The 61,970-nt window shown below is 35.8% G+C and overlaps 2 protein-coding genes across 2 annotated transcripts in view; both read right to left on the bottom strand.

Moving 5' to 3' along the window:
* Positions 1 to 4,048: 4,048 nt before the first annotated feature.
* Positions 4,049 to 34,577, bottom strand: LOC144980059 (medium-chain specific acyl-CoA dehydrogenase, mitochondrial-like). Its single transcript, XM_078927540.1, has 13 exons — positions 34,440 to 34,577; positions 28,536 to 28,650; positions 27,390 to 27,487; positions 24,771 to 24,840; positions 23,986 to 24,086; positions 22,478 to 22,558; positions 20,741 to 20,980; positions 18,707 to 18,778; positions 18,325 to 18,393; positions 16,969 to 17,064; positions 14,959 to 15,135; positions 7,688 to 7,759; positions 4,049 to 6,581 (listed from the first exon to the last, which is right to left on the bottom strand). Exons 1-13 carry the CDS (start codon positions 34,461 to 34,463, stop codon positions 6,501 to 6,503), a joined length of 1,296 nt encoding a protein of 431 aa, XP_078783666.1. The 5' UTR covers positions 34,464 to 34,577; the 3' UTR covers positions 4,049 to 6,500.
* Positions 34,578 to 60,662: 26,085 nt separating this feature from the next.
* LOC144980058 (uncharacterized) overlaps positions 60,663 to 61,970 on the bottom strand; it is a 77,130-nt gene continuing 75,822 nt past the window's right edge. Inside the window, exon 4 of the mRNA XM_078927539.1 lies at positions 60,663 to 61,970. This exon is cut by the window's right edge and continues 961 nt beyond it. The gene's annotated coding sequence lies outside the window, so the exon portion shown is untranslated.

Below are 61,970 nucleotides of genomic sequence, written 5' to 3'. Positions count from 1 at the left end.
TGTAACCATTGTTTAAAATATATCAATCTTATTATGTATATATTTCCGTCTTTTTATTTTTAAATTTTAAACTAAAGTTAGGAATTTGTTTTTGGTCAGTAATCGTAACTTTATCAGACTTATTAGACCCCTACCCAGATCAAAACAACAACCCAACCCCCCTGACAACATTATCCCTTGTTCTGAGTTTAAGAACATAGGCAAGTTATTGTTCTTAGGCCGAACTGGGCTTTTATGTTCTATATCATTCTATTTCACCCAGTTTCAACCCGTTGACATTTTAAATCCCAGCCCGTTGACATTCTAACTTCTCGTCAGGGCAAAAGTGGATATCAAATACTTAATAGTATTAGTGCTAACGAACGAAGTACTGAAAATATTGAGGACTTGTTATTAGTGTCCTTTATTAATCTTTAATATATTGACATCGTCTATGGAGATAAGTTTAAATGCACAGTTGTGCTTTCGGCTTTGGAATTAATTTGCGTGTTGTAAAGCCGCCAAATTCCATCCCGTCTATACAATTACCTCGTTTACTGCCAATTTGATAACGCATTGAATTCGCCTTGAATTAAATCTATCATTATGTCATACAGCTAGTCTACTCAAGACTGTACAACTTATAACAACATTTTCTGAAGTTAAAGGACAGGTATCGACATCGTTCAAAAATTTTGGCTAAATTCAAGCTATTATTGATGGCACTCACTGAAATATCAAGATTATTAAAACTGCTTTTTAAGAGATACAGAAATTTGGTGTTTTTTTTTTTGCGCTGCTTATACTATTATGACTAATATAATATTTTGACAAATTGAATACTAGTCATTTAAAACAAATAGTTACTGAGTGCTTACCCACTATTATAGATTTTTTAAAAATGTAAAAAAGGCAAAACACACGTAGACACACACATAGACACACACACACACAACAAATCAAACAAAAGCAGGGAAAATACCAACAAAAGAAAACAAATAAAAAAGAACAACAATAACCCCCCCCCCCCCCAAAAAAAAAGAAAAAAACAAACAACAAAACAACAACCCCCCCCCCACCCCCCAAAGAAAAAACAAAACAAAAAAACAAAACAAAGAAAACTTGCCGAATCTTCCTCTGTGCCTAGCCAACCCAAACTCTCGAGCAGGTATTTGAATGGGATACTTACCAATAGGAGAACACGGCAATTGTTCCTTATAAGAAATCAATCACCATTCTGGAATAAAAAATCATATCCCAGAAGAAAAAAAACAAACAAAAAAAAAAACCCCACGAAATAAACACACACACACACACACACACACACACACACACACCTCAAACACACATACACACTTAACTGATTATTTGACTCACAAACAGAGGAGGTGGGGTTTGTGAAACATTTAAGACGATACGGATATATCATGTAATTACGTGGATTCGAATCCAGCTCAGTAAAAGCAAAAACGGAATATTGCCCAGCTTTAGTGTGAAGGACGAATAGTGCAAGCAACACTATTTGTCCGTACGTACGGCAACCACGGTTGATGCTATTCGACCTTAAGGACGAATAGGGCTACCCCTGTAAATTTGCCTGCATTTCCGTGAATTTCGCTCCGACGGAAATAAACATTAAATTAAAATTTTCATTTTGTTTTACAGCCTATTGAATTGGTAAAATTCTAAGAAAATATTCAGGGAAATGGGGATCTTTGCTCATGCTATATTGAAAAAACTTCGGCTCCGCCCTGGACCTAGACTCAAACATCTCCCAGATTCTCAGGCAATTTTTTTCAGGGGGCAGATGCAGGCCTGGAGTAAAAGCCATACCCACGTTAAAATCCATTGCCAGTGGCTGTGTGAGCCTTTTGGAGGTCATTAACCAAATGATTACTTAGATCAAGATCTACTGTTATGGACTTTTCCCACAAATCTTTCCTTGAAAGCTTTTAAACAATAGACATTAAATGTGTTCCAAATTTTTTTCAAAAGCGCCTCCAGCGAGCAACAATACTCGACATCTAGAAGAGTCACGATGCCTGTTTACAATTTAGGCTTAAGACTGGAAATTCACAATTTAGAATTTCAAGGGGAGAAATTTGTTCCTACCGATGTGATACAAAGAGTCAAATGATGTAGATTTTCTAGATTAGTTCCCCCTTTTCAATATATTTTTCTTATAGGTTGCCTGCCACTATATTTTGATCACTTTGGACTAGATTATGTTCCTTGAAAATCCAAACCAACAAAGATTAATGTACTTATACATTACACATACATGCATTTACCGGTGAAGTGCTCCTTTTATTTCCCTTAACTGGAAATAATATTTGAAATGTGAGGAGTTGTATTTAAGGCACTTCTGTAATCTTGTAGATTTATATTTATAAGTAAATAGTGTCTTATCCAAGGTCACAATGCTTCGTCCATCCAGTCACTGATCACTCTGTTGGTTGACTTTGTCAGAGAAAGAGATCCTTACTCTTAACAAAACTACCAATCGAATGTGCTCTCAGTTTAAAGAAAAATTACTCGATCCATATGGGCAAAAAAGGGGCACATAACTTATCAAATCTGATTTAAGAAAAAGGTTATGTAAAGGGAAATAATCCAGTAAAGACAACAAATGGATTGCATCCCTTGAATGGAAGTTAAAAGTGAATTAAATGCGCTCTTAAATTGAAGGGAAATAACTCGATCCATATGGGCAAAAAAGGGGCTCATAACCTATCAAATCTGATTTAAGAAAAATGTTATGTAAAGGGAAATAATCCAGTAAATACAACCCACTCAAAATAAGCAATGGATTGCATCCCTTGAAGGGAAGTAAAAAGTGAATTTAATGCGCTCTTAAATTGAAGGGAAATAACTCAATCCATCGAGGTAAAAAAAGGGGCACATAACCTACTAAATAGGATTTCAGAAAAAGGGCATGTAAGGGGGATAATCCAGTAAATAAAACACTTGAAAGCAATGGATTGCATCCCTTGAATATAAGCTTTATATTTTGTTATAAATAGGTAATTATGATCGAAACTGATCAGTAGGTTTTCCACTTTCTCACCAGCTCACCCTAATGCCCATCTTCCACCAGCTGAAATGACGAGCTGTATCAGTATCATGCTAATTCCAACAGGAAGAGTGGTGTCCATTGTAGGTAACGGTTTATAACAGCACAGTGATATTTATTTTAAGAGCACAACTATCATCAGTGTAGCTACTTAGTTTGAGATCACCTAAAAGTCTCATCCAGACACAAACACAGGTCCCCAGTAAGAGGAATGCACTGGAATGTTTACAAACCAATATATATTTATAATTTTTTTAAAATGAAACAATGCATAACAGAGAGATGATTTACAAGGAAAAAATATCATCTACAAAATCTATGACTATACATTTGACTGTTTCCCTCCCAGCCAAGGAATACGTCCAGGGCTAGGACAAAACTAAATAATCTTACTCCAAGACAAAGACAGAAAGCAACTCGGAAAACCGATACAAGGGAATAGAAGGCACTGCCTGACCTCCTGCCCACCATGGGAGGTCAAATATCCCACCCAGTTTCCACAATTTGAAAGCAAACGATAACGTGTACTGGTGACAAAAATATTACAACTTGCTTGTTGGAAATAAAACATTTACTTTTATCTGTTAATATGAACAGCAAACATTACTTACTACACACTTGTCTTTTGATTGGTCTCTGTCGTTATATAATCTGATACATGGACAAGGACTTCATTAAACTGTAAACCAACTTAACGATGGCCATGTGTTGCTGTGGTGTAGGGTAGAGTAAGGAACAGTCATGGACTCTCACAACACAATCTAAATTTTGTCAAAGGATTCGAATCAGTGATTAGGTTGGTTGCTCTTTTAAAAGGAAAGGCATTTGCACTGTTACCTCTGTGCTTTACAAGAGACCTGCTGGGGTCCATTGCGCTATGGGCCCTGCACTCTGAAGAACTTGTTTTGTAAAAATTACCAAGAACAACTCTTAAAATAAACATTTGTTGGGGTAACTGAATAATGCAAATCATAAAACAACGCTAGATAAATAAGAAACGTTTTCATCATTTATTTATTTTTAAAAATCCTTTATATTCCATTGAGCATAAGATGGTAATGATTGAAATTGCATTGATTTTCATTTTTTTTTTAAAATTCGACACTTACAATAATGATGATGTTTGCAATAATAACGAATTTTTAAAACCAATAATTCATCATCACATAAAACAAGTAGTTGTTTCAAAAATTGAGGTGGTACTACTAGAGAAAAAGAAACCACACTAAAGGGATTAAATTAGGAACTGCCTTCTGAACAAAAAAGATAATAAATACAGATTCAATTTTTCCAATCACGATAAAGAAAATCATTAATACAAACTCATACTCAAAAAAATGTAATTCCTGTTTCTTTGTGTCTTTAGTGTGAAGATTTACTGAAATACGTTTGAAACATTTAAATAAAAATAAGAAGAATAATAGAGTAATGACACATAGAAAAGGGAGGTAATAATAATATCAAAAAGCATCAAGAGGTAAAATGTGACCTATCACTTCTAACTGCATATTATATCAGAGATAAGTAGATGCTAAAAAAAAAAAAGGAATCTTAATCTGTAAAGGCGAGTAGTAATATTGCTTCTTGGGTTGGAATCTGTGTCAAATGAGGAGAGATTGTTTTGTTTTTAAGGGTTTTACGGCGCTTGCAACACATTAAAGTCATATCAGCACCAGTAAAAAGGAAGAAAATAGAATAGTAATAAGTTTTAGAATTACAATTAAAGCACCCAAGAAAAGGTAAGACGAAAGGGAATTGGTTTAAATAGGAAACAGGTGTAGATTCCAAGAGCACACCATCAAAGTACTTAGTTTGAGATCACGTAAATGTCTCATCCTGACGTTAAGCACATGTCCCCGCTAAGAGGGACACACTCAAATGTTAACAAATTATATATAACGTAAATAAAACATAATACAGTGCATAACAGAGAGATGATTTACAAGGAAAAAAATATCATCTTCCAAAACTAACTATACATTTGACTGTTTCCCTCTCAGCCTAGGGTCTGGCCAAAATCAAGTAATCTCATTCCAAGACAGAAAGAAAGTTGGAAAACAGATATAGACACAGCAAGTACTTCCCTGCCCACTATAGGAGATCAGGAACCCACCCAGGAGGAGAGATTAATAACTCTGGATCGCCCATGTTTAAAATATAGAAGGCTGTGTGGAGATTTAATTCAGCTATATATAACATTTGTTATTCTCTGTTTAATAAGAACCCAAAGGTCATTTTTACATTCTCCTCTTTTACTTTTACAAGAGGTGATAAGTTTAAAATTTATATTTCAAGGTGTTCAACAAATTTTAGATTAAATTCTTATGTTCATCAAGAAGTAAACATTTGGAAAAGCATTAAATTTTAAAACAAAACATGTTAGTTCTATAAACCAACTTAAGTAATTGATCGCCAGAGAATTGAATTCATTAAGATAGATTAATGTTTGTCATTATCAAAACAAATGTAATTCATTCAGATTGTTTCAATATCATAACATGACATAGAATTGAATTCTTTAAGATGTGAGATTAATGCTTGTTGTTATTAAAACAAAAGTGATTTATTAAGATTGTTTCAATATCATAACATGTATAAGAATTGAGCGAATATAATGTGCTAGTTAGCTTTTATATGATAAGATAAGTTATAAAATAGAAACTTTTGGTTTCATGTACTAGGCACTTTCGGGGATAAAATGAGAATTTTTTTTTTAATGCTGAACTCCCAATCTGCTATTATCTTGTCATTTTATTTTGAAATGTTTATCCTGAAATCGAGCTTTCCCTGTTTCATAATTTTAAAAAGAAAGCATCACATAATTAAAAAATACATACCGTAGATGATGAAAATCTTGACACTAAATTTCCACAAAAAATCAAACTCATAAATTCCAACAATCCCCGATTTAGAGCCTTTATCTCGCATCGTTAACTCTCTCCTTACCAGCCATTTTCAGAACTTTCCCCAAAACTCCAAACTCACCCAACACAAAAATAGATTTTTCTTACTGTAACAGAATAGCAATAAGTACATTCTATACATAATACTGTTCAGCAAAATGAGCTCTCCAATACAGTATCAAGTTTTTATAGCTAAAACAAACAAACAAAATTTCTTTAAATTTTGTGATGAACTGATACAAAAGAATGATAATATGGTTGGTTGCATTGTAACCAATGTGACGATTTCCCTGTGGTTGGGAAGTAGAGGATTAAAGAAAAGATGGAGATGAACTTGTTATGACTTCAGTCTGGGTATACATGAAACATTTAAGCAGCCTGAGATGAACGAATAAATAGATGAAACATTCACTTTTATGTGTTAAGGAGGACACCTCACATGTATCACTGAAAACAATTGTTTGTGAAAACAAGGATGGCAACAAGAATAATAATAATAGTGATGATGATGATAATAAAAGTATCCCAAAATCTCATCCCTTCTTTCACCAATTGGTGGACTTGGCGGCTGTCAACAACTCCCTGGATATAATCATTCTCTGGATCTGGGCTGTTCCCTCATAAATCTGGGTACAAATCAAATGCAGTGAAAGAGAGAATCAACATCTAATTCTGGGTCACCCCTTTTTAAAATCTGGATACATATCAAATGCAGTGAAAGAGAGAATCAACATTTAATTCTGGGTCACCCCTTTTTAAAATCTGGATACAAATCAAATGCAGTGAAAGAGAGAATCAACGTTTAATTCTGGGTCACCCCTTTTTAAAATCTGGATACAAATCAAATGCAGTGAAAGAGGGAATCAACGTTTAATTCTGGGTCACTCCTTTGATACGAAAGGATTAGTTAAATAAGAAAAGGAGGAAAAAAATATATGAATGAGACACAGGTTGGAATTGAAACCATGGCTTCTATAGGAAGAATTTGTCTAATCTAAATATAGGGTACAATGGCATAATATTACCCGTCACAAATCTCCCTCCCAACCAGGGCCAGGACAAAACCAAGTAATCTCATTCCAATCCTTTCTTTCACCACTGCTATGTTGGTCCAATCTTTGTTTTGTTTGTTTGTTTTTAAGGGTTTTACGGCACTTGCAACACATTAAGGTCATATCAGCGCCCGTAAAAAGGAAGAAAATGGGTGAGTAAAAAGTTCTAGAATTACAATTAGAGCACCCAAGAAAAGGCAAGACAAAGGGGAATTGGTTCAAGTAGGAAATAAATGTAAATTCCAAGAGCATACCATCAAAGTACATAGTTTGAGATCACCTAAAAGTCCATCCAGACACAAGAAGAGGTCCCCACTAAGAGGAATACATTCACATGTTTTAAAAATCATATACAATACAAAGAAAACATAATACTAATACAGTGCATAACAGAGAGATGATTTACAAGGGAAAAAATATCATTTCCCAAAACATTTGACTGTTTCCCTCCCAGCCAGGGTACCCAGACAGTGCCAGGACAAAACCAAGTAATCTCATTCCAAGACAAAGATAGAAAGCTAGTTGGAAAACAGATATAAGGGGATAGAAGACACAGTAAGTACCTCCTTGCCCAATATGGGAGGTCAGGAACCCCACCCAGGGTCCCATCTTTAAAAGTATTTAACTTCCTTGGGCAAGGTCAATATTATCATAAACATTAAAATTGATTATTTCCTGACCTGGTATATCTTGGCATCTCTCATCAACTTTTCCACTGGGTAGTCCGAATTGAATCCGTTTCCGCCGAAAATCTGAGACAAGTAAAAAACGTGTCACAATGAATGTGCTGTATGGTCGTTATGTGTTGTTGTGTAAAGTGTTTGTCATGCTTGTTGTTGTATGGTATGTGTAACATAATAGAATTTAATTACTAAATTAAAAACAGAAATTGAACAAAACATTTACTATTATTATGGGTCATTAAGTTTCCACTATTTCAAGTCCTCCCCTTTTTTCCCCTCTGCTTATTCAAATTTCAAAGAAAATCATTTGTAAATACAGTGGAATCCTAATAAAGCTAACTTGATTTCATCCATTATCAACGGAACACACTTAGATAAAAAGAATAGAAAATTTGGGGACCACCAAAAGGTGTTGACTTTATACAGATTCCACTGGAGATAAAGATAAAGGGAGAAAATCTGACTCATGAATGAACAACACAAAACAAATGGCATTTCGACCTTGGGCCTTTTTCGAGTAAACACATATATATTTATATTAGATTGTCATAATAATATAGGTGAAAATTTTTTAATGTGTGTGTGTGTGCAATGGAAGAGAGAGAGAGAGAGAGAGAGAGAGAGAGAGAGAGAGAGAGAGAGAGAGAGAGAGAGAGAGAGATAGAGAGAGAGACAGTGAGATGACGTAATGATATCAAAACTATATATATATCAAGAATAAGGTAGGGGGATGGGGGGAAGGGGTTATTGAAGAATACTAGACAGCAATAGTGTCTTTAACAGATTCCACTGCATTGTAAACAGGTAACTTCTTTAAAAAAACAAATTTGATTTTTGTCTTTTTGCAAGGGCCTTATATTCACATTTGTTAATTCTTAAACAATCTTTCATTTTTTATAGTGTCAATTTAATGTGTGTCTTGATAAGTATTTTACCAATATTTTTATTAACCCTATTTCTTACACCCACTAAATATTCCTATTTCTGTCTTGTGGGGTGTATCACACCCCCTAACAATTACTGTTGAATCTATCGGTATATTCCGATTTCTGTCCATTGGGGTGTAACACACCCCCTACATATAGATAAGCATTAATTGGAAACCCCCTATTTCAAACATTGGGGTGTAACACACCCCACCTCTTTTGTCACTGTTTTATTAGTATCTTCAACATTTGGTCCCCGAATATGAAGGTATTTAGTTACTTTTTTGTTGCCAATTTAAGTTCTCTGGCAACTTGTAAATTACAATTGGCCACCATTTCCTTTTCCTGTGAATGGAAAGTTACACCTGTTGAACCGTTTGAAGCAAAGAATATATGTGTTTTTAATCCGGCAACATACCCACCTGGTAAGTAGAGTTCTTCTCTATAATTTCATTTCAACTATGTATTCCTTTATGTTTGAACAGCATACCTCTAAATAGTTTTGCTTTAGACTCGTTTCACAATCTCTTATACTGATATCCTATTGATTAGCCTTTCTACTTCTACTTTCTAGTTACATGTTCTAAGGCAGCTAAACGTAATCACAGACTAGTAATGCAACTAAATGCAACACTTTAAATTGATATGTTTATAACTCCTAACCCTAAAAATGATAATTCATAGATGAACAGAGTAGGAAGAAATAATTCAATTGATACATTTCTTCACTTATTTGTTCTTACAGTTCTATTCTTTCTTTGATCATGGATGGGTAGAGATCAAATATTTTTGACACCTTCAGTACTGGAGACAGCTTGATTTACACGGATCTGCAGCCTGCTCAAGTTGATTCATCACCTACACACTGTAAGTTCTATTGCCATGTCCTTTTTAATTTCATCATTGATTGTGTTTATGTGTGTATTATTGGATTAAATACGGTAACAACTTAATTTGTTATTGATCCGTAAAATTACTTGCTCTATATGGAAAACTTGAGACCACTTAAAATCAGGCACATGGCAGTAACACTATAGGAGTTATATTTATTGGTCAATGAAAACAAAGAGGCGCCTAGAGCAGGGCTTGAACCGGTGTCGTCCAGGCAAAAAGTGCAATGCCTCGACAATCACATAACCTCACCTCCATTCGATCGTTGATGGTATTGTTTTAGTTTTAGCATTTACTTCATTTTTACAAAATCACAGGTTTATAAATGTTATAGTTATATATCCTATTTTTCGTTCATAAATCTTATCTCACTTTGTATTCCCTGAACCCTAAAGCAGAACATAACCATTGTTATTAGACTGTAGTCTATTCTGGATGAAAAGTATTTATGCTTTAGTATATCATTTTTCACCATTTTATTGTCCACTCATTGGTGGTCTGATCAGGTTGAGGTAGACCAGCGTTCAATCCAACAGAAAGTTTAAACTGATTTTGCTCTTCTAAAGTTTAGAATTGCCATTACCTTGAGGAAAATAGCCCTTGAAGAAGAAGAGCATTAGTTAATTACTGGGGCTTGTCTCTATGTCATGTTCTTTCTTCTAATTCTAATCATTTAAATTCATGTATCTAATTTTGCTTTCAGACTATTCCTATGCAGAGCAGTTAGACTGGATCCCTGACAATGATTTAACAGATGATGAAATGAATCCGAGAACATCAGATGAGAGCAGTGATGACGAAGATTTCCCTGCTGTATTGGCTGATTCAGATCCTGACTCAGAGCTGGAAGAAGAAAACCTTGAGGATCAAAATGTTCATGATCAGCTTCCATTGCCAGCAACAAGCAACATCATAGTCAGCAAAAATGGTTCAGTGGTATGGAGCAAGGTCCCTACTCCTCAAGTGGGAAGAACACCGACTAGAAATGTGTACAGGCCTCCAACGTCACATGTCAGGAATCAGAAAACCGTGAACTCTGTCGTCTCTGCCTTCAGTTTGATATTCACAGAGGTCATCATTTACATGATAGTCAAGATGACAAATCTAGAGGGTATGAGGCGGAAAGGAACTCGATGGCAACCTGTGGACCTATTGGAAATGCGCGCCTTGATTGGTCTCTTTATTCATTTAGGGGCACGCAAGCTGAGTCTTTTGAGGGCATCTAAGATTTGGCATGGAGCATCGGCCGACAGTGTTGCAATGTGCACAATGAGCTTCAGGCGCTTCATTGAGTTATGTACAGTTTTGAGGTTTGATGACAAAGAGAAGAGATCAAGAAGACAAAGTAAGGATGTGTTTGCACCATTGAGGGATCTGTTCACAAAAGTCAATAACAACTTACAGAAATCTTACATACCATCTCAAAGCCTGACAGTCGATGAACAACTTGTGCCATGGAGGGGCCGATGTAAATTTTTGCAATACCTCCCCAGCAAACCTGACAAATACGGACTCTAGCTGTTTCTTATTTGCGATAGCAAGACTGCATACCCGTTGAGTGGAATACCGTATTTAGGCCGACATGGAGACAGAAAGACAAATTTAGGAAGGGAGATTGTAAAAGAACTGGCTACACCCTAGTACAAGAGTGGTCACAATGTGACTTGTGACAACTTTTTCACAGATCTCGAACTGGCACGGTACTTATCAAAAAGAGGCCTATCGCTTATAGGGACAGTACGGAAAAACAAGGCTTTTTTACCAAGGATTTTCCAAACAGGAAAGGATAGTGGAAAATATGATAGTAGCTTCTTATTTACCGAAGAAGAAAGCTTAGTTGCCTACAAGTCTAATGACAAGAAGCACGTCGTGGTTCTCAGCACAATGCACCATGCAGCAGATGTGGACACCGACGATAGAAAGAAGAAACCGATAATAGTACAAGATTATAATAAGACAAAAGGGGTGTCGATACATTCGACTACATGTGCCACAGTTACTCCTGTAAGCGAAAGACGAGGCGGTGGCCAATGGTCTTGTTCTACAATCTCCTCGACACAGCAGTGGTAGCGTCCCATGTGATCTACAAAGATGATACCCAAACCCACACAGACAGAGGAAAGTTTAATGAGCTCTTGGCAAAGGACTTGCTCTTTGAGCACTTACAGAGGAGAATGTCACTGGCAAGGACGAATAGAAGAGTAAATCTTTATTATGAAATCCTCAAGCTTGAAATGAAGTTGTGCTTGGAAGTCCATACAAGGCAATCAGGACAGAAGAGGAAAGCTAGCCAAGGGAGATGCACCATGTGTCCCAGGAAAAAGGACAGAAAAGTCAAGCAAGTCTGTTTGAAATGTGACGCCTTCATTTGCAACGATCACAGCTCACTCATTTGCTCTGTTTGTATGCCGGTTTGATTATGAGCCATTGATCATTTGCCCTGTGATGACATTGGTTGGATTTTGTTTCCATTTATCTGTTCTCATATTTGATTTCATTTTAATTAAATTCTTTTTCTCTACTCAGGTATTTGCCTTGTTTCTTGATTACGTGTTGCATACCTAAAGTTGTGTAGTATGCTTTGTCCAACAGCATTAGCTCAGTTGATAACACACTGGACTTCAGTTGCATACAATGCCTGATTCAGTCCCCAAGGGTAGTCTTTTTTCAGCGAGTGAGAATCTTACTCTTACGCTTATCAAATCATAATTGGAAAGTATCCTGCGTGAAACCATCATCCTATTCAAGGGGTATCAAGAAATTGTTCCTAATCCATACCATGCTACATGATCCAGAGTAAGCACTATGCCTATAAGTATAAGTGTAAGCGTCCATGATCTTGAAGATCTTGAGTTGCATAGCTCTACTTGCTGAAATATGTAAAAATCAGTGTTACTGTGAAAATAAAAAGTTGTTGATGGACTTACAACTAACAACTGACCAAATTGGACCTTGATTACACAAAGAAAGCGTCTCTTTCCTATTCTTCACGCCAGGATAGGCATATTGAAAATAAAATCACAGGATTGGAGACGAGTACATCAGCCCATGTGCTTCAATTTGGGATTTGAACCGGGGCATAAAGTTGTAAAACATGGTCTGGTTGGTCACTGCTTTGGTTCACACAGTGATTATTTTGATCACAACATTGAAAACCTCATGGGGTGTGACACACCCCAAAGGGAAAAATAGGAGGTTTCCGAGTTTTCTCTACTCATACATAAGGGGGTGTGATACACCCCAAAAGACATAAATCTCAAAATCCAGTGATGACCTTCTGGGGTGAGCAAACTATGCACGTGAGATAAAAAAAATTTGGCCAGGTGATAGATGGGGTCAATTTAGGAAAAGTCATGAAATTTGAAGGCTTTAGGACAAAAACTGTTGATTTTAGAGCGAAAAAATATGGGGTTGGGGTGTGATACACCCCAATGGTAGAAATAGGGCAGAAGCATATTGCTCCACTTTTTTTCTTAAACAATGTGTGTTCGGGAAAGCCGCAAAATGTTCTTCCTTTTTCAAAATGTTAATTAAAACCCATGGATTTGACACGGAGATAACGATCATTGTATTTGATTAATAAATTAGTAATATTATATCAGTTGCAATGGGAAAAAAATAATGTTTAAAGTTAAAGGTAAAGGTGAAACATAATTAATCTATAAATTCTATCTCAGAGTCTGATCCACAGTCAGGGAACCACTGCTATATCCCAACAAAATGCCTTATTACTATTACACAGGGATGTAAATGCAAAGTTGAAAAAAATTCTGAAATTCTGCGAGCTCATTTCAATAGTCTAAACTCCAAGTGACACACCAGGAATGAGGTGATAAATGGCCTTGTGATTGTGACAACATTTTTAGGACTTTTGAGTGATAAGTCTCAGAATAAAATCTAAATTATTTTGTTTATGGATGGATTTTAATGATTTATGTCTCCTTTTTGTCAGGAGGAAATACCATTATTTGGTGTTGTTCATGCTTAAATCAGTGCCCATTAATTTAGTATTATCCTTATCTTTATGGATTAAACAGGGTTAAATTAGTTTGGGATACTGAAAAAAATCAGAATTTTGGAATTCTTAACTTATTTTCACTGCACGTAATCCAACACCTAAACTTTTATATCAAAATTATATTCAGGTCAAAATATTACCCCCAATGACTAAATGAATCTGACAATAATAAAAACTCGTACTCAAATTTCAACAGCCATATCATTACTAAGGCCAATTTTGAGATTGGAAAGATGGTCACCTCCCGATATTTATCATTTTCTCAGGCCCCAAACCCTTCTGCTAATAACAAAGGCAATAAGGAAGTACATTACAATTAAAATACTACATTAGGTTTAGAACCGTGTTAAAAGCCCTTTACTTTCAATGAGAACAAACAAATTTGATTTTTCCCCCACCACAGTCAAACGTTCGTGGCAGTCTCAACCAGAAATGAGACCCCATAGAAATTTCTCATAAAGACCAAGGCTAAGGAAATGTATCTTCAGACTCATTATGACTGAAATGAATTGCAACACACAGGAATTACTTACAGAAACAGAAATACATTCCAATTGAGCCTTAGGAAGAAAGTGTAACAACAACTCAGAACTCAGTCATGAATACTCGATATATATCCACCATCTTCTACTTTCGATTCTGCAGCCCATGTTTTGCTTCCGGTAAATTAAAAATAACCCTCCTTGTTTACACAACAGATGTGAATCTAGTTCCGAATTAAAATTAGGAAAATTCGGAAATTCGAACGCTATCAATCCTTAGTACTTCCGAATTAAAATTCGGAAGCTGTCGTGGAAATAAGTTGAATGGTTAAATACACGTATAATCATAACTGACACAACAGTAGTGTAAATTAAGTGTTTCAGTACATTGAAAATGGATATTCACTACAAATTCTCTATATGTACAGCAGTATCTCTTATCACAAGAGTTGTTGGTAGTGAGGTATTAAGAAATATTTAAATTGTTTGGGGAAGCTAGAAAATGTCTGAAAAATAGGAAATCCTAATAATTCTGAAAGATTTACATCCCTGATTACATACTCATTGATGAGAATGACTCCCAGCTTATCAAAAATTTCTAAATCCTGAGAATTCTTTGTAGTCTGTTAGACCTGGCAGAAAGTACTTTGCAATAATAGACTATCAGAAGGATAGCAAGCAATTGTTACTGTTTGTTAAACACTGAAGGAACCGGAGCAGATTCCATCTCCATGGTCCTCTACAGGACTACTTTTTTTTTCTTCTACTTTATGGTAAAATTCTAAAGATTTGTGCAAAGACTTTTATTTTTATTTTTATTTAATTGTTACCTTGGATACAAGATGTCAACATAATTAATAACAATTCTTTTTTTAAAAAGCAGCACATATTTACTCAAAACAAAACTGTTATCTGTTCAGATATTATTTTTATTATTATTTTTGACCAAACCTGCACTGCATCAGTAGCACACTTGTTGGCAACGTCACCAGCCAGAGCCTTAGCAATGGAGGCATAGTAAGTATTACGACGACCTTGGTCTATCTCCCAGGCAGCTCTCATTGTGGCCAGACGGGCCGTTTCCACTCCTATGGCCATATCGGCAAGAAGGAAGGCAACGGCTTGATGCTGCCAGAGGAAAAAATTATTTTGGTAATGGTGGTAACGATGATGATGATGATAAAAGAAGATAAAGTTATTTGTTTTATTTTTAAGGGATTTATGCCGCTTGGAACACATTTAAGTCATATCAGCGCCAATAAAAAGGAGGAACAGGGGATAGTAAAAAGTTCTAGAATTACAATTAAAGTACCCAAGAAAAAGTAAGACAAAAGGGGATCAATTTCAAATTTTCAGTTGTGGTACTTAATCTTATGACCCTGAAGGACTGTTTTTTTGTGTTTTTTTAAAATTACATTAGTTATCCCAAATTACAAAATCTCAAACAAAGAAAATTTCAAAAGCTCATATTGAATAGTAGTAGGAAGTCTTGATAGCTCATTTGGTAGAGCAATTACTTATAAATAATAGATTGATTCAAATCTGGGTCCTGTTAGTCTTTTTCTTAATCCCTCTATCCAACCAGCAGTAACTGTCTAGACCTGTAAATGAGCTCTATAAAAATTGACTGAAACTCTTCGACAAACTGAAGATTCAATTATTTTTTTAAAATAAGGCATCATTGGAGAGGAGAGTGATAAATACAATATATCAAAATAGTGGGTGTTATTTCTTACTGGAAGTATGACTGCCATAATTTGATGTAGAAGGAATGCTAAATAAGCATGTCATTCATATAGGTAAAGATGACCTCATCAAAGTCATATTCCTGCATCGGGAATTTTTTTGACATAGAAAAATAATCACCATTATCATCTTTAACTTCTAGCCATGACCAATTGAATTTATTCCTCAAGGGACTCACATCTTTATCGATGCTCGACAAGTCTGAATTGCGATCCACGAACAGCTCAGCCATGTGAGAACATTAGCATAATGTAGCAATGAGCAAACTTGATTTTCAATCAGTAAATGACAGAGAAAAAAAAAATTAAATAAATATGACTTCAGGCCAATACACTGAATTATTAAGTAGAAGTGAATTATCAAGAAGAAACTTCGGCAGGCGTAGCGGTAGCGGAAAAATTCAAAGAATCGAAATGAAGGTAAATCGCCACAAAACAGCAAGCTCGCTTGGGCTTGAGCAAAACAATGCCAGAAAACGTCCTGATTTGCACGGGGATTAATTAGGCTACTTACCATTGTTCCTTATGATCAGGTACTCAATCAGTGAAGAAACGGTCAACCAGTTTGTTTACAACGTGAGGCAATCGAAATGTGCTTGTAGCAATCTATCCTAACTTTCGATTTGAAGATGTCTACATAACGGACTTGCGGCATTCGCAATTTACTTTATCATAGTTTTGAGACTCGAAGGGTAAATGTGGTCAATTTTGGCTTAGATGAAACAGTGAAATTTATCGCTCAGTGGCTCAGTTAAAATTGGCTACAGTTGGGATCACGACGGTTTGGAAAGTGAAAAAATAATTTAACGAAGGATGTGTGAAAATACCCAGGGAAGTGTTCAGACACGCCTTTTATAAAAAGCGTCGCTTAGTCTTGGCAATATATACATAGTTAAAATAAACGGTCCCCATGAGCTATGCGTAGCGCTGTGGAACACTCCTAATTATTTTACGGTCATTCGACTACGATTTGTGAATTCTTTCTTTTTTTATTTCTTTCTTTCTTTCTTTCTTTCCTTTTTTAAATATTTGAATTTGACAAATTGACTGATTTCAGTTAATTGACTGAGAATTTACAGTCTGTCTTTTAGATATGGTAGAAGGAAGTAATATACAATAGATTAGCATTGAATTACGCAGGGATGCCTCACCGTGATAGCAATATTTGTTTGAGTGAGTGCATACCCCCCCCCCCCCCCCCCCTACCTTCTCTTACCTCACAGATGGGTTTCCCCATGGTTTGTCTTTCCATGGAATATTTGGTGGCTTCGTCCAAGGCTCTCTGCGCAAGACCTGTAGCACCTGCGGCCACCTGGAATACAAATGAGACAAGGTCAAGGACACAGCCACCATGTTTACATCTCCCAACGAGATCCCACACAGGAATCTGACACATATTTAAATTATCAGCCACAGGGAATAAGTGAATATTAAGCTGTTAAAAACTGTGGATTCTGAATCTGAAAGTGAATGTCAAAATTAAAATTGGGTTTAAATACACATGAAATTTTTAGAGATCACGTATAATATCGAATGATAATCTTGTTACCATAAATTAATCTATAAGTTTAAAGAAATATACAAAATTAACATAACACATGTCATTCATATAAAATTGTTTTAGCTGTGAAGTACTGAACAAAATGATAATGACAGCTTCAAAAAATAGAATGTTTTAGGCACAAAACACTTCAGCCAACAACTAAAACAATTTTATCTGAATGAAGCGAGTTTTGTTAATTAGATATACTTTTAAACTGTTAGATTAATTTGTGGTAACAAAGTTACCTATTGGTATTATACGTTATCTTTTAAAAACTCATGTGTGTTTGAGTTCGATTTTAAATTTTGATAAAACACTCATTCCTCTAACCAAAATATTTTTATAAATTGAGTAAAAATGGATGACATTAAACAACTCAGAAGAGAAACACAAAAATTTGATATTCTGACTGTTTGTTTTTGTTTTTAAGGGTTTTACGTTGCTTGCAACATATTTAGGTCATTCCAGCGCCAGTAAAAAGGAAGAAAATTGGATAATAAAATAATTTTAGATTTACAATTAAAAGCATGTAAGAAAAGTAAGACAAAGGGGAATTGTACAAATTGGGAACAGATGTAGATTCCAAGAGCATACTTTCATTGTGCATAGTTTGAGATCTCTATATTAGTCTCATCCAGCCTCAAGCACAGGATCCCACTTAAAAGAACACACTCAAATTATACATTCAAATCAGCAAATATAACAACACATAACAGAGATTTATAAATGAAAAAAAAATATCATCTCCCCAAAACTTTAACTATACATTTGACTGCTTCCCTCCCACCCAAGGACTCCGATAGGAGAAAAAAACCCCCCAAAAACAAACAAACAAACCAAGTAATCTCATTCCAAGTCAAAGACAAAATCAAGTTGGAAAACAGATGTAGGAATATAAAAGACACAGTAAGTGACCTCCATGCCCACGATGGGAGGTCAAGAACCCCACCAGTGGACGTGAAGTGGTTATTCTGACTATCATGTCTGAATTCCGCCCCAGTTTGAACTATAACATTTTGCTATACTTACAGGGGGCCTTGTTTTGTCAAAAGCACCCATGGCAATCTTGAATCCGATTCCCTCTGCTCCAAGGATATTCTAAAAAATAACAAAACAAAATAAATAAATAAAACCTGACATTAAATTTTGATTTTGTTCATTTCCAGTCTAAAGCTCTTCGAATATGCGTCATTTGACAGTCAATAATTTAAATAAAACATATTTCAAGACCTAAAATATAAAGAAGTAATTAATCAATATGCATTTTTAAGTTTCAAAACTTTTTGTTTCAGGTCCTTTTCAGTATGTATCATTTTTTCAACTTTAAAGGGCAGTACATTCCTGAATGTCCTCTAACAAAGAGACTATATCGTATAATGCACATGATTAATATCTATCTACCATAACTCACCTCTTTGGGAACTCGCACATCTTCAAAAGTGATACCCCTGGTATCTGATGCCCTCTGACCCATATTCATTTCCTGGAGAAAAAAAAAAAATAAATAAAAAATATATATATATATATAGAGTACGATCCACGAGCTGTACACAACCTATCAGTGTTAGACTGAACCCTGGCAATTGATGATTTATTCCATTGCTGTTCTCTTGCTATTATCTTATATTTTGTTTTTGTAAAAAAAAAAAAGAAAAGAAAAAGTAAACAGCCAAGACAGAAGGAGGCATCATTCTTTTTTTTTTTAAAAAGAAAGGATTGGTTGGGTGACATACGGATATGTTGTATGCATCAAAAATATGTCAGCATTTGGTGTGAGAGAGAGTTATATCCTCCATCACCTGTATTACTATTACTCTGCTCCTGTCATGTACAAATACTCCTTTTGTCAAATCCTTGAAATGAAAAATCTTGTGACAGTTTTCCAAAAACGTCTTGCTGTAAATGAAGATTATATTGGAATAAAAAAAATAATTAAAAGAGTAGGACTAGTAAACCAGAAGATGCAAGGTTATGAAACAGACAAAAGGTTGATGACAATCAATTTTGGTACACACAATATTAATTTGGTTAAAGCTTATCTCGACCATACCAAAATTAGTCACTTCAAAACTTAAGTAAATATCACATATATGAACTCTTTCAGCACTGAGGCTATATTCGCATTTTCCGTCACAAAATGGCTGACATCTGATTGAGGCAGCATTAAAATGACAAGCTAAGACAAGGGGACATTCGAATTCGGCACAAAATCTCAATTAAAATACCCCCCTAGGGCCAATTGAATGTTATGATGAAAGAAATGATACTATTAGTTCAATTTATAGTACTTTTGTTGAAAATAGGATTGGATTACATTTTTGTTTTAGCCTTTCAAGACTGGCGCACTGGGCGGCCATTGACCAGTAGAACAGATTCTGCTCTGGCCGCACAGTGCAGCCAATGGCGCTGAAAGAGTTAAAAGCACATTTCTAGAGTAAATTCAATGTCCTGCATAATGCTTCGTTTATTCCCCCAGTTGGAATTATGGAATCATATATACATACAAGGCACACATTTAATGCCTCTTTGCACTATATAACATATATCTATCCATCACAGCTTACAATCGAGTCATTTACATGAGAGACACAATTTATGTATAGTGCCTTACTCAGGGACACAAATCCAAGGCCATAGTTTTAAGATCGTTGTGATTAATCCTGTCCCTGTCCATACAATAAAAATGGTTTGACTTGGTTAAAAAATGGGATAAATTGAATTCTTAGTCAAGAATATGAAACATGAGTTAAGTTTATATTTTTTATTGAGGACAATGAAGATACAATGGAATCCGAATAAAGTCACTCTTAAAGTCAACTTCTGCTTGACGTCAACACCTCTTGTTGGTCCCAAATTTTCTGCTCTTTATCTAAGTGTGTTCCATTGATAATGATATGGATGAAGCCAACCTTGCTTAAAGTCAACCGATCTTTCTGGTCCGTTGGCGTTGGCTTTATAGGGTTCCACTGTAGTTTCTGTAAGTGCCAAAAATTGATATTTTGAAATTTCCGATAATTAATTTAAATTTCCTTTCGGGCACTTTGTTTACCCTGACATTATAACTGTTTGAGGTGGTGGAGCACATAATATAACCCCATGGGTGCAAGCAACTGGACCTCAAAAAGCCTGCAAGTCTACTTATGACCAGACATATAATCTGAAAAAGCCTGCAAGATTCACGGACTTACCTCGTCATTTGAAGTCTTGTTCTCAGCATCCAGTCTTCATAATAGTAGTCCACAATTGTTGTATGTTTAATCCAAAGGTTGTAATGCAGTAATTTGTTAAGTTTCTTGTCACAAGTTGCACAAAAAAAAAAAAAAAATAAATAAATTTTAAAAAATCAATCAAATCCAAATCACAAAAAGCCCGCGACGTTTTTTTCGGTAATCCAATCGGCCGGCAGTAGCCGGCACTCTTGCACTCATGTAACCCTCACACTTACCTTTCTGCCAGGGGTAATACCGGGTGTATCAGCCTCGACTACAAATCCTGTAAAAGCTTTTCCGGCTGGAGTCTTGGGATCAGAACTAGTCCTGGCAAGGACAAAGTACCAGTTGGCCACCCCGCCATTTGTGATCCACATCTTCTGACCGTTGATGATGTATTCGTCTCCCTTTTTCTCAGCCCTTGTACGAATCCCAGCCACGTCTGATCCAGCTGTTGGCTCTGTCACACAGTAGGCCTGGGAAAAGATGTTATTTAATGTTTGGATTTTAAAACACAAAGGTTTTTCAGAATTTGCAGCACTGTTGGGTTGTATCACTGGAGTGCTATTTTGAATAAACATAAGTGCACTTTTAATTGAATGAGCAGGAGATCCAAAGATGCCTATTATTCGTGCGGCTATGTGGTCTTGTGGTATGACACTCGCTTTAGGATCGGAAGGTCTTGGGTTCGAGTCTCACTCTGGGTATAGTTGAGTCCTTGGATAAGACTCTTTAATCATATTCTCTCACCGTACTCAGGTGTAAAATGAGTACCCGGTTGACAACAGGGTTGTTTCTGTCGGAAAACAAATTGTAATATTGCCTAAAAGGCGTCATGTCTTGTCCTACTTGTTAAGTGTTGCTGTTGGTCAGGGACCTCTTGTAAAGCGCTTTGAGCACATTTAGTGGATATTGCGCTATATAAAAGCTTAAGTTTTAAAAGCTCAAGTTTTTTATATTTTTCCTAACACTCATATGTATTGTTCTTCACATGCCTTAAAATGGCATTTAACTTTAACAACACCGTCTTTCATGATGTCAATCAATACTAGCAGATCCTGTTTGCTAGATGCAGTATCAATGATTAATTTTCAAAAAAGTGTGCGGTTACAGCTTTTCAGAACAAAACTTCAGATTAGCATTAGTTGAGAGAAAGACAAATGAGATGTTAAGAAAGTATAGCTCTAACATTTTGCTGCACTGACAAGAAAAGGTAAAACTAGGGAGCCCTCAAAAAAAAAAGAGAACAAAAGTATATTCCAAGTCCAAGAATCGTCTACCCGTGTGGATAATATATAATAATAATCATAATAATAATAATAATATTATTAATAATAATACTAATAATAATCGTAGTAATAGTAATAATAATAATAATAATAATAATAATAATAATAATAATAATAATAGTAATAATAATAATAATAGTAATAATAATAATAATAACAATAACAATAACAATAACAACAATAGATGATGATGCTATACAAGTGTCATCTATAATCATTTATTATTATCATCATCATTATTATTATTATTTTTATCATCATCATCATTATTATTATACATGAGACAGAAAGAGTTGAATTCCTCCCCCTCACCATCAGCCCATATGGGGAAATCAAAGCCCCTAACCCAGGGAAAGGGGTGGTGAGATAAAAAAAAAGTAACAAGCATGGAGAGACGGGAATAGGTGAAATAAGTTTTCCTAATCCAAATCAGAGGGTAGCAAGCATTTCTTACTTCTTACTTTTTCATGTTGAAGATAACGGACAAAATCCATGTCCAAAGTCCGATGGCGAGATACAGAATAATTTTACTTTCCTTTCCACTACAAACATTTTTAAAAAATGCAACATCAAATGTCGCTGTACTGACTGAGTGTCTGTGAGTATGTGCAAACATGTAGTATGGTTACTATTATTGTTGTTGTAGTACATTGCCTATTACTTATGATTAACTTTTAAACTTACACACATCAGGGGTTCTTCCATCATTCTGCCCAAAAATCTTTTCTTCTGTTCTTCATTTCCTGCAAGAATCACTGGCATTTCCTATGGGGGATAAAGAGGGAAATTTGTAAGCTAGGTCAAGAGTATTTCAAAAAGAGATAAGTGTGTATTTAATCAACTATGAAGTCATATAACTATACGAAATCAATCAACTCAACTTGCTCCAACAACATAAGACAAAACAACATTTTGGAACTTTGTGGAATATAACACTAAAATTTTGACTGCAGGTTCTAGGTTTAAGTTTACTGGTAAATTGCAAAATTAATCCCTAAGACGTAAAATGAATTCCTAGCCAGTGACAATGTTGTTTCTGTTGAAAATAAAAATCATATTTGTGCCCCCCAGACGCCATGTCTTGTCATACATGTTTAGTGTTGCAGATGGTTTCGGACCGATTCTAAAACATTTGCAGTAAATTTACAATATATAAAAGTTCATAATTATTCCCTTTTCAAAAAATAAGATACGTGTCAAAATGAAAAGTTATAATGTATAGCATAAAGTATAGAAGTATGTTTATTTAGGATTTGTGGGATTTTAATGACTTGTCTTATAATGTCCACACTTTACAATGAACGACTGCTTTTATACAGCCTTGATATGGTCATTATATACCATAATTTAAAAAAAAAACTTTAAAAGAAAATGAAAGATTTCAAGCTATTTTACACTTGCAACATATGGCTTAGAAATAGATGCAGTGCAGCTTAATTATCAAATAGATTCAGCCGTGAATGAAGACAAAAGGTGATTTCATCAATTTTGGTTTTTCATAGTTTGGTTAAAACAGCCAAATCAGATGATATGAAAAAGCCACATTTTTCCAAATTTGATCTCTTAAAGACTTGTAGAGGTATATATATATATATATATATATATATATATATATATATATATATATATATATATATATATATATATATATATATATATATATATATATATATATATATATATATATATATATATATATATATTATTATTATTATTATTAATTGCATTATTTTGATGTCATGATAACTAATTTTTAACCACTATTCCTTGTTAAAACATTGACAAATGATTTGAAAAGCGAGAGACTGATACATCAGGAATAGTTTCCATATAATGTTAAACCCTGCATTGGACAAAACCAATTGTGATTGAAGGTGGACAAAGTACAAGGATAAAGAAAGCAGACTTTTTTTGGGATAAATTGGGGGTCATTTAAACCGATCAATACACAAGTATAGTTCACTGACCAAATTTTACAAAGGTGCTCTGTCGGTGCCGTGTTGTAGTGAGAGGAGTTTTAGACTCTAAGTTTAAAATAAAGATTGATATAGTTTGAATGTTTGTCTTTTACATAATTACAAATGAAATGACAAGACACAATGTCACTATCCCCACCCCAACTCAAACAAAAAAAAAACAAACAAACAAAAAGAACATGATAAAATCATTATAAAACAAAACATTCTACTTACCCCTAGTGAATTTGCCTCCATAGCAGTTTGAATGCCAGTACAACCATAGGCCAGTTCCTCTGCCACAGCACAGGTGTCTACAATACCCAAGTCCATGCCACCTGGACACAAGCAAAAACAATTTTGGTTAAAAAGTTTTCAACTCATTCCTTCTTGACCGTGATCTTCACATTGGACTAGGATCTTATCTGAAACTTTACCAATCAGTCTCAGAATAAATTGATGCCCATCACTCTTCATCCATATCAAACTCCATTTCCATGTCTTATTCACCTGCCAACCAAACAGAAACTTTCATCAAGTGTTGCGTTTACTTTGAGCATTTAAGAATTCAAAAGCCTTTCAATGCTTTCCAAGATCAGTGAGAGAAAATTGGAGCTCAGCTAATATTTGGAATATTGAGATCTAAACAGTCACTTTCAATTTCCCAATCACTCTACATCTGGGTTTTAAGTAACTTTATCAGCTGTCAGATTTTCCCAACCAAGCTGAGCTTCAAGACATATTGATGATTTCAATTCAGGTTGAGAGAAAGCGATCTCAGACATTGAGTTATGACCAATATTAAAATGTAGCAATTGGACGCAGCTTTTCCATCAAAATATATCTTAAAGAAACTTCATTCATTCTCCCCAATAAAATATCAATTTAATTCATGCTGTCTAGATTTTGTTTTATTTGATTTCCTTTGAGGTGGTAAGTCAAATTTAAATGTTGAATGAATCAATTCAACACATTACATTTATGAGAAATGTACAAATGTTTAATGAATCAATTCAACTCACCACAGTTATGGGGAATGTGTAAATTGGTCAGGCCAAGACTCCATGCCTTTTTGATGATGTCCCATGGATACTGGAAGTTGAAGAAACATCGAATGAAATACTGATAAGCTTCATAATTGTTAAAATAATGCTGCTGTACACAGACTAAAACTCATTTATACATTATGACCAGGAATCTTTTACATCATATACTGACGAATTGGAATATATATATATATATATATATATATATATATATATATATATATATATATATATATATATATATATATATATATATATATATATATATATATCCTTTCTTTAAAAAATATAGCATTGTGGAGAACATTGTGCTTATTTGAGTCAATAAAAAAATTGATACGGTGCACAACTCTACTGAAAGATTTGAAAATTATACTGTAAATGTATTTTTTACAGATAGATAAACAGATAACTTGATTTCCTTTTATAATTTAAAGTCAGTTTGAATGTTCGTTGAGTCACACAGATATCACGTACCGACGACACTAAACAGACCCAAAATCACCAAATTTCGTCACTGTAAAAAGTTGTCAGTTTGCGTCATCTATTTATGACATCAAGTATTATTATTACTTCCGTTGTGTTGTTGATTTTTCGGTGATCAGTTTTGTTCTAATTGCGTGTATGTTTGTGTGTATGTGTGTATGTTTGTGTGTGTGTTGTGTGTGGTGTATACATGTGTGTGTGTCTGTGTGTGTGTGTGTGTGTTGGCATTTTTCAGCAAATCGTGGCATTCATAGTGATATTATTCACTTGATCACATGAAGGTATTTCAGTCGCCATTTTGATTCTTTTTTTTACTATTAGGGTTAGCTCGAGAGGTTAGTCATAAGTGTTATTAAAGGTGCTAGGGTGTTTGTTTTTCCATAAGTTAAGTAAAGGGGAGACATTCCGAAAGCTCCTACATCCCCAGTATTCTTTAAATTTGTATTTTCACCTTTGATGTCACGGGTCAGAGGCTATAGTGGCTTACACTTCATGTTGGGCCACACAGAAAAATCAACCGAAGATATACCAAATTACACAGACAACGTTGTTTACCAATCTGCCATCATTAAATGATGGTGAGTACAGTATCGAATGAAAATAGTTCTTTCCCCGCGAAATTGCGGGCTTTTTACTAGTATATATATATATATATATATTGTGACATTAAAATAACCCCCAACTTGTCAATAATTTTTAAACCAGAAACTCCAACAACGTCTTTAAATCAATAGTTATATTTTAAGTTTTCTAGTTGAAATTTTGAAAGGGTTATTCTGTCAGTATATTTGCAGAATGAGTGTATGACAGATGTTACATATGTCACCTATCTCCTCAAAACGGTATTACATTGAGGTGATTTTAATGCTAAACATTTAACTTATAGTCAAATATAAGATTTGGGATATGTGTCTGTGTCTTATTCATGCAAATAAATATCTTTTCTCAAGGAGACAAAAAATAAAATGTCACATTTTTGGTTATTTAAATCTTTAAAAATTTCTTTCTGGTTCACCTCGATATAATAAATTTGAGGTAATAGGTCACAGATCTAAATTTGGAATTTGATGGTCTCTTCTGTCTCATCTACATTTAATATCTATCATTATTATTATCTATTACCAAGACTCCCCTCCTCATTGATCTATCCCTCTTTCAAACACATTCTGAGTATGAAACCACTTGCAAAAAGAAGTAAAAGTGTAAGTTTGTTTCACTGACATTGCAAAATACACCCACCCCAGAGCGTGTAAAAAGAATGGTCTGTTGATACTGATTGCCCTTATTTTTTTTTCCCCTACCCTTTGTGGTATGACCCTGGAATCAGCTACCTGTGGCTGTTGTAATTTCTTAGAAATCTAGATTCATTGAACACGTCAAATAATACACACCACTAATCTCTGGTCTACATTTTTCTATTTTTTAAAAATATTTTTACATGTAGACTTATCCTCTTCTATAGTCAATTTATACATTACAACGAGGAAGATTATCTTTACGATTCTTATTGCATAATACCAAAATGGGTTTAGAAAACTGCTTCATTATGCGGGCTTATATAATAAATTTACTAAAAGAGTGCTTGTGTGGGTGGGATGATTAAAGAAGGGAAAGTGTGATGGGCTTACAATTATAACAAGAAATGAAAGGAGTGGAGAAGTGATAGAAGGCAGTAAAGAATAAAAACTTTTGCAGCGATGGGGAGTTGAACCTGAGACCTGACTGGTACAGCATCCTTCACAGGATTCACCACTCAAAACAAAAGTTGTTTCAAAAGCAGCATTTATCTTGAGTCTTTGTCACGACTTCGTGAGGTCAAGACTTCAACACACAAACACTGCAACAGTTTATTAGTATCAGAGCTGGTTGTTGAGCTTTGAGACTTATTCCCAACACAAACATATAACACAGAGATGATTGAGACATTGAGTTTATAAATATCAACATTGTTGTTTTTTTCCTTTTTTTCTTGGATAGTTCTAAGAAATAGGCAATTGAACAAAACTGTTAAGGGTGTGGATGAGGGGACAAAATGATATAGGCTGATATTTTTTTTTTAATGTGTGGAAGTTATCTGCCTCATGGAATCATTATTGGTGTATAGGATACCTCTCCAGTCTTGTCATAATGAGGAGCATTGGGAACGATTTCTTCACGACAGAACTTGCGAGCCAATTCTCTAAATTCCTCCTGCTCTGGTGAATATTCTGTGGAAATATGGAAGAAAGAAAAAAAAAAAATAAAGCACAATGAAGGAAACAATTTTCTTACCTCAATACGTCCAACCAGCAGTGATTGAGTTGCTGGGTGTGTTTGATCTGGTAGAAAATACTTTGCAAGAGACCGGTTTCCTACCCAAAGGTAGCAAGCAATTGCTACGATTTGTTTAATGCTACAAAACCGCAGATTAACTCCGACTCCATGGGCCGTGTGGCTCTGGAGAACTAAAGGACAATCTGAACATTAACCCTTTACAGATCTGATTTTACCATGGGGACCCTGATAGCTTACCAGACAGAGCTCTTAACTAACAAGTAAAGCAACCGGTATGGGAGTTGAGAACATTTGAGGATTTCTTTTCTAACCTTTCTCATTATTGAAGGGTGATTAGATAACTGGATCTTTTGGTTCTGGTGAAAACTATTTTACAATAGATCAGCATCCTATCCACATTTTTCTTAAAAAATAAAAAGGTGAACATAAAGAGGGTAAACAAAACGTCCCAATCATTTCTCTCAATTAGATTGAAACCTAGGGCTGACTCCTCATTATGTTTTCAAAGGTTCAGCACTATTTCTGGTAAGAAATTAAACAAATAGGTTTTTCATTGACGAAAGGGGGTTCCAACAGATCAGTTGGTAAAGCACTCGCTCATTTCTTTTGTATACATGTGTAGAAACAATGTGCTCGCGTGTATGTTTGCGTATGTCTGTGTCTGTATATGTAAATGTGTTGATGTTCATACCATAAACCAAACTGATCATTGTTTACCTCACATGAATTGCCTTTTATTTGGACAATAAAGATTATTATTCTTAACAAGGAAAAGCGAATGATATTGATTTCAAATGGAGTAGAGTTTATCTTATTTTTTTGTTTGTTTGTTCTTTTTCTTCTCTTTTTTAAAAAAGTATCTGGGTCTTTCTGTTATATCAGGTAAAAAGAAATTGTGTGTCTGTTTAATGCTCAAGGAACCTGGATAAACTCAAACTCCATGATGAGCATTGTGATTCTCAAGGACAACTTTTTACTTACTGAAACACAGTCCTCCTCCAGGATGATCTTCTGCACCAGATGTGGCTGTACCAGGGTTTGTAGACAACGGCCTGGAACATGTCAACATTGAGCGAAGACCAAATTTCTTGGTAAGCTGTATATAATAGATAATAATATTAAAAATATTACGGCCATAAGAAAAAAAAAAAAAATGAAAGTGACAAAGGTGAATGTACAGTGCACCTTGGATACAATGACCTCAGATTCTGTAAAACCTCAAATTAAACCCAAAAAATTTTTTAAATTCCCGTTTTTTCCCTCCTTTTTGAAACTACGAATCCACCTTAAATACAACAAGGCTCACAACCACACACCCCGACTACAACGAAGTATTCTAAACTGCAAAGAGCATGCCGAGTTACAAGGCACTTTTAAAAAAGTGCATTGCTTTCCAACTCAGGGAGCTTTATTACATATCGCCACTGTCCAGTAAACCAATTTCCCATTACAATACACACAAAAAATAGGGCATAGGGTTATGGGTAAGGGGCATTGCATGTGTGCAAGTGTATTGTTAGTGAGGCCTGACTCCGTGCTATTAGCAGTGACAATCACAGTCGCATTGCAATGGGATGATTTTGTCTCTCTTCATGTGTGCATCTCATCTAAAAGTGAGGAGTAAGGAGATTGCATTTAATAATAATAATAATATAATAATAAATAATAATAATAATAATAATAATAATAATGATAATAATAATAATAATAATAAACTTACATAGCGCCCATTAATCCACTGACGAGTTCTCTATGGCTCTTTATGATCACTCACGACTATTTAAACTACCATACACACTAACACGCTTACACACAAACACCTGTACACCCGCATACGGAAACTTCTCCGCGTCCACATACACAACTCTTTACATACATATTACTGCCCTAAATTAAAACATAAAGCATATCAATGTTCTTCTAAATAATTCGGTTTTCAAATTCTTTTTAAAGGTTTCTAAATTGTCATTATTCTTAATATTATAAGAAAGGGAATTCCACAACGTGGGCGCAGTCACTATGAAGGATTTGTTGTGAAACAAAGACTTAGAGGGTAGGTACCTCTGTCAGAAGAAGCATACTGTTAGAAACTAGCAATCGGCAAGGTGTATAATGAGATACAAGATCATTTAGATAGGGTGGTGACAGGCCATGAAAGGAGCTATAACAAAAACATAAAATCTTGAACTCAATGAGCTGCTTCACCAGCAGCCAATGAAGAATTTCTAGAACAGGGGAGATAGGATTGTCATGTTTTGATAACATCACCAATCTAGCCACCCTGTTCTGAACTTTCTGCAATCTTTGAATATTGTAATTGGGACAACCAATGAGCAGCGCAATGCAGTAGTCAAGTCTACTAAGAATGAAAGCTGTGACATCCGTTTTAGTGATTTCAGTGTCAATCAAAGACCTATTACGACCAATGTTTTTAAGATAGTGACAGCTTGAATAATTTTGGTGATATCATTATTCATGGACATATTGTTATCAAAAAATACACCCAGATTGCGAACATAGGGATTAGAAATAGAAACTTTGCAACCTGCTACATCAATTTTATCTATTTTAATACTATTTCTGCAAGATTTGTTCTTTATACACAGCACCTCGTTTTTTTCTTCATTCATTGTCAATTTGTTTATATCCATCCAATTTTTTATTTCATTGATACAAACTTCAACCTTCCGCGACACACTAATTTCATCATCCTTAGATAACGGTACATAAAGCTGTGCGTCATTGGCATACATATGGAAGTCGACTGAAAAAGAATGAATAATTTTCCCGAGAGGCTGTGTATAAAGGAAACAAAACAGTTGTAAGGACAGCTGTTGGCTCAACTGATCCATTTAATGTAAGAGTTGGATTACACCGGGGATCAGCTCTCAGCCCACTGCTGTTTGCAATAGTAATGGATGTCCTAACAGAACCAATTCGGCGAGAGGCATCATGGAACATGATGTATGCAGATGATGTAGTTTGAATGATACAGAAGCTGAGGCGGAAAAGGAACTGGAGGGTTGGAGACGGGTGTGGAAAGGAGGGGATTAAGGGTATTCAGATTGAAGACAGAGTATTTGTGCATCGGACAACAGACAGCAGAACCACCAATAAAGATAGAAGAAGAGGATGTGCTAGAGACAAACCAATTCAAATACTAAGGAACAACTGTACAAGGAAATGGGAGCAATGAGATGGAGGTTAAGAAGAGGATACAGGCAGGCTGGAATAATAGGAGGAAGGTAACTGGAGTTATGTGTGGCAAATGAATTCCGCAAAGCTGAAGGGGAAAATATATATCTGTTGTAAGACCAGACATGTTATTGGACTAGAGACAGCAGCTACAACAAAGAAACAAGATAAAGAAGTTGAGGTGGAGAAATGAGGATGTTGAGATGGTCACTTGACTGGATAAGAAAAGATAAAGTGAGAGATGAACGAATTCGAAGGTTGACTGAAGTGAAGAATGTATCAACACAGAGTAGGTAGGTTAACACAGAGGCTGCAGTCCTCGCTCAATGTTAAATTCGTGAAATCGACTTCGCGGTGCCTCAAAAGTATGTCACGCTGTATAAATTATAGTCTGTTTCTCACGAAGCGTTTTTTTTTCAATATAATTCATATTCTCACAAAAGTATTGGCACCTAGCAAAATTGCCATATAATTATTCCTGTCATCAAATTCATTTTAAATTAGTTGAGAGTAAGAAAGAAAGAAGTAAAAAGTGTGATAAAGCGCTTGTAAAGTTTTCATAGACCAAGAAAGAAAACAGAGAGAACTAAAGGAATTTATTATGAAAAAAAGATATGGATGGGGGAAAGGGACCTAAAAATGAGATTTTAAAATGACGTAAGCTGTTTACAGAGCATAATAGAAATAGAAAAGGATAGAATTACTTGATCTTATCTTAGTATCTATTCATGTGCAAATGTTAGAGCTTTTCTTTTCCTCCCCCTATTGCAGCCACCAATGTCCATCTCACAGTTGTGACATCTCAGGAAATGATGTAGTCTAATAGTAGTGTAGAGGTTCAATGAAAGGAACTTCGTTGAGAAGTTCTCCTCACTCCTGCAGTCAAGTGGAATGTCCATTGTGGCCTCGACCATTTTCTTGACAAGCCTGAACCTTACCTTATGATAGTATCGTTAGTCCACCCTCCTTTAGGTTGGGATATTGTTTCATTGATATGAAATAAGACGAGTCTGACAAGAGACTTTCCTGGACGAAATTTGTCTTGCACAAACCACAAACTATTCCTATGAGTTTCTTGGCGACATATTCTGAAATGTAGGCTACAATGTCTTTTTCTGGAACTCGCAGTACAGGATTACTTGCACAATTTTTAACAAAGGGCCGGTTGAGCCTTGGAACAACTTGATGAAGCCGTGTCCTGACCGTGTGGGTGGCTCCCTTTGTTGTGATGGTGTCAAGCTTAAAAAGAAATGTGTCCAAGTCTGTTTGACAGTTGCCGCCTTTTCCAGGAAGGAGTATTGGATTGACAGGATATCCGACTTTGCCTCGAACTACCGAAAACATGTTCTCTTAGCTGTCCTGATCCAGCCGGTTTGTTAAAAAGGAACATGTTGCAGTTGTTTGAGAGGTCATCCCACAGATCCAGGAGACAAGTAATTGTCAAATTCCATCACTCTATGCATGGCAGTCTTCCACTCTTATTGAGAGGTTTATTGCTGTCAAACCACATCAGTTTCTCTCTCAGAAACGACACGTGCTCTGCTGATGATACTGCAATGGCATAGGAGTTTTTCCACTGCATGACGACCCTTTATTTAAAGCAGTCAAAAAGAGTGTTACATTCTTCTACAAACTGTACAGTTACATCGCCGTAGTGGACCATGGTGGTTATTCCTGCAGCAAATGAGTGACTGAGAACTTGCACTGCAAGTTTAACGCTTAGATTTGCAAAAAAAAAAAATAATAAAAAAAGCTTTTATATAGTGCAATATCCACTAATTAGTCGTGCTCAAAGCGCTTTACAAATGGCTAGGTACTCATTTTACACCTGAGTACGGTGAGATAATGTGAGTAAAGAGCCTTCTCCAAGGACTCAACTATGCGCTGAGCGAGGCTCGAACCCAGGACCTTACGATCTGAAAGTGAGTGTCATACCACTAGACCACATAGCCGCAAATGGTGGCATAGTAATGTGCCCAGGCCTGTAAATGGTTGGTGATAAAATTGTCGGAACTTTTTGAACACGCGAAAATAGACACAACAGGACAAAAATATGGACCCAACACAGATATGACACGTCAATTGACTAGTCAAATCATGTCACTTTCCTCTACTTATTTATAACGAGGTCCTTATTTTATGGTATCAAAAAAAAAAATCCCAATTATTTGAGGTCCCAGGTCTGGGTTAGTTGTAAAATGAAAGGAAGAGAACAATTCATACCCTTTTGAAGGATGTGTATCTAGACGTCTAGTGCTCGACACGTGAAGCTGCGCATCTTCGCTCCCGTTTGTGTTAAATGTTTACGCTGATTCTTTCGTTTATTTGGATTAATTCTTATAGAAGAAAAAGAAGAAGAAGAAGAAGAAGAAGAAGAAGAAGAAGAAGAAGAAGAAGAAGAAGAAGAAGAAGAAGAAGAAGAAGAAGAAGACGACGAAGAAGAAGAAGAGGAGGAGGTGGTGCGGTGGTGTAAGAGCTTTCAAAGAAGAATATATATTTCGAAGAAAAATAATTATTTCGCATTATTTTTTTTCCGTCTCACATCGGGACGGAACCAAAGAAATATAGAGACTGAGAAATAAGAGCCGGAGATATGCATGTGTGTCGGTAGCAAAATAGAGAGAAACTTTCCGGTCCGGTTCGACACACTTCTGTGTGTGCGTTATTTACTGACTATGTGTGTGTGTGTGAAGACGACTCGCGCAAACTTCGCAACCTCTCTCTCGCTGGCTGTGGCACAGTAGCCAAGCAGTGAATACATAAACGTCTAGCGGAGCATGTAGGTGGCATGATAATATTATAGCTAACTATAGACGGCATGTTTTGTCTTTGATGTGACAAATAAAAAGTTTTTTTAATTTGTATTTTTTAAGTCGGCATTTGAAACGGAATAAAATCTAATTTTTTCGTGGAGCGAAATAAAAGTCTTTTATTTTCTTTTTTATTGGTTCTGTTCTTTGGCGTTACGAATTTTATTTTTACTATTATCTTTTATTTTGTATTTTTTTAGCACGTATAGATTAAAATCGTACTGTCGGAAATCCGACAATAGATTTACAGGCCTGTGTGCCTCTTGGTTAATTTTGGAGCCATTCGGATGTAGAACATTTGGATACGATTCCAGAAAATAGTTTGTGCGTCCATTGCAAATCCACTCTTTTAAAGGTTATTTCTATTGCTTTTCATCAAATGTGTGTGTGTGTGGGGGGGGGGGGGGTTAAACATAACAAACAGTCCCGCTTTTCATCATTGATTATTGATAAGGAAATATGGTTTATCCTTATTTATATATATATAATTTCGTAACCAGGCCGAATTAGGACATCGATTCCTTCAATTTGTACAATTCATAGCACTGCACCACTATAATATCAATTATATCTTTTAATGTTTTTTGAAAATTTTGAGTAGTATGTTCGGATACCATCTTTCATGTGTGTGTTGTGAAGAGAAAAGAGAATACAAAAATACAACATAATAAAAGCGATAACAGAAGTACGCAGCAGTGCAGCAGAGTCCAGTAAAGTGGTTAAAACAAATGCATTAATAATACAGACAATGCACTGAACAGAATATGACAACTGACGATACGGCGTGACAATTTTTAACGGATGCGCTCTAACTAGAGCGCCATCTAATGCCTGCCTTTCCTTTATGAAATTAGAAGTAAATGTACGTAGAAACACTAACCTCTTTGGCGATTAAAGAAGCCATTTTTGTGTCAGATTCGTAGAAGGTGAAAAATATTGTCAAAATAGTTTGAGTTCAATAACCTCGTCACTCGTCAACTTTCGTTTCGAAACCAGGTCAATATGACCTTCCAAATATGGCCAGAATTTGATCTTTTCTACGCAAATAAACAATGCCTGTATTTTGGGAAAAACCTACGCTAACCAGATAATTATTTTCATTATTTCATATTTCTTATGGTTTCCATTTATGCATGAAATATTTAAGGAATACAACTTATCAAAACAGTTATAATCTATGATTTTTATTTTATTTAGTTTTAAAGCCAATATTACACATTAAATTTGGGATGGCGAAGAAATTCCAATCTGGCAATGCGGATCGTAAAAGTCGACTTTGACCTTTGACCTAATCAAACGGCAACCGGCATTAATTTCATGATCATATAACACAATATGTAATCGACCCTCCTCAGAATTCTTTTGTCCTGACAAAGGAATTTACCCAATGGAAACCGTACGGTGCTCTGATTGGCTAACCAAACCAGCGGCCTCGATGAGAAAAATATCGGCCATTTTGCTGTTGGCTGGGAATCGCGTTACTATAGTAAACAAGCGCTGATCGGCCGTTCATGAAAACCAGTTGCTGCTCGCTCGTTTAACTCAAAATTATTCAAAACGATCTCTCTAAAATGATATAAATGTGACTTCTTAAGGTTTTCTTCACGGTCAAAACCACACAACATTCTATTAATGATTACGTCCGGCAAAAAGGAATATTGACAGGTCGACCGAGAGGTGAACTCATCAAACGACAAACATCAATGCGAAGGATAGAGAGAGAGTCAAACTATTGTTTGTCTTGCCCTGTTCTATATAGAGAAAAGGATAAATAGTATAGCCTCATGTGTGAGTGGTTGTGTGTCATAGTCATGTTTTTTAATTGTTTCTGTTGTCTATGTGTGTAGTGATGACGATCACATTCACTCCATCAGCGCGACGAAACTGCCCCCCCCCCTTTTTTTTTTTTCACATACACGTAATTCACATGAGTAGAGTTGGACTCGATAGTTCAGTGGTTTAGCATTACAGTTAGAATTATCGTTTACCGGCATTAAAAGCTATTTTAGAGGGGGAAATTCCACATTTTACTGCTGCTGCTGCTGCTGCTGCTGCTGCTGCTGCTGCTGCTGCTACTACTACTACTACTACTACTACTACTACTACTACTACTACTACTACTACTACTACTACTACTACTACTACTACTAAAGTTATTGAGAGAAAAATCTTTATTTAGAATCCTTGAGCACAGGCGAGCCGCTGTGTGTGTGTGTGTGTGTGTGTGTGTGTGTGTGTGTGTGTGTGTGAGACGTGGCTGTAGTCTAATTTTATCAGAATTAGGAGGCCAAGGAGTTATCTCTTTGGATATTAAGTAGGATTATATTTTTTTCCGTATTAATATTAGTGTAGTGGAAATTACAATGAGATCGTATTAAAAACAAAAGACTAAGAATAACATCAGATCGAGATGATTCTGATAGCAAAAAAGTAGGCTATATATGTGACATATTTAAATTCAGTCACCAAGCATGATAAAAACAAACAAAAAAATCAACACAAATAATTTTAACCCTCTCCAGGCAAAAATTTGACGGTAGCATTTAAATATTTTTTAGTCGACTAAAACATAGTTTACTTTACTAAGAACATGCACATTTTTATGTTGATAGGGTTGACTGGTTGAAGATATTGTAATCCTGGATTAGGTCAAAAGAACAAAAGCAGAAGTAAAATAATCAATTTAAAAAACAAAAACAAAAAAAAAACTGTCAACTTGGAACAAAACAGCACCAATGTCTAACTCTGGGACTAACCTTTAGATAACAAGTTGTTGGTGATGTTTTCTGGTCAAGTCTTTACAGGTGTTTAAAGAGTATTGTCTTAGTATGCTTTTGACGAACTGAGCATGTGTTGTTGAATATGTGTCTGTCTGTAAATAGTTTAACGTGGTGATACAACATTGTTCTACAAAATATGGAACAAGCTTCTTTAATAATCTGTGTTACATGATTGTCCTCACTTTCAAAATGACTTTCCATGGCATGCTTATCTAAATCTGTAAAAATTGATGGCCCTAATCTTTCTGTTACTTTTATTATCACTTTACTTATTGTTGTGCTATTGACTGCTCTCAAAGGTCCCTCCTTGTGTGTAGTTAGAATTTCTCTCAAACAAAGGTCAGCTGCTGTAATAACTTTATAAAAATCTTCAGATGGATATAATAATCCCCCCCTGTCTTTTCTTTCGGTAAAACTAGATGATGATGGTTTGCTTGAATCAGGATTGTCTAATGAGGCTAAAAATTCTGAACAAACAGAACATTTGATTTTGTCTCGTAATTTCCTTGCGATAAATCCAGACATATAATACAAAACATCTGAATGGTACTCTGAGGGCTGGCAAAGGGTTTTCGTAAAGATCATAGTTTTTCTGTCCAATTCAGGTTGAAAAGAGTTTGTCGAATTGTCAACAGTAAAAGATGAATTTTCTTGGAAAAGCTTATTTTCGGGGCAGGTAAGCAATTAGCATTTTTGGAACTCAGCACACCATTCTTCATCAAAAGAGACCTGAGGGCATATTTAAATTGAAGGACATTCGGGTTATTATTCCAGCCACCTCTTCTTCGTATCCTTGAAAACAATGTCTCCAAATGATCTTGAGAGAGTCTGTAAGTAAGTATGTATTTGTAGTTATTGGCCAAAAGTCGCCGAGATATCAATTCTATGGATGTCAGTGTTGCCAAAAATCCAATAAATCCAGTTTTCCTCTTTGATTGTAGTATTGGCTTGTTAGTATTGTCACATAAAGATGATATATAATTTCTGGCAAAATGAATAAACTCTAATTTTTCCTCAAGATTTTCCTTTGTAATAGGGCTTTTAAATCCTTTTGTACAGAAACTACTGCTGTTGCATAAATCAAACAATTTATCAAATATACGAATAAATTTACAAGTCGCTTCACTTCCAGCAAATTCAGGCAACTTCAAGTCATCCCGAAGAAACATAATGGCAGAAGCAACAGAAGAGCTTAAAGTTTGGGCAGCAAGAGAAACTTTCATTTTATTTTTCACATAATCAATATGTCTTCCTTTTAGCTTGTTGGCAAGGTTTCAATTACTTTCCAGCTGCAGCTTGTGAAGTGCAACAATATAAGACCAATCAATTCTCTCCTCTCCACGGCGCAAACATTTCAGGTCACCCAATGCATTTCTAACATTTTTTAACAAATGACAGGCATCAAAAATAAAGGGAATGGTTTTAGATGAATCCAAGGGGTGAGGAAACTCAGGATCAATGACATCTGAACTTATAGTGCATCCAATAGCAGTTGCAGTCGCTTGGTTAACATAAGCTCCATCACACACAACCCCTTGAACAGAGAAGCCTGCCTCAGACAGCCAAACTATCCCATCATTAATAATCCGTGCTTGCTGGGCTGCACTAATCTTATCAACAAGAAAATAGCCAATAGGGTGCTTAAAATATCGCTTTTGTCCAACGATGAGAAGAGTAAGACTTTCTGAAGCTAATGTGTCTGGTGATGCAACTTGAAGATGACCATGGTTCACATAGCCAGCATAGGTCTGGGATGCAGGGTCAAACACAACTTGCTTCCGAATAGACATCGAATCAAACATAAGACAAACATCCTTCATCAAATCATCCTTTTTAAGTTGAGCTTGCAAGGTATTAAAAACATCTGTAATAAATCCTGGGGAGACATTGTGGGATGCAGACCACCTACGAATGGTATCCGCATGAGGCAAATGCAAATACTTTCTCACATAATTATAAGCCTGAGCACTATAGAAGTGCAAGGAAACAGCAAAGGATTTTAATTCATCAGAAAAACGCATATTATTTTTGGACATATGGGCAGCTTTTAATTCATTTTCAATTAAAGTGAGGGTTTCCGCAGCAAAATTTTCTTTTAGGATGTCAACATTTTCTTCTTTCAACAACTTTTCTTCTTCAAATCTTCCAAAAGGGATGAAATTTTTACATCTCGACGGGCCAACTTCTTCCTCATGCTACTGAGTTGTTGTTTTTGATGAAGCATCTTTTCTTGGCAAACAAGCAACTTATTTTGGGTCTCTTCTAAGTGGCTTTCAACTGAAGAATAGGCATAATTATGTTCATCAACTTTAGGGGTCTTACTTGGTGTAGCATCTTCAAATGGAGAATTGGGAGCAGCTCGTTTTCGAGGGGATGATCTTGTCTTTTTAATGGCAGGAGACTGTTTATGTTGGGGATAATTTGGAAATACAGATGGGACAGCATTCTCTCTCAATTTTTTTTGGTCTAAACCGAGATAATAATCTTCTAATAAAAAATGGACACTACAGACCCTATCATTTTTTGTAGGTCTCCACTCTGACCCATCTACATTCTTCCTGCTGATTTTAGTAATCCACTTGGACAACAACTCAGGCTTCTTCCATGGAAAGCTGAAAATAAGTGAGGCATTCTAACTAGGACTATCTTGACAATTGGTGTACTATAGTGAAAAACAATCTATCCAGTTGAATTATTTTCTATTGGCAAGGGAAAGACTCCATGGAAAAAAAAGCAATTAGACGTCTAGTACTATACTTATATATTTGTCTTTATCTAGGTCTTCCTGTCAATATACTTATATACTTGTTGATATTCATCTCGGTTCATGTATCTCAAGTTTTGAAAAATAACCACACTACTCTTACACGCCTAGAGTGGAGTGCTTATACTTTGGCCTTTGCAGTTAATTGCAATCGCAAGCTCTCCTCCTCAATTCGAAAACGCATTATAGTTATAGGTTATTATAATACATGATTACACACATTCTCTAACTTCATTTTTACCTCAGGGGAATAGTTCAGATCAGTATGTAGATTTATTTATAAAAATACTTGGGAGACCTTCCATTCTTGCTCTAGTACTAGGGGGTTTGGGAGGGGGAAACTTTAAAAAAAAAAAAAAGTTTTCCCCCTCCCAAACCCCCTACTAGAACAAGAATACTTGGGATGTAGTAGCTTATGGAAGGTCTCCCAAATACTTATGAGATATAGACTCTATATCTAAATCTATCTAGATCCTAGAACATTATCAGTCTCCGTCGCAGTCGTCAGTAGCCCAAAATACAATTAGAATTGATTTATTTCTCTTACCTGTGAAACGACAATGATGTGCCTTTGACAGCTTTATTGTGGCATAAATATACGCAGCAGTTCTGAACCATTTTATTGTGAATTTTAATATTGTTGTGGTGTTTGTTGTGTCGTTATGATGACATTAGATACCGAATGAATGGTAATGTTTACATTCTCAGCCAACAACAAAATGGCGCTAAATGCTTTCATTGGTGGACACTTTTTAGACTCCGTACGTATTCTCATTCGTTTAATTCTATTGTCCTGACACAACCGGTGGCTGTATTTATTTATTAATTCAATATCTGAGCTTGGCAGTACCTACACATAAAGCGTTATATCCGCTGCGTGCTCAAATCGCGTTACATGACAATGGTCAAATACTAACGAAAGAGTGAAAAAGGAAAGGCTTCGTATGGGAACAAAACAGACAATGGACGTTTCGGGTACAAACCCTTCGTCAGCACAACAATACACAAATAAACGTGGAAAACAAATAAAATATAATGAAAAATAACTTGTATCGTCTGTACTCAATGGTGGTTGCAGTATGAATGAAATGTTAGCGTGGCGTGGGTAGAGGATAGGGTGCCCCAGGGGGGTGATCTAATTGATAAGCAAAGGTCAGCGTCAGGGAACAGAACTTTCCAGACTACAAGATATGAAGTGAGTAGAAAAGTGCCAGAAGACAATAGAGAATAAAAATTTTTTTCGCGGCGGTGGTGGGGTTTGAACCTGCGACCTTATTGGTACGACAACTCCGCCTGGCAGGTGAGAGCGTGGCTCTACCGTGTGAGCTATCCACGAACACAAAAATATTCGTTTCAAACCCAAAGTCATTTCTAGATCCCTCTCTCACCCACTTCTTGAGATCGCCGATTCGTTCACCACCATCGCGAAGTAATTTTTGACCAGCAGTTAAGCTTAATAGCCAATATTCTCATCACAAACATATAACATAGAAACGATTGAGACATTGAGTATGCTCCGGTGTATGGGGTGAATTTTTAATTCAGAAAAGTGAGTGGAGCAGGCACTTATGTTGGTAACAACAAGATATGAAGTGAGTAGAAAAGTGCCAGAAGACAATAGAGAATAAATTTTTTTTTTCGCGGCGGTGGTGGAGTTTGAACCTGCGACCTTATTGGTACGACAACTCCGCCTGGCAGGTGAGAGCGTGGCTCTACCGTGTGAGCTATCCACGAACACAAAAATATTCGTTTCAAACCCAAAGTCATTTCTAGATCCCTCTCTCACCCACTTCTTGAGATCGCCGATTCGTTCACCACCATCGCGAAGTAATTTTTGACCAGCAGTTAAGCTTAATAGCCAATATTCTCATCACAAACATATAACATAGAAACGATTGAGACATTGAGTATGCTCCGGTGTATGGGGTGAATTTTTAATTCAGAAAAGTGAGTGGAGCAGGCACTTATGTTGGTAACAACAAGATATGAAGTGAGTAGAAAAGTGCCAGAAGACAATAGAGAATAAACATTTTTCAGACTATAATGGAAGATAAAAGACATATTGGTAGTAGTGGTAGTGGTAGTAGTAGTAGTAGTAGTAGTAGTAGTAGTAGTAGTAGTAGTAGTAGTAGTAGTAGTAGTAGCAGTTGTAGTAGTAGTAGTAGTAGTAGTAGTAGTAGTAGTAGTAGTAGTAGTAGTAGTAGTAGTAGTAGTAGTAGTAGTAGTAGTAGTAGTAGTAGTAGTAGTAGTAGTAGTAGTAGTAGAACGCTGTAGTTAAACAGTAGGGGGCGGTGGAGGGGCGAGGTGAAAGGGTCACGGCGGAGGTGGGAGGGGGGGGGTGGTTGTTGGATGAGCGAAGGTCGAATCTTCGCGAAGGAACGATGCGATAGTAAAGTGGAATACACCGATAAAAAGATAGATGGATAGACAGATAGATAGGTAGATAGACAGAAAAGAGGGAGAGAAAGAGAGTGAGAGAGAAAAAAAAATAATTAAAAAAAAAAATAAATAAAAAAAAATAAATAAATAATAATAATAATAAAAAAATTAAAAAATAAAAAGGGGAGGGGGGGGGAGTTGGTTTGTGGCGGACCTGTAAGAGGGGAAATTAGAGAGAGAGAGAGAGAGGGGGGGGGGAGGGAGAAAGAGAGAGAGAGAGGGGGGGGGGCAAAGAAAGAAAGAACGAGAGAGAGAGAGAGAGAGAGAGAGAGAGAGAGAGAGAGAGAGAGAGAAAGGGGGGGGGGGAAGGGGAGGTGAGAGCGGGCGAGTAAACAGCCGAGTGATAACTGGGTCTATATGTATATTAATGGATAAAAAAGTGGATGATTGGACACAATGAGAGATAGCTAGGAAGGTAGATGACTATGAATCGGTGGATAATCAGTAGATAGATAGATAGCTAGCTAGCTAGATAGCTAGCTAGCTAGCTAGCTAGATAGATAGATAGATAGATAGATAGATAGATAGATAGATAGATAGATAGATAGATAGATAGGTAGGTAGGTAGGTAGAGTTGTAGTTTTAGTAGTATGAACAGTAGTTGTAGTAGTAGTGGTGGTAGTAGTAGTAGTAGTAGTAGTAGTAGTAGTAGTAGTAGTAGTAGTAGTAGTAGTAGTAGTAGTAGTAGTAGTAGTAGTAGTAGAAGAAGTAGTAGAAGTAGTAGTAGTAGCAGCAGCAGCAACTGTAGTGGCAGAAGTGAGAGCAGCAGTGGTGATGAATATGGGTGACGTTGACATCTAGTGGTGGTCAATCCTGGTGTTGAGTCCGCGTGGAGTCAGCGTTCCCAACAACTTGATCAGGTGAGTTTCCCTACGTCGACGGGCGGAAGTGTCCGAATGGCAAAAACTAAGCACACACACGCGCACACACTGTACATCGCAGTGGTCTGGCAGATTGAAGTGTCTGGCCACTGCTGTTTCTGCACAGTTCGATATGTCACGCAAGTGCTGCACGAATCTGTCACCCAGCCTCTTTCCGGTCTCACCAACGTAAGCAATCCCACACAGGGAGCACGTAATCGCATAGACTAGATTACGGTCAGTGCAAGTAAACGGCCGCCTGATGTCCCAAATCTTATCTGGAAAGCTGACTCTGTCATACTCCCACAGGTGCCCACAAGTCTTGCATCGGGTCGCATACACGATCTGGCTTTAGGTCCATCCCTGGGTATGGGTTCCAGGCGGCTTCTGACAAGGAGATCCCTCAGGTTACGATCCCGTCGATATGCTACCAACGGGGGTTCTGAGAAAACTCTGTGGGTGTCTTCGCCCGCCTGGAGGATCCCATAGTTCTGCAATAGGATGTTCCTCACTTGATCGGCATGGGGGTGATGCGTGAGGACTAAAATGGGACGCTGTGTCTCCTGCTTCCTGGCATTGCGAGGCCTCATTGCTGCTTCTCTCGACACAAGGCTGGCTTTCCGGACAGCCTTAAGCAAAACCCTTTCAGGATATTCCCGTGCCCTAAAAAAATCGAGCATGCGATCACGTTGAAGCGCAAATTCATCATCTTCCAGACAGAGTCTCCGCAAGCGATCTGACTGAATGGGATGGAGTCTTTGCACTTCACCGGATGGGATGACCGATAGAGCAGGTAGCTGTGACTGTCCGTTTCCTTGTAGTGTACAGTGGTCCGTACTCCCGTGCTGGTCAATACAGCCTTGATGTCCAAAAAGTTCACCTCAGAGGTTGAAATCTCATAAGTGTACTCTATGGACGGGTGGAAGGAGTCCATCGCTAGGATGAACCCTTTCAACTGGCTGTGGGTCAATGACGTAATGCCGAAACAGTCGTCAATGTACCTTTTGAACAGCTCGGGGGCAGGTCCGCTGTACTGACGGAAGAAGGTTTCCTCAAGGTAGCCCATGAAGAGGTTAGCATATGAGGGACCCATCTTGGTGCCCATCGCAACACCTGAGATCTGATGGAAAAATACATCATTGAACTCAAAAGTGTTGAGTGTGAGCACAAGTTCGGTGAGCCTCACAATGCTGTTGCTGGAAATCCCTGGTAATGGATGACGGTCGACGAAATGCCTGATGGCACGCAGTCCGTCAGGATGCGGTATGGATGTGTACAGTGCCTTCACATCCATGGTGAAAATCAGCCGTGGACGTTCATCCTGGAATCGAATTTCGTCAATGACACCAAGAGCATGGTTAGTGTCCTTGATATACGATGGCAGGGTGGGAACTATACGTTGAAATACCGCATCAAGGAACTGCGATACCTTCTCAGTGGGGCACGAGATAGCCGACACAATCGGCCTTCCAGGTGGAGTGTCAGACAATTCCCGGATCTTGTGTATCTTAGGGAGCATGTAAAAACATGGATTACCTAGGTCGCTGGGGTCGTGTTTAAGGACCTCTGCTCTACTAGGTAATTCTCCCTGCGATACCAAAGACTGGATTGTCTGGTGGACTTTGGTGTTGTTAGCAAGTGTTGGGTCCGAAGTCACTTTCTCATAAAATATCTGGTCACTCAATTGCCTGTGGCCCTCAGCTCTATAGAGCTCAGCGTCCCAAATAACTACGGCCCCTCCTTTATCAGCCGCTTTGATCACTATATCACGACGTGATCTGAGTGATCGTACGGCAGCCCATTCAAGACGGGTGAGGTTAGACCTCTTGATGGGTGTGGGTCGTAGTGCCTCGATCTGTCTAAGACAAGTCTGGATAAACAGGTCGAGTGTAGGGGACTTGCCAGGACTAGGAGTCCAGTCTCTTTTACGTCGTGAGAAAGCGGCAAACGGATCCTCAGGGTCACGGTCATAGTCATGGTCACGTTCATCATCTTTGAAGTGATACTTCAAGCGTAAAATACGCATGAAGCGACTGACAATGGTCCGAGGCATGAAGTTCTCTCGTACCTTTAATATTAGTTCACGATGGTCCGAGGCCATGGCCAAGGCATGATAATAATAATAATAAATAATAATAATAATAATAATAATAATAATAATAATAATAATAATAATAATAATAATAATAATAATAATAATAATAATAATAATAATAATAATAATAATAATAATAATAATAATAATAATACTTTATTGCATCCCAAAAAGGAAATTTTTTGTACAGACGTGTTATAATTTACACATAAGATAAAAATACAATGGAAATAGGATGTATATATATAAAAAAGGAGCAGCTCTATAACCAGAGCTGCGCTTTATAATATGAATAATTTCAACACTGTAAAATAGTTAAAACTGTCACTATAAATTGAAAATTGAAAAGATTGCAAAACAAATAAATTAATATTTATATTTTTAAAAAGTAAAAATGAGAAATAATTATATAAAATGATTATTGCTTGTTGTTATAAAGCCTAATACTGGACGGCAGAAAAGATTTTCGGTGTCTCTCTGTTTTCGTTGAAATAGAGAAAGGGCGACCACTTCTTTCTGACATAATAATTGATGGTCTTAGTGGATGATACTGGTCATTTAATATTTTAGTTATTTTATTTATACAAAATTTCTCGTATAAAAGATCTACATCGTCAACATCATTTATATAGCGTTTAATGGATTTTTTAATATTTGAATTTATTTTGTTCCTTTCCACTGCTAAGCAATTGCCTCCCCAAGCTGTTATACAATATGACAAAACACTTTCGATTACTGCTCTATAAAATAATGTGCAGAGGGTTTTATCTATTCTAAACTGAGAGAGTTTTGATAAAAAATATGTACGTCTGCACATCTTATGCCTAATTATTTTCAAGTGTTCATCCCACTTGAGCCTGTCATCAATCGTTACACCAAGGTATTTGTAGTGAGGAACTCGCTGGACGAATTGGTCCTTTAATTTTAACGGTTCTATCGGTTCCTTCACTCTCCTAAAGTCAATCACTAGCTCCTTTGTCTTGCTTATGTTAAGCTCTAGGTGGTGGGCATCACACCAAGACACAAATCTATCAATTTCTTGCCTATAAGCCACTTCGTTGCCATTTGTTATGAGGCCTTGAAGAGCGGTGTCATCTGCAAACTTTATTAAAGGTACACTCAGGTTTTGACTTCTACAGTCATTCGTGTATATTGTGAATAATACAGGGGACAATACACAACCTTGAGGAGCCCCAGTATTTGTAGTTATACAGGAAGATTTGTTTTGTCCTAATTGAACATATTGTGCTCTCTCCGTAAGAAATTCGAGCACCCAAGCAATTATATACTTGTTTAAATTCAGACTAGTCAATTTTTGAACAACCAACTGAGGTTGCATTGTATTGAACGCTGAAGAAAAATCTGCAAAAAACAATCTGCAATAGCTCCTAGCGTGATCTAGATGCCTGTAGATGTTGTTTGTAAACAGCAAAATGGCATCCTCTACGCCACGTCCTGGTTTGTAAGCAAATTGATGACTATCACTCAATGGCATAAACTGATTCCTAATTTTAACAAGAACAAGTTTTTCTAAAGATTTCATGATTATTGAAGTCAGTGCAACAGGTCTGAGATCGTTCATAGTTTCAAGTTTTTCTTTTTTGGAACAGGAATAATTTTTGAAGTTTTCCAAATTTCAGGGATCGAAACGCATTGGAGGGACCAGTTAAAAATATGTGTATAAATGGGGGAAAGCTGGTGGGCACATTCTTTTAATAGTTTTCCTTTCAATCCATCCGGCCCAGCAGCCTTCCTCTCGTTTAGTTTCGAAAATACGAATCTCGTTTCCTCTTCACTGACCTCAATAGTCATTTCATCTTCCAAAGCCCTGTCTAATTTATGTTTTTCATTTTGAATATCAAATTTGTTTGCTGTGTCGAAACGTGAATAAAATTTATTTAAAGTTTCAATTTCGATATCTTCTGATATAATCGTGGGCTTTGGATTATAGTTAACAGCAGTTTTAAGCCCCCGCCACGTGTCCCGTATATCCCCAGAAGAAAAGCATTTTTCAATTTTATTTTTGTACTTATCTCTACAACTAGATATTACCCTCTTTATCTCTTTTTGTTTTGTTTTCAGATCTTTTTTGTTTCCACTAGTATAGAGAGTTTTCTTTTGGTTCAATAAAAGTTTTAGATCTTTTGTTATCCAAGGCTTGTTTTTAGGATAATATTTTATTTCTTTTTTACAAGACACTAGCTGTTCACAGAATTTTAAATACTCACTCACACAGTCATTCAGCTCATCCACACTATCACATGATTCGATAAAAACATTCCAGTCAGTGCATTCAAAACAACTACGCAAATCTTCACACACACTTCCATTCCAGATCTGTACACTTTTCTTTACTGGTTTTACACGTTTAAAAACAGGGCGGTAGGTGGGGAGTAGCAAGAGCATGCAGTGGTCAGATAAACCTAATGGGGCACGGGGTAAACATTTATAACTATTTTTAATATTACACAGGAATAAATCTAATGTTTTTTTGTCCCTTGTCTCGCAGTCCACGTATTGATGAAGTCCCGGGAGAGTAAAATCGTTACATTGGTTAAAATCGCCAGTGACCATCAATACGGCATCGGGTGACTTAATTAGAATGTCCTGTATTTCTTTCCTCAAAATATTTTTCGCTGTGGTGTTGTCTGATGATGGTGGAATGTAGACGTTGATGATGATGACATAAGTATATTCCCGGGGTAGATAATATGGTCGTGACGAAACAGTAATAAATTCAATATCATCGTCACAATACATTTTCTTTATCTGACAGTTATTGGGGTGGCACCATTTGTTGTTAATATATGTGCACACCCCACCCCCAGTTCGTTTATTTACATTAGTCCGATCTCCTCGAAATAGTGAATATTGTTCAATATTAAAACATGATGATGGTATGTGAGGAGATAGCCAAGTCTCTGTTAACGCTATTATGGAGGCTTGACGAAAGTCACAATTAAAACGACACAGTGAAAACAGTTCATCAATTTTGTTTTTCAGTGATCTTACATTACCTGTCACTACACAGGGTAAAAATGGACGAAAAGGCCGTCTGTTAAATTTTGTTTTTATTCCTCCTTTTCTCCCCCTCTTTCTTACTGTAATAAATGATGTGTCAATAGTGGGTGGTGGGGGTGACAAGGGTTGGAGGATCGGAGAGTCTCTGGAGTATAAGTTATCGATAGGCTTATTTTGGCAGCAAAATCACAGGCTAAAACACCATTTATGCTTATAAATATACTAATATAATATAAAAATCAGGAACAATATATACTTCACATCCATTTTGAATAAAAATTAGGCGTTAATTCCGGCGATTGAATGATAAATGAATAAAAATATGTGTAGAAAATAGGTAAACATTCACAACACGTCTGTTGTCGCCGGAAGCCAGCGCCAATACATGATGGCTGGGTGAGACCAACAGCAAGTAACATGAAGAACGAGATATGACGCCTGTTAGGCGATATTACATTTTTGTTCCCGACAGAGACAACGCTGTCATTTTACACCTGAGTACCTACGATGAGAGAATCTGACTAAAGAGCCTGTTCCTAGGACTCAACTATGCGCCGAGCGAGGCTCGAACCCAGGACAATTCAGATCCGAAAGCGAGTGATATACCACAAGACCACATAGCCGTACATCATAGAACATATTATGCCAAGGACTCACCGCAAACTATTTCCTCCAGATCTACCAGACCCAGCTACCCAATCACTGCTGGGTGAACAGGGAGGAGGGGGGGGGGGGGGGTCAGAAAAGGGGGTCCCGATATATCAGTTGGTAGAGCATTCGCTTCACACGCAAAGGCACCAAGATCTATATATATCTATATATATATATATATATATATATATATATATATATATATATATAATATATAGTTTTGATACCATTACGTCATAGCATTCTCTCTCTCTCTCTCTCTCTCTCTCTCTCTCTCTCTCTCTCTCTTTTCCATTGCACACACACATTTACACATTTTCACCTATATTATTATGACAATCTAATATTAATATACATGTATTTTGCGTTTAGAAATAATATAAGATACGCAGACGATACGGTACTCATTGCAACATCAGAAATCCAACTTCAAAAAATTGTTGACAAAGTGGTAGTAGATAGTGAAGCCAAGGGAATGGAAGTGAATATCACCAAAACGGAATGCATGGTAATACAGAAAAACCCCGAAAACAACAACACCTGCAATATAACGATTCACGGCGAGCAACTTACCAACGTAGAAAGTTTTAAATACCTAGGTTCAATAGTGACAACAGATGGAAGATGTAACCGAGACATACGAGCAAGAATAACTCAAGCCAAACAGGCCTTCATGGACCTGGGAAACATTTTGAAAAACAAACAGATGTCGTTCGGGATTAGATTCCGAGTCTTGAAGTGCTACGTGTGGCCAATCTTGTTATACGGATGCGAAAGCTGGACTACAAATGCAGAAACACAAAAGAACATTGAAGCTTTTGAAATGTGGTGCTTGAGAAGGATGCAGAGAATATCGTATACTGCACACAAAACGAACGAAGAAGTGCTAAAACAAACATACCAACAAAGGAAACTAATGCCCTTAATAGCGGATCGACAACTATCCTTTTTCGGACACATAGTAAGGAAAGATAAAAATGAATACCTGGCAAGTTGTGGAAAAATACCTGGTAAACGCGCGAGACAAAGAAAAACACTCATAGACCAACTGAAGGGCTTCACCAACCTAACAATCCAAGAGCTGTTTGAAAAAGCAAGAGACAGGGAGGAATGGAGAGAGATAATTCATGCAGTATCCGAAGCCTGGACCAGGCATGGAACCTAAAAGAAGAAGATTTTGCGTTTAGTTGAAAAAGGCCAAAGGCCGAAACGCCGTTTGTTTTGTGTTGTACATTCATGAGTCAGATTTACTCCCTTTATTTTTACATATCTCCATGGAGGGTGTCGTGTCAATTGGATCCTGAGTTTGGCACTGACCCAACTTGCACTGACCCCTTGACGTTTTATTCTCTGTTTTCATCTGGCATTTCTGCATACCCTATTTTTCTCATCATTATTGATAAAATATATATATAAAATATATATATATATATATATATATATATATATATATATATATATATATATATATATATATAGTTTTGATACCATTACGTCATAGCATTCTCTCTCTCTCTCTCTCTCTCTCTCTCTCTCTCTCTCTCTCTCTCTCTCTCTTCCATTGCACACACACATTTACACATTTTCACCTATATTATTATGACAATCTAATATTAATATACATGTATTTTGCGTTTAGTTGAAAAAGGCCAAAGGCCGAAACGCCGTTTGTTTTGTGTTGTACATTCTTGAGTCAGATTTACTCCCTTTATCTTTACATATCTCCATGGAGGGTGTCGTGTCAATTGGATCCTGAGTTTTGCACTGACCCAACTTGCACTGACCCCTTGACGTTTTATTCTCTGTTTTCATCTGGCATTTCTGCATACCCTATTTTCCTCATCATTATTGATAAAATGGCCCGCTCTACATTTTTTTCTGAGCATGCAGCTGTATACAGACTTTCCACATGGAGGGAGTGGGGCAATCATGCAACTGAAATCGTTGAAATCCGAGAGAAGAACTGCCCTACGGAACTGACCTCCCCAGGAATGAATGAGTAACACTGAACAGAGCACGGGCAAAAATTGGGAGAACAGCTGTAAGCATGAAAAAGTGGGGGCTGGCTGAGATTCGCTTCTGTGTATGTGGATGCCCAGAGCAGACGACGGAGCACATCCTTGGAGAATGCCAAGATGGGCCCATTTGCACTGACCATGACCTAAGAGTCTGCTCCACTTATGCTATGGAGTGGGTTCGGTGTTGGAGCGACAAGCTATGACGATGACTTTTTCTGAAGATCTAAATTTAAAAGCACTAGAGAAAAATAAATTAGGCCTATTCAAAGAATACCATCAATGTGCCCATTGTGACATCATCTAAAAGTCCCATCCAGGCACAAGCAAAGGATGACACTTAGAAGGATACACTCAAATGTTCACAAACTACTATATTATATTCAAAACTAATAACTATAAAAGTATATAACTGAGATATGATTTACGAGGGGGAAAATGAAATATCATCTCGAAAAAATTGTACAAAACATTTGACTGCCTCCTTCCCAGCTAAGGATCCCCGCCAGAACCAAGACCCCCCCCCCCCCAAAAAAAAAAAAAAAAAAAAAAATTTAAAAAAAAAATTAAAAAAAAACAAAACAAAAACAAACGAGCAATCTCAATGCAGAATAAGGACAGAAAGCAAAATGGAAAGAGAAAAAAAGAAAAAAGAAATGGGGATAGAAGATACGGCGCGTGACCTCTTTTCCCTCCATGGTAAATCTGAAGACCGCACCAAGGATATAAGGGAATAGAAGACAAATTAAGAGCGAATTATACGCCCACAATGCGAGGACATAAGTTGTTTGGTCTATATTTAATTTTTTAAAGGGTTTTACTGTGCTTGCGACACATTTAGGTCATTTCAGCGCCAGTAGAAAGGAAGAAGGTGGGATAATAAAAACATTCTAGATGTACACTGAAAAGCATACGTGAAAAAGTAAGACAAAGGAGAATTGATCAAATAGAGAATAGAGGGCGATTCCAAGAGCACACTATCAGCGTATACTCAGTTTGAGATCACCAACATTTCATCCGGACAAAAGCACAGGACCACATTCAAATGTTTACAAATCATGCTATTCAGAAAAAAAAAGAAAAAAATATACCACAGCATAATAGAAAGACGATTTACAAGGGAAAAAATATCATCTCCAAAAACTATAACTATACAATTGACTGTTTCCCTCCCAGCCAGGGACAGGAAAAAAGCCAAGTACATGATCTCATTTTAAGACAAAGACAGAAGACAGAAAGCAAGCTGGAAAACAGATATAGGGAGGATAGAAGACACAATGGGAGGGCAAAAGACCACACCTAGACAATGGGATTTGTTTGGTTGTTTTTTAGGGTTTTACAGCGCTTGCAAAACATAAAGGTCATATCAGCGCCAATAAAAAGGAAGAAAATAGGATAGTAAAAACTTCTAGAATTACAATTAAAGCACCCAAGAAAAAGAGAGACAAAGGGGAATTGGTTCAAATAGGAAAACGATGTAGATTCCAAAAGCAATCAGTTCGAGATCACCTAAAAGTCTCATTCTGACACAAGCACAGGTCCCCACGAAGAGGAACACACCCAAATGTTCAGAAATTCTATATAATATTATGTAAACAAAGCATAATACTAATAATACAGTGCATAACACAGATGTGATTTACAAGACAAAAAACAAAAAACAAACAAACAATCATCTTCCAAAACTCTTAACTGTACATTCCACTGTTTCCCCCTTAGCTAGGCTATTCGGCCAGAGCAAAACCAGGTCGTCTTTAACCCCCCCCTCCTAGTAGAAAAATTATAGGGAAAGATACCCAACTCTCCCACGCCCCATATGACTGTCTGTTTTGTTTTTAAGGGTTTTATAGATTTAGGTCATATCAGCGCCAGTAAAAAGTAAGAGAAGGTTATAGTTTAAAAGTTCTAGAATTACAATTAAAGCACCATAGAAAAGTAAGACAAAGGAGAATGATACAAATAGGGAATATGTGTAGATTCCAAGAGCACACTATCACTGTGCATGGTTTGAGATCACCTAAAAGTCTCATCCAGACACGAGCACAGGATCCCACTAAGAGGAATACACTCAAATACTTACATTATAAATTCAAAAGAACAAATATAATAATACATAACAGAGAGATGATTTAGATGAAAAATATTATCTTCCAATACAATAACTACGCATTTGACTCTTTCCTTCCCAGCCAAGGACTCCGGCCTGGGCCAGGTCAAAACCAAGTAATCTCACACCAAGACAAAGACAGATATAAGGGGATAGAAGACACAGTATGAACCCCCCTGCCCACTATGGGAGGTCAGGAACCCCACCCAGCCCCTTCTTTCCATCTTCTTACCCCAACCCTATACCAAGGGACAGAGCGGTGGAGATGAGGGTCAGCTCGCATCCAACAGTCCGGAAATAAAAGGAAACACTAACGAAATCCACAGTCTCATCTCATCATTGCTTTTATTTTTACGGCGAATGATATAAATTCCAGCTTTCATCTAAACACGGCCATTCATTCGTCTTACTATTCAACTACACAACAATTCACACATTGTACACACGCACCCACGCATAAACTATACACACACCAAAACAAGTAAGTATAAATATATACACATCAGAGTCATCATCATTACATTACAAAATACTCTCTCTCTCTCTCTCTCTCTCTCTCTCTCTCTCTCTCTCTCTCTCTATCTATCTATCTATCTCTCTCTCTCTCTTCCCACACACACACACACACATACACACACACAAACACATACACACACATGTGTGTGCACAATTTCTCCACACATCAAATGATTACGTATCATTAAGATGAATTGAAGCATTTTGAAAAGGCAAACCAATATTATAAGACATACAAACAAGTAAACATGTCTACTTATAGGAGTTATACAATTATGTAAACATTATAGTATTTTATATCATAAGAATAGTAATATGTCATATAAAATAATGATTACAAAGATGATTATAAAATAATATAATACTAATAATAATAATAATAATAATAATAATAATAATAATAATAATAATAATAATAATAATAATAATAATAATAATAATAATAATAATAATAAATATTTAAAAAAACAATAATAATAAAAATGATAATAAAAGCAAAGAACTTGGCATGTAGCGGCAATTAAGATTGAATCATTAAAAAACCAAAAAACAAAAAAAAAAAAAAGAAAACAAACAAAACAAAACAAAAACAACAGCAACAGCAACAAAACAATGACCAAAAAATGAGCTCGGTAGGGAAATATGACAACGTAATACAGGTCTAAGTTTTCCATATAAAAATACATACATGTATTTATAAATTCAGAGTATCTAAAAATAAAACAAATTATGATGCTGTTATAGGGACAGCAGAACACATGATGCATTGAAGAACGCTCGGACTTTTAGAACACGATTACAAGAAACTCAAATATATACATACATAAACACAAACACACACACACACGCGCGCGTGCGCGCACGCATACATACATATAAAAACAGACAAATCTCCTTATAATGTTGATTGTTAAAGTTTAAGCATATAAAATTCTTCTTCCTTGTACCATAACAATTTCTTATTACTGAGAATCGTTTAAGGAAGTAATAAAGATATCATTAAAAAAAAAAAAATTAATTAAAATAAAAACAGACATAATAAGCCAACACGGATCCAAATGGAAGAAAACAAACAAATAACCAAAAAAAAAACAAAAAAAACAAAACAAAAAAAAAAAGAAAACAAAAAAAAAACAAACAAAACAAAAACAACAACAGCAACAAAAACAATCAGAAACCCCCCAAAACTCTGTTAGTCATACGACATCGATCTTGCTATTGAAATACTACTATGCACTTTTAAAGACAACACTGTCTCTATCAGGGTTCAACTCCTGGCACAACAAAATAGCAAAGACAAAGCAACCCTAATCCACCCACCTCAATCAGAGTTGGTGTGGCCAATATGATTTATTTCACACACATATCAATACATTTGGGGGGAAACAGACAAAAAAAAACAACAACAAAAAAATACTTTTTAAGGCCCGCCTGGAACACTCTTGGGTCATTGCAGTGCTTGAAAAAAAAAACAACAAAACAACATAAATTAAAAGACTGATGATCAGATTAAATAAAATGTTGATCAAAAGTAGATGATTTACAAGATAAAAATGCAAAAACAGATACGTACATACATATATATATATATATATATATATATATATATATATATATATATATATATATATATATATATATATATATATATATATATATATATAACATCTACAAAATGATTTAATGATGACCAAAATGACACGGCAAGAATGGGAAATGACTTGTTATGTAAATGACATAAGCGCTACACAAAATATAAAATTTACTCTCGATAAAAAAAAAATGCAATAGAAATTATATAAAGATCATTTGAAATACACTCAAACCCCCCCCCCCCCCCCCCCCCCCTCCCCTTTCGTTCCAACAAAAATATAATATCTAACTGAACACAGCCCATTCATTATGCAAAATATACAAAATAATTAATCATATTCCAACATCTTCCAAAAGGTAATTAAACAATATAAAAACATATACAATTAAAGGATTGTTGATAACAATGATGATGATGATGAGGATGGTGGTCCTGATAACATGGATACTAATAAAGAATAATAGCAATTAATAAAAAAAACAGTAACGTCAATAATAATAAAAGAGAGAAAGATACAAAAAAACATCGTTGTCTAATTTTAAAAAAACAACAAAAAACAAAACTTGAGTATAATCAATAAAAGAGATGGTGGAATATATTTGATAAGAAATAATCACACAATACCAATGTAAAAAAAAGCTCCAAGAAATTCATCATCTTTACAATAAATAAAAACAAACTCACATCCAAATCTCCAATGCACAACATTCAATTCAATCGAATTAGAAAAAAAAAAAACAAACAAATAAACAAACAAACAAAACAAAAATTACGGGCACGGCTATGGCTAATGCTACCAATAATTTGCAAGCAAAAATCAATTTCCAAACTTTGAAGAAAAATAAAAACAAAACATACAGAAAAAATATCAGTAAATAAATAAATATTATCAAAATAAAATTCTTTTTAAAAAATCACAACATTCACAGCAGAGAACAACATTTGGTATCACGGATTAGCAATTATATATATGTACACCCTAGTCACACCCGTCAAATCTTTCCCTGTCGTGTATTGTATGTATTTGTGGTATTTCACAATGTAGTAGAAATGGCAATGATAATAAAGAATAGCAGGATATGGGAGGATTTTACTATTAACACATCAACCCTCGTAAAAAAAAAAGTCATCCTTCAGAGCTATGAAAGTTGTAGACATAAAGTTGTTTGTTTGTTTTTAAGGGTTTTACGGCGCTTGCAACACATTAAGGTCATATCAGCGCCAGTAAAAAGGAAGAAATGGGATAGTAAAAAGTTCTAGAATTACAATAAAGCATCCAAGAAAAGGGAAGACAAAGGGGAATTGGTTCAAATAAGAAACAGGTGTAGATTCCAAAAGCGCTCTATCAAAGTACTTAGTTTGAGATCACTAAAAGTCTCATCCATACACAAGCACAGGTCCCCGCTAAGAGGAACACACTCAAATGTTTTACAGATCATATATAATATAAAGAAAACATAATACAGTGCATAACAGAGATGATTTACAATGAAAAAATATCATCTCCCAAAACTAACTATACATTCGACTGCTTCCCTCTCAGCCAGGGCATCTGGCCAGAACCAGGACAAAACCAAGTAATCTCATTCCAAGACAAAGACAGAAGGCATGTTGGAAAACAGATATAAGGGGATAGAAGACAGTATGTACCCCCCTGCCCACTATGGGAGGTCAGGAACCCCACCCAGAAAGTCATCCTTCAGAGCTATGAAAGTTGTAGACATAAAGTTAAAAGCAACGAAGAAGAAGAAAAAAAAAAAAAAAAGAAAAAGAAAGACAAAGAGTAATTGGTCAAATAGGAAACGGGAGATTTCACCAGCAATCCATTGATGTCCAAATTTTGACATTGCCTAAAAGTCTCATCCTGGGAATTCCGATCTGAAGGATACACTCAAATGTTTACAAATCACAATATCCAATATACAGTAGACTCAAAATTATCAATCATAATAGAACACAACAGGGACAGAGAGATGATTTACAAGGTAAGAAATATATCTCTCAACAAAGGTACTGTATATTTCACTGTCTCCCTCCTAGTTAAGGATTCCGCCAGGACAAGGACCCCCCTCCCCCTCCTCCCAAATGATGTTTGTTTGTTTGTTTGTTTTTAAGACGCTTGCAACACATTCAGGTCATGCAGCGCCAGTAAAAAGAGAGAATATGGGATAGTAAAAAGTTCTAGAATCACAATTAAAGCACCCAAGAAAAGGTAAGACAACGGGGAATGGTACAAATAAGGAATTGGTGTTCCAAGAACATACTATCAATATACTTAGTTTGAGATCACCTAAAAGTCTCATCCAGACACGAGCACAGGTCCCTACTAAGAGGAAAACACCCAAATGCTTACATTATACATTCAAAACAACAAATATAAAAATACATAACAGAGAGATGATTTACAAGGAAAAAAATATCATCTCCCAAAACAATAACTATACATTTGACTGTTTCCCTCTCAGCCAGAGTATCCGGCCACGGCTGGGACAAAACCAAGTAATCTCATTCCAAGACAAAGGCAGAAAGCAAATTGGAAAACAGATATAGGGGGATAGAAGACACAGTAAGTACCTCCCTGTCCACTATGGGAGGTCAGGAACCCCACCCAGTCCTCCCAAAAGAGCGATCTCAACCAAAAAAACAAAAACAGAAAGCAACAAGGGAGAGCAAAACAGGGCGGGACAGAAGACACAGCACGGGACCTGCCCACCATGGGAGGTCAGAAGTAGAACCCACCAATCAGCTGAGCTATTCCACCAAATTATTCCGTCAGATACAATAAACGTTTTAAGACGAAAAGTCACCTCTTATCTATCCCATCATTCAATCATTGCCATCTTCTACTGTTTGTTATCTTACTTTATCATAAAACTCACACTATTAAATTTACAGAGTGAAGATAGCTATACAAAAAGGGAGCTGACATATTATATAGAACAAGAGTTGTATAAAAAAAAAACAAAAAAAAACCCAACAAAATGATAAAATTCCATCACATTTAAACATTGGCCAACAATAGATATGGCCCAAAATTTTTATATTTACAAAAGTTATATTCATAGAAATTGTTACATGATAATAATCTTTCGCATACACACACGCACACACACGAAGGCAATCATTTGTCGTCTGATGAAATTTTAAAGAAAAGAGTAAAAAAAGGTCAGCTGGAATGAAACCTGAAGGTCATGTGGTATTGAAATGGAATTACTACAAACACCAAATTAAAATATCTACATAAAATAGGAAAGGATAACAGATCCATGTATGTACTGATTACATTTATATTACAGTAGTATATTTATATATTGATTTTACAACACCATAGAGTTAAAATTCATCATAATTACGCATAGAGAGTATCATAGTGTTGAGAGTCTGAGTTTAAAAAAAAAAAAAAAAAAAAAAAAAAGAGAGAGAGAGAGAGGAGAGAGAGAGAGAGAGAGAGAGAGAGAGAGAGAGAGAGAGAGAGAGAGAGAGAGAGAGAGAGAGAGAGAGAGAGAGAGAGAGAGAGAGGAAGAATACAAGTTAATAAACGCTTAGAGGCCTAGAAAAGCCTCGCTTTTATTATGGGGAAAAGAAACTAAAAAACCCCGACAAAAACAAACACAAAAAAAAAAAAAAACAAAAAAAACGAAGAAAAAAACCATACATAATCAAACTGAAACTGTTAAAAAAATATCAAATAATTTTTTAAAAACTTAACCAATAAAAATGTATAGTTAGTTCATGAGAACTTTAAGCTGAAAATGACATTTCAATTAGTGTGTAGTGTGTATGTATCCAATTTCATAACAGGTACTAAAGCCATTCAGGCTAACACATTCCACCTTCAGCAAGAACACCATTAATTAAATTTTACACAACTTAAGTTTTAAAGTAACGTTGAAGATGATGTGAAATTAGTGTTTGTACTCAGGCAAGTAACAACACTATATATATATATATATATATATATATATATATATATATATATATATATATATATATATATATATATATAATATATATATATATATATATATATAGTTTTTAAAATCTACAAATATCTAGATTTATTTTATTATGAACAGTTCTTTCATGCATTATTTTCTACATTGATCGATTTTGGCTTGTGACACAAAACCCACAATGAAATTATCTTGAACTGGAAAGAAAATAACATTTTTCCTTTAAACGTGAAGACACTAAATTCCATCCTCGAATTTAAACAAACTGACCCTTAAGATAAAAAAAAAAAAAAAGAATACGCACCGGAAATGCTACTTGAGACAATCGGTCAGGATTTCACTGATGAGTAAAGCCAGTTTAAGTTAATAGATTCAGTCTTCACAAATTTTCCACATATATAAGATAAACAAAACTAAAACACGTATTTCTTCGCTTATGAATTATGAAAATTTAAAAAAGGTAAAATTTGTTTATAACAAAAGATAACTCTTAAGAAATTAGAAAATGATAAGTACGGAAAGAAACCTTTTTAAGAGGTAATAAAATGCTTTATAAATCTAATGAAAGAATGGGTGAAAATATTTATGCATCATTAGTATCAGCCACAATTTCAATTATTATCAGTCTCAAACCAGTGAATCACTTGGGCAATGACCCTATAATGATTGAAGTCAGAAAACAGTAATAAGTGCCTTAAGTTTTACACTTGTGTTTCAGTTAAAAGTAATATGAAATTGTCTGAACGGTTTCAATTGTGCAATAATAAAAAGAAAAAAATAATGAATAAGTATAGTCTTACAAAAGGTCACAAAAATAAAAATTATGGCGTTGAAAATTCAAAATATGCCCCGCAATTGTATTGGAGCACGTCTGGTATTGAAAAGGTTGGAAAGAAACATTAAAAAAACAAGAGAGATTGTAATTGGTGTAAAGTATACAAATGCTAAAATGTCCCAGATAAAATACAACAATGGAACATTCCAGAACACCCTGGTTTGAATGTCGAAGCAACGGAATGAATAATCTACTAAACTATGGCAATATAAAGATTGTTGGAAAATAACCTTACACAGGAAAAATATTTGGACAACATGTTGGTAACAATTTCAGTCAAACTCTATGTCAAGTTGTCTGATAATCCTATGGCAATAAAGGACCCATGTATCATAGTCTTAACTTCTAACTCTCTCCTTGCCAATCATTTTCAGTATTTTCCCAAAATGGCAGGCTTACCCAGCAGAAAAATTGATTTTTTAAACTCAAACAAGCTCTCTACTAAACAACTTTATGTTCTTATTAATTAAACAAAGATCATTCTTCAAATGTATCATAGTTTTAACTCTCTCCTTACCAATCATTTTCAGTATTTTCCCAAAATGGCAGGCTTACCCAGCAGAAAAATTGATTTTTTAAACTCAAACAAGCTCTCTACTAAACAACTTTATGTTCTTATTAATTAAACAAAGATCATTCTTCAAAGTTTGTGATGTACAAAATAAATCTGAATAAAAAAAAATGTAAATTGTGTCGTAACAAGTGTGACGATTTTGTTGCAGGTGGAAAGAAGAGGGTTAATTGAGATTAGTTTGTGTTGGTTTAAGTATTTAATCATCAATGACTATAATGAGACCATACCTTAGGATATCAGAATTGTTTATAAGTACGAGTAACCCTAAACCAATCATTAGCAGAGTGACCAACATCACTGATCACTGACCAAATACCTGTTGACATTTTGGCTAGAAAAAATATTCCTCCCTGTATCGATTGATTAAAATGACTTTCAACTTGACAACAATTTTAAACTCGATATTTCTTTAAAGTCTCCTGTTTTGTAACTATTTTTGACAAGTCATGAATCGTTTTGATTAATCGAAAATAAGTAAAAAATGTTCTAGTCATACTGTAAAAAGGTGTGTCGTCAATGTATGGTTGAATAAGGAGTCAACGAAGAGTCTTTATGATGCAAAAAGTCTGCTTCTTCTAATAATAGCACCACAGAAGACGACAATTATTACCTGTAAGTGAACGGCGTGATTTATTCAATAGAGCCACCAGTGAGATTGGGGAAGAAAAAAGTACAATGGAATCCACATACAGTCAACACTCTTAAAGTCAAATTCTGCTTAAAGTCAACACCTCTTATGGTCCCAAATCTCCTGTTTATACCTAGGTGTGTTCCATTGATAATGGATAAACTCAACATTGCTTAAAGTCAACCAATCTTTCTGGTCCTGCAGTGTTGACTTTATCAGGAATCCAAAGTAATATCACTTTGAGTACTACTAAATACTACTCCCAATATTCTTTCTTTTGGTGATTCTTGTCCTTTTATGAGATGTATTTTTTCGGAAGAAGCAGATTTTGACATCATTAAGGCTATGATAAGGTACGACAGGCTTATCGCCCATAAACACTTCTTTGCAATATGTAGTCTTGGCGTCTGCACCATATCAAAAGACAACTGGGTAATCCGTTGAAGGGCACACATGCAATTCAAAAACATTACATAAAATGTGGAAGCGATGAAGGTTTGGAAATGTCATGATTTGAAAAATATTTCTAGAATTATATATTATATATATGAGTATCTCAAGTGAGTGCTATTATTTACTAAAGCCCATATTGAAATTTGAAAGTCGGCAAACAGTTGGGGAAACATCTCATTACGATCATTATAATGGTGTCCGAGTAAAATAATGCAAAGCTGATATACTATCCTGCCTGCGTTACATCACAGACCTATTTATAGATTTATTCTTAACCAATGACACAATTTGGAACTTTTAACGACTCTTGGGTGGAGTGTAATAATGACTGAAATTTATAAACATTTTGTTGATTCAATAGTAGTAATAATAACAATAAATAAATCTCCATTCAACATGAGACAAAATTTCTCTTTAAGGTATATTAAAAAAAAAAAAGAAGCCGCATTGCAGATGAGAGAGTAACTGCGTTAAATTTCTTGCTAGAGAAAAAAAATGAGATACCTATGGGCAGCATGGGTCTAACCAAGGTACTCTGGGTGTAAATGCAACAGCTTATCCACTCAGCCATCTCATTCCCATTCATACTTAACGAGTATCCTGTCACTTTCTCTCGGTTTTAATCGCGTTCTTATCGTTTGAAAAAAAAATCTTAATGATTTTACGAAATGTTATAAAATATTTTAGTTTTGACTCTTTTCTAATAATGATTTAATAAGGAATGTTTTATCCATTTTTATAATCTCTTAATCCAGATGTATACATATGCTAGGGTTAGCAGTGAGTTTGTGTTCATTTTGACAAGAAAGGTTTTCTAGTGTGAATCTAACCTGGAATAATAGATAGATAGATAGATATATAAAATACAACAAGATGAGCATAGAGCATTTTTTTCCTTCTATTGAGCGCTGCTTTATTATAATTGGTGTATCAATACGTCATAGAAACAAGGGCACAGCCATTATCAGAAAGATACAGACAGTTTATTGATTATGAGATCTTTAACACCTCAACTATTTCGTGAGCAAAGTAGGAGCAATTCATGATAATTCAAATGTGCACCCAAAAAGACGTTGTTTTTTTTTTAACATCTTAGAATACATAAATCTATCAACAGAAAGGACCA

This window comes from Berghia stephanieae, chromosome 9 (genome assembly GCF_034508935.2).
Source record: "Berghia stephanieae isolate SIO BIC M18660-M18661 chromosome 9, UCSD_Bste_1.3, whole genome shotgun sequence".
NCBI classification, from domain to species: domain Eukaryota; kingdom Metazoa; phylum Mollusca; class Gastropoda; order Nudibranchia; family Aeolidiidae; genus Berghia; species Berghia stephanieae.
Note: the sequence above shows the minus strand (reverse complement) of the source record. Positions and strands in the feature narration are given on the sequence as shown.

What these genes read in the sequence shown, in the direction of transcription:
- LOC144980059 (XM_078927540.1), bottom strand. Translation starts at nt 34,463, where the DNA reads ATGGCTTCTTTAATCGCCAAAGAG. An exon ending in TGGAAGAACCCCTGATGTGT is followed by an intron (nt 20,981 to 22,477) that starts GTAAGTTTAAAA and finishes ATCTTTTCCCAG; the next exon opens with GCCTACTGTGTGACAGAGCC. An exon ending in GTATTACCCCTGGCAGAAAG is followed by an intron (nt 18,779 to 20,740) that starts GTAAGTGTGAGG and finishes TTTTTTCTCCAG; the next exon opens with GAAATGAATATGGGTCAGAG.